This window comes from Coregonus lavaretus, assembly GCF_964263955.1.
Source record: "Coregonus lavaretus genome assembly, contig: HAP1_SCAFFOLD_1239, whole genome shotgun sequence".
Classification (NCBI taxonomy): Eukaryota; Metazoa; Chordata; class Actinopteri; order Salmoniformes; family Salmonidae; genus Coregonus; species Coregonus lavaretus.
This window is the reverse complement of record NW_028159355.1, coordinates 69,230-141,318: the sequence shown is the minus strand read 5'-3', so window position 1 is coordinate 141,318 and position 72,089 is coordinate 69,230. Positions and strand designations below refer to the sequence as shown.

Here is a 72,089-nt window from a genome sequence, read left to right as displayed (position 1 = left end):
TACATTTACATTTACATTTTAGTCATTTAGCAGACGCTCTTATCCAGAGCGACTTACAGTTAGTGAATATTATTTTTATTTTTTTTATACTGGCCCCCCGTGGGAAGCGAACCCACAACCCTGGCGTTGCAAACGCCATGCTCTATCAACTGAGCTACATCCCTGCCGGCCATTCCCTCCCCTACCCTGGACGACGCTGGGCCAATTGTGCGCCGTCCATGAGTCTCCCGGTCGCGGCCGGCTGCGACAGAGCCTGGTTTCGAACCAGGATCTCTAGTGGCCTGTCATTGGGGAAGAGGCTCTGATCAGGGGGGAAGTGCAGGGGGGCAGAGACTGGGGAGGAGGAGGACGGTACCGTGCCAATGGAGGAGGAGGAAGAGGGGGGAGGTGAGTCTGCGGGAGCGGAGGACAAGGCGTCTCGTTTTCAGACGGCTCATTGGATCCAGAGCTGACAGCCAGTCAGGCTGAGGGTCCAGTATATACGGTGAGAGAACTTTATAGGTTCCTGATGGAGACTAAAGGGGAAAAAGAAGGTTCTGCTGGAGTCTTATTTGATTGATCCTGGAAGGTTTGTAAGGTCAGTACAACACGTGATGAAGAATGAGGGGTTTAGTGTCCTCTCACCCAGGAAGCGGTATAGGCTGAGAAAATGGGTCATGGGTTCTTAAGGGCATGTCTTCAGAATCTGCTTAAATGTATGTTTTTTTCTGGCATGGCGGCTTTATGAGCTTCTCTACTGGTTTCTGATTGTGGTGATTTCCCTCCCACCTCTTATGGAGATTTCACGGTTAGACTTCCTTAACATGAACGGCGGCAAAGACTGGGGGAATATGTAAACCAAAAACATTTAAATGCCATGGCAGAAATCTTAGTGCAGGGGTAGCAAAAGAGGTGTGTAAGGGTAGGTAGTTAGTGTTTAGAGCCCAAATAATGACCTTGTCTTTGCTTTCATAAATGTGTCTGCACCTGGTCCTCTGTAGCTCAGATGGTAGAGCACGCCGCTTGTAACGCCAGGGTAGTGGGTTCGATCCCCGGGACCACCCAAACACAAAAATGTATATCTATATGCAAGCATGACTGTAAGTCGCTTTGGATAAAAGCGTCTGCAAAATGGTACATTATATTATATTATAGTACAGGGCTCAGTTCTCTGTTTTCACCAGAGGGGTTGGAAAAACAGAGTGGGGAAACCAAGAAAATCCCTTGTTTTACGTTTGTCTGATTGGCGGGTAACTTCTGTTGTGGGGAGATGAGGGAGCCTGATGGGTGGGTAACTTCTGTTGTGGGAGAGAGGAGGGAGCCTGATGGGTGGGTAACTTCTGTTGTGGGGGAGATGAGGGAGCCTGATGGGTGGGTAACTTCTGTTGTGGGGGAGATGAGGGAGCCTGATGGGTGGGTAACTTCTGTTGTGGGGGAGAGGAGGGAGCCTGATGGGTGGGTAACTTCTGTTGTGGGGAGATGAGGGAGCCTGATGGGTGGGTAACTTCTTTTGTGGGGGAGATGAGGGAGCCTGATGGGTGGGTAACTTCTGTTGTGGGGGAGATGAGGGAGCCTGATGGGTGGGTAACTTCTGTTGTGGGGAGATGAGGGAGCCTGATGGATGGGTAACTTCTGTTGTGGGGGAGATGAGGGAGCCTGATGGGTGGGTAACTTCTGTTGTGGGGAGATGAGGGAGCCTGATGGGTGGGTAACTTCTGTTGTGGGGGAGAGGAGGGAGCCTGATGCGTGGGTAACTTCTGTTGTGGGGAGATGAGGGAGCCTGATGGGTGGGTAACTTCTGTTGTGGGGGAGATGAGGGAGACTGATGGGTGGGTAACTTCTGTTGTGGGGGAGACGAGGGAGCCTTGATGGGTGGGTAACTTCTGTTGTGGGGAGAATTTTGTGGCCTGTGTTCAAATGCTGTACGCTGGGGCTTCATGTATGGTCAAGGTGTGGGGAGGGCTCAGTAGGCCAGTCTGGGTAGGGAGGGGCATTCACCAGGGATGCCCTCTGTCAGGGCAGCTATACACTCTTGTTATTGAGCCCTTTCTGGGCCTGCTACGCAGGAGGCTACAGGGAGTGTGGGAGCCAGGCATAGGGTTGGGGACAGGCATAGCAGTGTCAGCATACGCTGATGACGTCTGTGTTGGTTAGGGATGAGCAGAACCTACAGGCCCTGGAGAATAGTTTGAGGGTGTACGAGGGGGCGTTTTCTGCTTAGGGAAACTGGGGCAAGAGTGAGGCTCTGTTATGTGGGGCATGGAGGGACAGGGCACCTCCGCAGCTTCCAGGGGGGTTGCAGTGGGGCTGTGAGTGGCTCAAGATGCTTGGGGTGTATCTGGGCTCGGAGGGTTGGGATAGGAAGAACTGGGAAGGAGTGTCACAAGCGGTGGTGTCGAGGCTGACGAAATGGAGGTGGCTCATCTCCCAAGTGGCATACAGAGGGACGGTGCTGATCATCAACAACTTGGTGGCATCCTCTCTATGGCTTAAATTGGCCATTCTCAACGCCCCCTGGTGGTCTGCTTGTGGACCTGCAGCGCAAGTTAGTAAACATTTTCTGGTCAGGGTGGCAGCGTGCAGGAGAGACTCAATACAGCATGGGTCTCTGATTTCTATGCTGCAGTACTGAGGGCTGGAGCAGCCTGAGGAGGGGCCACCACCGTTTCCACCACAGCAAGTGACAGCAGAGACTGGGGACTGGCAGGAGAGTCTGGAGGACTTAATGACTTTTAACACTCTGAGCTTAGTGGGAGTGAAGGGGCATCAGTGGCAGGGGGTTGTGGGGGCTGAGAGCATGGCAGGGTATAGGTGGAGGGGCTCTATAAGCTCCCAGTGCTGGAAAGGTCAGGGGTCGTCCAGTGGAGGGTATTACATGGAGCCCTGGACACCAATAGCTGGTTGGCTCGGGTTGACCTGGGAGTTGGGGAGGGGTGTCCGTTTTCTGCAATGACAGACTGTTCATCATGTTTTTTCTGTGTTGCCAGGGTAATGCCATTACTGTTGACGCCTTAGGGTTGAGTTTGAGTTGTACAAAATGATCAACAGTGTGGAGATGTTTCAGGAGGTATGGGGGCTCAGGGGGGCTGTCTGTACGGCTGGAGAGGAGGGGTTGGATGGACGGTTGGAATGTGGTGCTGGTTGGTGTATTGTACTGTGGTGTTGGGTACTGGATAATGTGATTGTGTGGAGGTTGTGGTGGCACACAATGTGTTTTTAGGAGGGGGGGTGTTAGTGTAATGAGGATGGCTCATTAAAGTAAGACAAGTCTCTCTCTCTCTCTCTTAACAGCGCTCTGCACAGGCAGCAGTGGAGGACAGTGATAAGATCTTTACCGAGCTGATCCGCTCCATTGAGAGAAGGCGCTCTGAGGTGAAGGAGCTGATCAGAGCCCAAGAGAAGGCTCAAGTGAGTCAAGCTGAAGGACTCCTGGAGCAACTGGAGCAGGAGATAGCTGAGCTGAGGAAGAGAAGCACTGAGCTGGAGCAGCTCTCACACACAGAGGATCACATCCATTTCCTCCAGGTAACTCAACTGCCTTGTTCCATGTGATATGAAATTAAAACTCTCACATCATTTGGTTCTGCTCCCTCTCTCTCTCTCTCTCACCCTCTCTCTCTCTGTCTCCAGAGTTATCAGTCTCTCTCCAGTACCAGTGTATCTTCAGACTTACCCAGCATCGTTGTCCGTCCTCTTCAGTACTTTGGAGATGTGAGTAAGACTGTGTCTGAACTGAGAGAGAAACTAGAAGACGTCCTTAAAGGAGAATGGACCAAGATCTCCACTACAGGTGTGTTGAAAATATTAAGAACATCAACTTTAGACCATTGAAAGTTCCCTACTAGTCATATACATGTGGAATATGGTGTGATGATAACATTCCCTCTCTCTGTGAATGTGTTTGTGTGTCTGTAGTGAATATAGTGGATGTTGTACTGCCTCCAGAGCCCAAGACCAGAGAACAGGTCTTACAATGTGAGTCTCTTTATTCTGAAGTAACTAACAGTCTCTTTTTACTGACACTCCTAACAATCCCTTTAGAAATATATAGCAATAGTAGATCTAATCAAAGACTGGGTATCTATCTGACTCCTCATATTTCTCTGATTTGATCTCTGCTGTGCTCTAATCAAAGACAGGGTAGATACAGTATCTGACTTAACTTATTGTTCTAACTCCCCTCATTGGTCTCTGCTCTGCTCTTCTCCCAGATTCCTGTCAGCTCACACTGGACCCAAACACAGCACACACACGCCTCTCTCTGTCTAAAGGGAACAGAAAGGTGACACGTACAGGCCAAGTCCAACCATATCCTGTTCATCCAGACAGATTCACCAACTACAGTATGGTTCTGTGTAGAGAGGGTCTGTCTGGACGCTGTTACTGGGAGGTGGAGTGGAGTGGGGAGTGTGTTAAGCAGTCTCATATAAAGACATCAGCAGAACAGGGACAGATGGTAGATTTGGATACAATAACAAGTCCTGGAGTTTACTGTGTTATAGTGGTGGTTATAGTGGTGGTTATTGTTTCATACACAATAATGTTAATACTAAAGTATCAGGCCCTCTGTCCTCCAGAGTAGGAATGTACCTGGATCACAAGGCAGGTACTCTGTCCTTCTACAGTGTCTCTGACACAATGACCCTCCTCCACAGAGTCCAGACCACATTCACTCAGCCCCTCTATCCTGGGTTTAGGCTCTATAATGGTACTGTTGAGCTGGTTAAACTGTAGTAGGGTCCACATAGATACTAGTCATGCTGGTGTAGTCTATAGCTGAGCTGGTTAAACTGTAGTAGGGTCCACATAGATACTAGTCATGCTGGTGTAGTCTATAGCTGAGCTGGTTAAACTGTAGTAGGGTCCACATAGATACTAGTCATGCTGGTGTAGTCTATAGCTGAGCTGGTTAAACTGTAGTAGGGTCCACATAGATACTAGTCATGCTGGTGTAGTCTTTAGCTGAGCTGGTTAAACTGTAGTAGGGTCCACATAGATACTAGTCATGCTGGTGTAGTCTATAGCTGAGCTGGTTAAACTGTAGTAGGGTCCACATAGATACTAGTCATGCTGGTGGTGATGGTCCCCAGATGTGATGATTCATTCTGCTTTGTTTTTATGTACAATGATTTGATTGATTTGATCTTCAGAAGATGTTATGAATTACAATTCAATGCATTCATATTTTTTTTAAGTGCAATGTTTTAATCTTATATATTCACATTAATCATGATGTATGCTGTTAATATATGTTGGTTGTCATTCAGAACCATTGAAATGTTTTCTCAATTGGTTCTCTGTCTCAATGTCATTTTCCTCAGTATCATGGAACAGGTAGTGTTACTTACTTGCTAATTGAACTATATGGGCCGGTTTCCCGGACACAGATGAAGCCTAGTCCTAGACTAAAAAGCATTTTCAATGGAGATGTCCGGGAAACCGGCCCTAAATTTGGCATATTTTATTCTCCCGTACTGCTCAGTCAAGCAACATTAAACCTGTCCAGCAGGTGGTGGTATTAACCAAACAATAAAAACATCAGATATCTTGACTTGTCACTCAGTATATCAGTAATGTTCAGAATCGTACTTTAATATCATTGGAGATTGATGTTCTTTTTAATCCACTACCCAGAGTCAGGAACAGATGAAGTTAGGTCTGCTACTGTTCAGTTATTAAATATGATTTATGTTGAAGGGAAATAAAAAATACTTCTAGTAGTAGTTTTCCTTTGCTATTTATTCCAAGGTGTGTCTTTAACTTGTAAATGGATTGTGTTGAAGCTGGCATGTGGTGTGGATGATAGAATAGAGTGAATAGAGGAGAGAAGAGAGGAGGAGAGGAGAACATCATATAGAAGACAGATAAGATAGAGGGAGAATTCATACCCAGGGGAGTTACTGACTCTGGCCCAAATGACACCCTGTTCCCTACGTAGTGCACTAGGCTACTTCTGACCAGATCTAAAGTAGTGCACTACATAGGGAATAGGGTGGAGATTGGAGATTTGCTCACTGTCATTAGAATGAAGATTTCCATACAGGAGTTACTGTCTCTGTCCCAAATCTCTCCCTGTTCCCTACGTAGTGCACTAGGCTTCTGTTGACCACATCTAAAGTAGTCTTCTAGATTTTACATGTTTTCTCCCTGTCGTTAGAAAATGACAATATGGTAATTACTTTCGTGGTTTCCTCCCCCTTTGTTTTTATTGGTTGTGTGTTATGTGTGTTTTTGTGTTAGGTTTTTCCCCCTGTATTCCTAATGGAAAATCCATTAACAATGAATCACAAACAAATTATATTCCAGTTGTGTTTAGACAACTTCATGGCTGACATCCCCCAGTTCTGTTAAGACCCATTGAACTGGGTCACATTCTAAATGGTCACTTGTATTGATAGTCCATACTGGGCCTAACTGTGGTTAACCATACTTGAGGGTGTGTTGTTGAGACAACGATGCTGATATGCTGTGTTGACAAGGAATCCGCTGACACTGTACTTGATTATAACTTTTATATCAAAGATTTCAGCATCAATTTACAGACACAATTTACAGACAATTTGCAGAAATCCGGAGAACAACTAACCCAATCTCAAATATGATTATTCTCCCCGTCCTTTGTTCAAACATGGTATATATCCTATGTAACATAAGATGGGTGGTTTTGAATAGACCAATCCCTGACCTTCACATAGCAGACTCTCCTCTGTTTTAGGGGGCCCCAGATGTTTCAGCAAAGCAGGGTAAAGTTCTAGAATGTTTAGATACTACAAGGGTTTCTTTCTGCACACATCTCCAGAACTTTACCTGATGCTCTCTCTCTCTCTCTCTCTCTCTCTCTCTCTCTCTCTCTCTCTCTCTCTCTCTCTCTCTCTCTCTCTCGCTCTCTCTACTCAACATCTTTCTTGGTCTCTCTCCCTCTCTCTCTCTCTCTCTCTCTCTCTCTCTCTCTCTCTCTCTCTCTCTCTCTCTCTCTCTCTCGCTCTCTATCTCTCTCTCTCTCTCTCTCTGCCTCTCTCTCTCTCTGCCTCTCTCTCTCTCTGCCTCTCTCTCTCTCTCTCTCTCTCCCTCTCTCCCATCAAACCGTATAGAAAGCAGCCAACCTCAATATGGTTTCATTCCTGTAGTTATCAGGACACATGGGGTGTGTAACTATTATCTCCTTTCTAAGTGTGAACTTGTCCACTTCCCTTCATGGATTTAAAAGGAAATGACTGGTATATGTAAACTCCCTCTACCCCATGCCAACACCAATCCAATGCTGTACAATTAATTGACAATTAATTACATAGCTTAACATGGGAAATGCTCACTGCCTCCCATAAGAGTCATTGAAGCGTTGGATGAGATAGGACCCTGCCTTCACCAGGGGATATTTGTTGGACCCGTCACAACAGGTGAGGAGGGCCTCATCCTCCAGCTGCCCAAAGAAAGCCAGGGACTGCCTTGTGCTCCAGTCTCCAGCAGGGGGCAGCAAAACCCTATAGACCTGAAAGGGAAAGTGAGGAGTAAAAACCTAAGGTGAATTTACATTGATGTTTCCATAGAGACCTGAGTCGTATTCACTAGGCACCAAACTGTAGATAATTAGCTGAAAGTCATCATTAACACTATACTGAGTGTAGCCTATGGATATAATATATTATCATATAATATAATACAATGATCTTTGACATCGTTCAGTAATTGTCACGCCCTGGCTCTGGGGACATTGTTATGTTGAGCCAGGGTGTGTAGATTATGTGTTTTGTGTCTATGGGTGCTATTTCTATGTTGGCCAGAGTGGCTCCCAATCAGAGGCAACGAGTGTCAGGTGTTGCTGGCTGTCTCTGATTGGGAGCCATATTTATACAGTCTGCTTTTCATTCGTGTTTGTGGGATTTTGTTTCTAGTCGGTTGTGTTAGACCGTGAACTGTCACGTTTTCGTTTTGTTGGTTTTGATCGTGTCTCTAATAAAGAGTATGTTTGCCTGCAACGCTGCGCCTTGGTCCTCATCTCTGTTCGACGATCGTGACAGAAAATCCCACCACAACTGGACAAAGCAGCGAGTCGAGGAGCCATCGCCAGGGAAATCCCTAGCAGATCTCCGTGGCAGCCTCGACTGGGTCAAGCCGAGTGAAGAGCAGAGAGAGTGGACTTGGGAACAATGGAGGAAGAGCTTCGACTGGGTCAAGCCAATTGAGGAGCTGAATAGCGGGAGTTGGAGGCAGAAGAGCGAGAGTTGGGCGAGAACTATAGAGGCCTGGCCCACGGGGAGGAGAGACCCCCAGAACATTTTTAGGGGGGGGCTCATGACGTCGGGGCAGCAGGAGGCCGCGATAGAGCGGTCCAGCGGGTTGGCAGAGGAGGCCGCCAGGTTACGGGGGCCACTGGTCGAAGAGGGGATGGAAGGTGTAGAGGCACGGCGAGAGGTACTGGGGTGTGTTACCAGTCCGGTCCGGCCCGTTCCAGATCCCGGTGTAGGGCCAGTGGTGTGTGTCCCCAGTACGGTCCGGTCTGTTCCTGCTCCCCGCACCAAGTCAGTGGTGCGCTTCGTCAGCCCAGCTCGGCCCGTTCCTGCTCCCCGCACCAAGTCAGTGGTGCGCTTCGTCAGCCCGGCTCGGCCCGTTCCTGCTCCCCGCACCAAGTCAGTGGTGCGCTTCGTCAGCCCGGCTCGGCCCGTTCCTGCTCCCCGCACCAAGTCAGTGGTGCGCTTCGTCAGCCCGGCTCGGCCCGTGCCTGTTCCACTGGTGCCTGGTTCGGCACTGGTCAGATGTTTTACGCCGGAGCTAGAGCAATCCGCTCCATCAGTGTGCAGTCCAGCTCCGGCCAGCGGGGACAGACCGGACCAGGGGTACTTTGGGGGGTTGGAGAGGGAGCGGGGATCAGGCCCGGAGCCGGATCCGCCGCCTAGGCGGAGTGCCCACCCGGTCCCTCCCCTGTGGTATTTGGTTGACGCGGTCGGAGTCCGCGCCTTTAGGGGGGGGTACTGTCACGCCCTGGCTCTGGGGACACTGTTATGTTGAGCCAGGGTGTGTAGATTATGTGTTTTGTGTCTATGGGTGCTATTTCTATGTTGGCCAGAGTGGCTCCCAATCAGAGGCAACGAGTGTCAGGTGTTGCTGGCTGTCTCTGATTGGGAGCCATATTTATACAGTCTGTTTTTCATTCGTGTTTGTGGGATTTTGTTTCTAGTCGGTTGTGTTAGACCGTGAACTGTCACGTTTTCGTTTTGTTGGTTTTGATTGTGTCTCTAATAAAGAGTATGTTTGCCTGCAACGCTGCGCCTTGGTCCTCATCTCTGTTCGACGATCGTGACAGTAATTGAGTCATGTAGGGGATGGATGATCTTTGACATCGTTCAGTAATTGAGTCATGTAGGGGATGGATGATCTTGGACATCGTTCAGTAATTGAGTCATGTAGGGGATGGATGATCTTTGACATCGTTCAGTAATTGAGTCATGTAGGGGATGGATGATCTTGGACATCGTTCAGATCTTGCTCTGACGGGTCTGAGTTTGTGTGAGGGGCGTGTTTTTCTTTCAGAGGTTGTGATGATTGGTTGTGGTAGGAAGTTCCTGTTGTCAGACTGGAGGAGATGATGGTCAAACTGGAGGCAGACTGTTGGGTTCTTCTCTCAATCAGGGGTCAGAGGTTGAGGGTTCAGTGTGCTGATGCATAGCTGCTGTATCATGTGTGACTTTATAAATCTCAATTTGATTGAAATTACAGCTTGTATACTCAGTGTCATTTTCCCCTTAATGGCCCCATACAGACTCAGGTTGTACCACTGATATACAAAGCATTTGACACAACGGTTGGGTCAATATTTTGTTCCAAACAACTGTTGTGTTAAATGCGTTGTACAACCTGAGAGGGTATGTGGACAATATGTGTTTGTTTTCAGGTTGAAGTTGCCCTCCATCCAGCCCTCCTCAAGAGTAGGAGTGAGGAGAATTCTATCAACTCATGTGTTTACAGACATGTTACTTCAGTATGATCCTATGAACCAATCTGAAGTCAGATGTGTCTTCTACATAAAACATTACATTTCATTGATAGGACCATGGGAAAGGTGTGTCTCCATAAACCATGTTATAAACTGATTGACATCATAAACCATATTAACAAGTATCTGTGTGTCTGGGTGTGTGTGTGTGTGTGTGTGAGAACAGTTAATGTACTATATGAAAAAGTACCTGATTAAATAAAAACACATTTTATGAAACCCTTGAATAAGACTGTTGAATCCCTCCCTGATAGTCAAAATATCATGAGAGAAACATATTGTTCCTTCATAGACCGACTACTTTGTGAGGTTCAACCAACCTTTTGTTGGTGTCTTCATATTCTCAGAAAGGGGGACATTGGTGAATCTGAATAGATAAGGCCTAAAACAATACTAACTCTATATCCTGTGGTCTACATCCTGGGGTTTACCCAGGACATCCTCCAGTATTACTACCATCACCACAGCAGCTAGATAACTGTGGTCTACATCCTGGGGTTTACCCAGGACATCCTCCAGTATTACTACCATCACCACAGCAGCTAGATAACTGTGGTCTACATCCTGGGGTTTACCCAGGACATCCTCCAGTATTACTACCATCACCACAGCAGCTAGATAACTGTGGTCTACATCCTGGGGTTTACCCAGGACATCCTCCAGTATTACTGCCATCACCACAGCAGCCAGATAACTGCCTATGCAAGACTCTAAGCCAAACATACTGCAAGCCAAACATGTTGAATAGCAGGTTTATTCATAGGGTCACAGTCATCATGTGACTCCCTAATGGATTACAATGAAAACCTTGTAGTCTGATGTAGGACACTTTTATCCAAAGGTGAATGTCTTTAAACTGCATTTTTCTCATGATGTATAGCATGTGTCAAAGAAGTCAAGTTGGGAACCACTATGTCAAATTCTCCAAACATGTTTAATCCATCATGTGACACCTGCAGTGGCGATTTTAGCATGTAAATCTTGGTGGGGCAAATAACTAAAAAAGTGGGATGCATGCCAGCAAAGCCACTACACAACACAACACTAAACAATACATTAATTGCACTATAACGCTGACAAACGGTGCCCACAAACTGATAGAGCCTCCATAAAGCTGTCCCAACAGCAGTCCCAACAGCAGTCCCAACAGCAGTCTCAATACCTTACCACTGCTACACCTGGCTATCAGTGGAGCCTTGTCTGGCAGCGAAACAGTTCATTCAGCCTAATTTGCTGCCTTTAAAAAATATATAGCTGATATGACTGACTTGCTTAAACAAATGTGGTTTCTACTGACAATTGAGATGTACAAACTATGGCATAAGGGGACGACAAGCAGATAAGAGGCAATCCGTAATTTCGATTAAGACATTAATGAGCGATCTAAGACGGAGGTAGTCAATATAACTATTTGTTCAGCTCTTTTGAAATGTACAGCGACAGAATTCAGAACATGGGCCGTTCTTACAGTGTTTTCCCTGTACACCAAGTCAGAAGCGTAGGATAAATAAAGGGGGCATATAAGCAGACAATGAAAGATCTTACAATATTCGATGATTACATTTCTCTAAAACAGGTTATAGGCTACATGTGCACCACCAAGTCAGAACAGTAGGCGAAATTAAGAGGTGAAAATATACCAAATTATTAGGGTGAGGCACATGGGCTACTAACAGCTTACTACACAACATATATCTCCCTGGCATATTAAATCATTTATGCAGCAGCATACAAGACATGTTTGGACTCACCTTGTTGTGCTGTGCTCACTAGAACAGGAAGGTGGCGTGGCGGTCCTTCGTGGGCAAATGTTGTCATCAAACTTTGTCATCAAAGTCTGCATTCTCTGGATTTATGGTGCTTTCAAGACAACTGGGAACTCAAAGAAAAAAAAGGTTGAATCATGATGACGTCAGTGGTCTTCAGGTCGTAGCTCTAGAAAGATGCCAGAGTTCCCGATTTACAATTCCGTGTTTGATGAAAGTTCAAAACGTATTTTCCCAGTCGTAGCTCGTTTTTCCCGAGTTCCCAGTTGACTTGAACTCAGTTGACTTGTCTTTTTTTTTGGGGGGGGGGGGGGTGGATCAGCTTAATATTGCAGATAGATTGTATCTTCTATCAATGTAATTGTCAGCATCACTTCCAATCCCCCATGTTTTTTATATATATACTCCCCTTTATTACTTTTCAACCCCGCCATCCTTTCCCTACTTGGAGTAAATTAGTGAACAACAATGCCCAGGCCTCTACTTTCAGCCTATACTTACTATCTACACCTTATGGACACAGTTAATTTTACAATAATTCTATTATATATATTTCTTTTTATTTCTTTTTGCTCCTGAACTTCTTCTACTCTCAACCTCTCCGATCATTTTCATGATGTCCATCCGGTTTGCTTCTATATGCCATATCTTTCTAAATGTGCTCTTTCCCAAAAGCTCCCAACATACAACCTATATACTTATTATGGACACAGTATGCTTACATTATTAGCTATCTTTGTTATTATTTGTTGTTATTTGTTATTAGTCCCATCCTTCAACTCTATTCAATACCTCCCATCTATCTCTTAACACCATCCATATAGGATTTCTATTTGCCATATATATTTCAACCGTACTGTGATGTTTTACAAAAGTTCTGAACCTTTCTATTCTCATTGCTTCTACAGATTGTGAATTAAAAATAAACATTTTTGCTAAAAGTATTATAATATTATTGATAGATTGACTATGACCTTTCAGATCACCCAGTAATGCTATCTGCAAGGTTAGCTCCAGGTAAATATTGCAATCCTTTAGCCATTCCTGGACCTGTGTCCAAAAACAAGCTACAAATGGACAGAACCAAAACAAATGATCTAATGATTCTGTCTCTTCACAGCAAAATCTGCAAAGCTGGGAAGATTGTATCCCCCATTTAAATAACATTCTATTGGTAGCAAGAATTTTATATAATAATTTTAATTGAAAGATTCCAATTTTTTAATCCGGTGTCGTTTTGCGTGTCAGTTCATAAACACTATGCCATGGGATCGGTACGTCATAAATCTCTTCCCAACTATTTTGCAATCTATATGGGACGGCTGTATATCCTTTGGTCCTTAAGTGAAACTGATATACTTTTTTATTTATCACAGTTTTCCTTAACCAATTATGTTCTTTAATGCAAGGCCGACAGACAAGTTCCTTACTTTCTCCCCCTTCCACTTTCCTCTTCCACTTTTGCGGTAAGGCTGCAATTATTTGGTTGTAATTTTGGGTAGAGCAGACATTTCCATATGTTTTTGTTAGCTGCATGTGCGACATACAGTGGGGAAAAAAAGTATTTAGTCAGCCACCAATTGTGCAAGTTCTCCCACTTAAAAAGATGAGAGAGGCCTGTAATTTTCATCATAGGTACATGTCAACTATGACAGACAAATTGAGAAAAAAAAATCCAGAAAATCCCATTGTAGGATTTTTAATGAATTTATTTGCAAATTATGGTGGAAAATAAGCATTTGGTCACCTACAAACAAGCAAGATTTCTGGCTCTCACAGACCTGTAACTTCTTCTTTAAGAGGCTCCTCTGTCCTCCACTCGCTACCTGTATTAATGGCACCTGTTTGAACTTGTTATCAGTATAAAAGACACCTGTCCACAACCTCAAACAGTCACACTCCAAACTTCACAATGGCCAAGACCAAAGAGCTGTCAAAGGACACCAAAAACAAAATTGTAGACCTGCACCAGGCTGGGAAGACTGAATATGCAATAGGTAAGCAGCTTGGTTTGAAGAAATCAACTGTGGGAGCAATTATTAGGAAATGGAAGACATACAAGACCACTGATAATCTCCCTCGATCTGGGGCTCCACGCAAGATCTCACCCCGTGGGGTCAAAATGATCACAAGAACGGTGAGCAAAAATCCCAGAACCACACGGGGGGACCTAGTGAATGACCTGCAGAGAGCTGGGACCAAAGTAACAAAGCCAACCATCAGTAACACACTACGCCGCCAGGGACTCAAATCCTGCAGTGCGAGACGTGTCCCCCTGCTTAAGCCAGTACATGTCCAGGCCCGTCTGAAGTGCATTTGGATGATCCAGAAGAGGATTGGGAGAATGTCATATGGTCAGATGAAACCAAAATATAACTTTTTGGTAAAAACTCAACTCGTCATGTTTGGAGGACAAAGAATGCTGAGTTGCATCCAAAGAACACCATACCTACTGTGAAGCATGGGGTTGGAAACATCATGCTTTGGGGCTGTTTTTCTGCAAAGGGACCAGGACGACTGATCCGTGTAAAGGAAAGAATGAATGGGGCCATGTATTGTGAGATTTTGAGTGAAACCCTCCTTCCATCAGCAAGGGCATTGAAGATGAAACGTGGCTGGGTCTTTCAGCATGACAATGATCCCAAACACACCGCCCGGGCAACGAAGGAGTGGCTTCGTAAGAAGCATTTCAAGGTCCTGGAGTGGCCTAGCCAGTCTCCAGATCTCAACCCCATAGAAAATCTTTGGAGGGAGTTGAAAGTCTGTGTTGCCCAGCGACAGCCCCAAAACATCACTGCTCTAGAGGAGATCTGCATGGAGGAATGGGCCAAAATACCAGCAACAGTGTGTGAAAACCTTGTGAAGACTTACAGAAAACGTTTGACCTGTGTCATTGCCAACAAAGGGTATATAACAAAGTATTGAGAAACTTTTGTTATTGACCAAATACTTATTTTCCACCATCATATGCCAATAAATTCATTAAAAATCCTACAATGTGATTTTCTGGATTTTTTTTTCTCATTTTGTCTGTCATAGTTGACATGTACCTATGATGAAAATGACAGGCCTCTCTCATCTTTTTAAGTGGGAGAACTTGCACAATTGGTGGCTGACTAAATACTTTTTTTCCCCACTGTAACTCCACCAGTCCTACCGATGATATCATTTACGAAGATTATACCTTTTTTAAACATTCTGTCAAAAAATAAAGGTTTTTTGTCAATTAGTATATTTGAATTTAACCACAATATTTGTTGCATTATTTGTTCTGTCGTTTCTGGAGGATTAAATTGAAATTGCAACCAACTTTCTATGGCTTGTTTTAGAAATAGTGATATTTGGGAGATTATTTCCTTTTCAAATAACTGCAAATGAGTTGTTGTAATCTGAATAAAGGGAAAAAGGCCTTTCTTGAACATTGGGTGAGACAATCTTACTAATTTGCTTGAGAACCAATTCGGATTTAAGTATAACTTTTGTATGACTGAAGCTTTTAGTGATAGGTCTAATGCTTTAATATTTAATCATTTCTGTCCTCCGAATTCATATTCATTATATAAATATGCCCTTTTAATTTTGTCTGGCTTGCCGTTCCAAATAAAAACTGTTCGCTAGGCGTAGGCAAGACCATAAGCAAATAGGTAAACTGGGATAATACTAAAGAGTTAATCAGGGTGATTTTTCCACAAATTGACAGGTATTTTCCTTTCCATGGTAGTAAGATCTTATCTATTTTTGCTAACTTTCTATTAAAATGTATTGAAGTGAGATCATTTATTTCCTTTGGGATACGTATTCCGAGTATATCCACATCACCATCAGACCATTTTATTCGTAAACTACATGGTAATGTCAAAATTTTATTTTTTAGTGATCCAATACGGAATATAGTACATTTGTCATAATTTGGTTGTAATCCAGAGAGGTTAGAAAATGTATCTAGATCCTCTATGAGGCTGTGGAGGGATTCTAGTTGTGGATTTAAAAGAAAACGTGAATCATCAGCGTACAATGACACCTTTGTTTTTAAGCCCTGGATTTCTAATCCTCTGATATTATTATTGGATCTGATTTTAATAGCTAACATCTCGATGGCCACAATAAATAGATATGCCGATAGTGGACAACCTTGTTTCACTCCTCTTGACAGTTTGAAACTTTCTGAGAAATAGCCATTATTTACTATTTTACACCTAGGGTTACTATACATGATTTTGACCCATTTTATAAGAGATTCTCCAAAATTGAAATGCTCCAGGCATTTATATATGAATTCCAGTCGAACTTTATCAAATGCCTTTTCGATGTCTGCTATGAATAGCAGGCCTGGTTTCCCATATTTTCCATAGTGTTCTATTGTTTCCAATACTTGCCTTATATTGTCTCCAATGTATCTTCCATGTAAAAAACCTGTCTGATTAGAATGAATAATATCCGACAATACCTTTTTAATTCTATGCGCTATACATTTTGCTAGGATTTTTGCATCACAACACTGAAGTGTAAGGGGCCTCCAATTTTGTAAATGGACTGGATCTTTATATTTTCCACTTGTATCCTGTTTCAGTAATAATGAGATCAGACCTTCTTCTTGAGTGTCAGATAATCTACCATTTACATAGGAGTGGTTAAAACATGCTAATAACGGTCCTCTTAGTATTTCAAAAAAGGTTTGGTATACCTCGATTGGTATGCCATCCAACCCTGGAGTTTTCCCGGACTTAAAGTCTTTAATTGCATCCAGAAGTTCCTCCTCTGTAATTTCACCTTCACATGAGTCTTTCTGTGTGGCTGTTAATTTGACATTATCAATAGGAAAAAAATCTCTACAATTAGCTTCAGTTAGAGGAGATGGAGGCGACTGAAAAGAAAACATATGCTTAAAATACTTTGTTTCTTCCTTCAAAATATCATTAGGTGAATTATGGGTGACTCCGTCAATTGTAACCAGTTTCATTAAGTTCTTTTTGGTAGCATTCCTATGTTGAAGATTAAAAAAGAATTTTGTGCATTTTTCCCCATATTAAATCCAGTTTGCTTTATTTTTATAACATATTACACTTGATCTTTCTTGAATAATTTTCTCCATTTCTTTTTGTTTTTCCTCTAATTTATTCTGAGCCTCTATGTTACAGTTTTTATTGCCATCTATATGTTCTGTTAGACTTTCTATTTCCTTTGTTAGTATAAACTCTTTTGACCTAAATTGCTTTTGTTTTCGAGATGAGTACTGAATTGCATGGCCTCTAAAGGCACATTTAAAGGTGTCCCATACCATAAGGGGATTCGCTGTACCTATGTTATGTTGGAAAAAGTCAGTTTTAAATTCCTTTGTTCTAATTATAAATAAATTATCATCCAATAGGCTTGATTAAATTTCCAATATCCTCGCCCATGTGGAAATCCAGTAAGAGTAATGTATATGCCTATTATATGATGGTCCGACCGCATTCTGTCCCCTATCAACACTTTTTTTTACTTTTGGTGCCAACGAGAATGACATAAGAAAGAAGTCAAGACGACTAGCTTGATTGAGTCTCCGCCATGTATATCTCACTAGATCAGGATATTTAAGCCTCCATATATCTACTAGTTCTAATGTATCCATGACGTTCACGATTTCCTTAAGAGCATGTGGGTGATTGTTTGTGGTGTGATTTCCTTTACGGTCCATTGAGCTATTTAAAACAGTATTATAATCACCCACCATAATAATATTGTCTTGAATTGCTTGCAGGGTTGATAATTTATTATATATATTGTCAAAGAATTGTGGATCATCATTATTTGGTCCGTAAAGGTTAATGAGCCATATCTGTTTATGGTCCAATAACATATTTAAAATAATCCATCTACCTTGCGTATCTATTTGGACAATTTGCACATTCGGATCGAAATTACTATTAATTAATATCATCACCCCTTTTGAATTTCTTTGCCCATGGGAGAAGTATATTTCCCCCCCCCCCCATTCTTTTTTCCACACAACTTCATCTCGAATTGTTGAATGAGTTTCCTGTATACAATAGATATTATATTCCTTCTCTTTGAGCCATGTAAATATTGTTCTTCTTTTGTTATTATCAGCTAAGCCATTACAGTTATAACTGGCTATACTTATTTCACCATACACCATAATGAGATACAAGTTTCAAGTCTATTTATCATTATATATGTTTGTAAATTTACCAATAAAAAAATACCATAATGATTGAGTGTCCATATAGCTGTACCGTGATATTTGCATTGCTACGGAGTAACCCTTCAATTGTTCTCCACTAATTCCCCCGCTAAAGCCCCTCCCCATCCCAAATGAGCCGTCATCCCAGTGATCAGCATCCCACACACGTCCCTCCGGATCCCTAAGGCCCCGAGAGGCCAGGACCCATCCATCGAAAACAGCACACAGTGCCACCCACAAAACAGAAGCAGATTAACCGCCAAAAGCATTTCCAATGCTGTCACCTCTCTCTATATATATAACTATAAAAAAAAATATGCATATCCTATTTTCCATCATTATCAATTAATATGCGTAATAATGTCGGCAGTTCACGCATAGGATTTTAACATTTAACCCAGATTGCCATTGTATTACATTTAATTAATTGACAAGCAATTATTATCCTAGCAAATAATTCCCGTGGTCCATCCCATACCCCCCCCCCTCCCCCCCAACATCCCCACCCCCCCAGAACAGATGCCAGACAAGCACACACGCACATACTCACATACTCCAACACACTCAACCCCCCTCCTCCACAATCCACCATAAAATCAGATACTCAACGGCTGTTATATCCCAGAGCCCAACTCGAGAAATAACCTGATTTACGAGTGCACATACAGTTAAAGCTGATTGAGAAAGCATGCAGATTGAGCAGAAATTGATAAGAATGTGAGATTTGATTAATCTACTTAATCTATGTCAAGTCCTAGGTGATGGAGATCAGATCCACCCTCTTCACCTGAGACACAAACACTCTGATCCCCTGTTGTAACCATTTTCCCAAGCATCTCCGTGCGGTCAGACCTTTGATTATTTTGTGCCACCTGGGCCACAATGATAAACCCCCTCTTTGAGTCGATTTTCTTTCTAGTTCCGAGTTAACAGTTGTTTTGAGCTTGGCACAAATAATGCTTCATTGACAGCATGGCCAATGTTGAATGTTTATCATTTTAAACTAGGAAAAGAGACCCTTAATCTAAGACTTGGGACCACACAGCCACCACAGAGGCAATGCTTGCAGTTAGCCACTGATTCCTTCCAAACCACTCATTGTTGAATTTGCGATTTCCAACTTGTTGTGTAATGTTTATGTCCAATGGCCGATGAGCACCGATAGGTTTTATCTATAATTTCTCTTCATTATTTCTCTTCATATGACAAGGATTAAAAAGGATTTGCCAGTAGATTGTCGACTTGATTCATGATGATGACTGCTAGCTAAGATTTTGAAAGTATGATGTTCACATGATCAGTCCAATCAAAGCTACTGTAGATATAACGTGATTTGATGTAGTTTTATCTGTGGCCAATGACCTTGAGCCTTCTTGGATGGGCATTTCTAATGTAACTCTATGGCAGCACCCAAGGGGCTTGAATTTTCTAGTTCTACCCTTAGACTTGGCGGTGACTAGTCTCCCCATGAGTGACAGAACACTGAGCCAATCACGGTGCAACGCTCCGTATTTTCTGCTGGCTTGTCCCACCACCACAGAAAGCACTGAGCTAGGCTGAAACACCTGCATTTTGGAGCTGCCTTACTCAAGAAAACAAAAAAGAGAACATGTTTGTATGCAGCTTTATAAATTCAATGACATATTATTATTTTATTTTTTTTACATTGTTTGCAAACTGATATGTGACACATATTATTGCCAAAATAACATGCAAAACAGGCAAGCCCCCCCCAAAAACAAAAAACATGTTTATGTTTTCATTTTCTTTAGCTAAATATGTGGGTCTCAAAACAGAATGACGGGTCGCCACTGGACACCTGTCCTTGTTCTCATCACATAAAGGGCTGTGAAAACAATGAACACAATATATTTTGGGATGTAAACCAGAAATATGAATCACTGATGATCCATACTGTTCTGATCTAATGAGATGGATGTAGGGTCTTCTGGGCCTTTCCCAGTCATGGAGGACAGAAACATGCAACTGTGCACCTCACTGAAGACCACTACTGAATTGGGGGTAGGGAGGATATTGTGTCAGTAAATACATTTATGACAGGTTAGGGTTAGGCAGGATATTCCATGTCAGACTCTTTAATGCCACTTTTCTCAACATCATAGACCCCAAAGGATGTTAATTAACCCTTTTTAAGCTCATATGACTTGTAATATTTTGATAGAGGGCTGAAAACCTCAGCCGAATGGGTTACAATTGACAATTTCTCTCTAGATATTGCCTCTTCCACAGATCGCAGGTTAGGGTATATATTCTGTCAGACTTTTCAATACCACCTATCTCAACATATTAACACCCCAAAGGATGCCAGGTCAAGCTGTTTCTCGTAAGAAAAAACCAACATGTACAGAAATACAGTGATGAAAAAAAGCAGAAGTCCATTTTATAAAAAAGCATGAGTAAAAACACTGTCTAAGCTCTGTCCCACTCCCAAAATAATATGACCCAGGAATACACTGGGTATGTACCACACCGCTCATTCAGCTCTCCTCTCCTTCTTTCCTCTCCTTCTCCTCTCCTCTCTCAGCTCATCCTCCACTCTCACCCCAATGTAGGTCAAGTGAGGGCCGAAGGAGAGTGTGTTGAGAGACCTGCTGCTGACTATCAGGCAGTGAGTGATGCGGAGGGCCGAAGGAGAGTGTATTGAGAGAGCGCAACAGCTATTGGCTGAGTCACGTGAGCGAGAGGAACGAGAGCATTACGCACATTGTTAGAACTTTTTCCCAGTTGTAGGTAGGATATTTAGGTTCCCATTATGGAGACACCTATTTCCAACCCTTTTCCCATTAAACATATTCATACGCTACAACTGATGCACGTCAAGAAATAATGGAGACAAAGCACTGGAAAACGACTCTGAGGTGGTTTAAACTGCATTCTAATGTTGACTGCTTAAAGAAAACAGTATCAAGTGAAGTGCTTTATGCATGCTCAGTTCTTGGGTCTCGGGGGCTGCCAGAGTGGAACTTTGAAATGGAAGTTATGGAACTCCCTCGCGTGGTTCTTTTTATGGGGGAAAATCCTCAATGAAACTGACATTAAATGAGGAGAATGATACATTTGCCTCTGTTGGCCATCAAGTAGCCTATTAATGTATATGCCATTATAGGCTACCATTTGATACAATAAATATGTTGAAATGACGATATCACTCAATTAGTGCCACTTGTGTAGCCTACCTGGAGCTGAAAAACCTATTTAATAAGTAGCCTATAACTTCAGTTTGTTGTTGTTGTAGACTTGTGTTATTACGCAATTATTAATGGACATTTTTAGTTAATTAAATTGGAAATTAAGTTGTTAGAACGCATTAGATTGATGGTAACAGTAGTCAGATTAGGCTATAGGTAAAACAAATTCTAAAAAATAAACACTGGCTGTTGTTGACAAGCATATTTAGTTCATATACATATTATTAATATTTAAATCAGTGATTGGTAACCAGTTTATAATAGTAATAAGGCACTCCGGGGTTTGTGTATATGGCCATATCCCATACCCCATTGTGCCTTATTGCTTAATCATAGCAGTTAAACAAGTTAAATCAACATCCATTGATGGAAAATGATCTGGCGATTTTAATTAGGGCAAATTATCTTTTCTCTTGCCACATATTCAAATTCCTTTATTATGTTATGTAATAGCTTGCAATAATTATTATTTTGAGGAAACTCGAATTTTGCTTGTAAAGCAGCTACAAGTTACTGTGATATTCCTTCTTAATTGGCTTGATAACATTATGGAAAAAGGGTTTATTGTATAATTATGGCAAGTCCTCTCTTGCTGTGAAAAAAAAATGGGGCTAGTTTTCAGCCTTTTCTACGGGTTTTGAGTTGTCATTGGGTTAGAAATGTAGCTTCACCTGGCAACCCTGCCTCTGTGGCATACTGTATCGGACACGAAGCCGGCGCAGAAGAGTGTTATGGGTGGAAGATGGCACAAAGAATCAACATATGGACAATGTCAATGCTACATTCAGGCAGCCAGTAAAGAAATTCCCTTTTGCCACAGCTAATGCTAATACTACAGCCAACTCTGCAGTAGACAACCCCCAATGCATGCCGATATTGTGGCATTTCTCATGGACGAGGAAAAGAACACTGCCCAGCCTATGGAAAAATATGCAAATCCTGTGGTACAGCCAATCACTTCGCAAGGGCCTGCATAAAAAGCAAGAGAAAGGAGGGTAAAGTGCACTCCATTGAAATAAACACAGATGAAGAGAACAACAGCACAGAGGATGTATATGCTAGCGAGTGCATAGGGGCAGTAAGGGCAAAAGGAAAAAAATGGTTTGTCACTCTGCTACTTAATAATAAACCACAGCAATGCCAGCTAGATTCAGGGGCCACATGTAACGTTATGAGCCTTAAAGATAAAAGGAGGCTCACGCCCAGAGACAAACTCACACAGAGTAGCACCAAGCTGAAACTGTATTCAGGCCAGTTCATGACCTCTTTAGGCCTGTTTGTGACAGAGTGTGTTTTACGTGGCCAGAAACACACTCTTGAGTTTGAAATAGTTGAGGCTAGTCAACAGCCATTACTGTCAGGTTCTACATGCGAGCGCCTTGGGCTTATTAACTTCACCATCCCAGCTGATCTTAACATTATAGACAAAGTCCAGGCTGGGCCCCTGAGCAAGGAGACACTCTTAAGCAAGTACCATGATGTCTTCAACGCACCGGTCGAGTCAGTTCCCGGCGAAGTCCACTTTGAGTTGGACGCAGCAATCCAGCCTGTCCAGTGTGCACCCCGCAATGTACCAGTGGCCATGAAAGCAGCTACGAAGGCTCAGCTTGACAAATACGAAGCAGATGGCCACATCATATCCATCACCGAGCCTACAGACTGGATAAGTAATATGGTTATCGTCAAGAAACCAGACAAGCTACGGATATGCATTGATCCTAAACACCTCAACCGGGCTCTGAGACGTTCACAATACATTATGCCCACGTTGAGGGATGTTCTTTACAAGCTCCCAAAGGCCAGAGTCTTCACGCTCGTGGACGCCAGAGATGCCTTCCTGCAGTGCAAGCTTGACGAGCCCAGCAGCTACATGACCACCTTTTGGACACCCTGGGGCAGGAAGAGGTGGTTGAAGCTCCCGTTTGGTGTCTCCGTGGCTCCAGATGTGTATCAGCGGAAACAGCACGAGCTGTTGATGGGACTCAGTGGCGTGGAACCCATAGCAGATGACATCCTCGTAGTGGGCTGTGGGGACAGTGATGAGGAGGCAGAATGTGACCATGACGCCAAGCTGCTGGCCCTGATGGTCAGATGCAGACAGGTCAAGCTAAGGCTAAGCATAAAAAAGCTTCAGTTTAAAGTGCCAGAGGTTCGCTTTCATGGGCACATCTTGTCCTCCACCGGATTGAAGGCGGATCCAGAAAAAGTGAAGGCTGTCTTGGATAAGCCCCACCCATCTGACGTGAAGGCAGTGCAGCACTTCGTCGGATTCGTCACCTACCTGGCCAAGTTCCTACCGCGGCTCTCTGAAGTGTGTGAACCACTAAGGAGGCTCATGGACAAGGACACCATCTGGCATTGGCTCCCAAAACATGACACAGCGGTGAGGGAAATAAAACAACTGGTCACCCAGACACCTTTACTGCGATACTACCATGTGTCAAAACCTGTCACGATTCAGAGTGACTCAAGCCAGTATGGACTGGGCTGTTGCCTCATGCAAGAGGGCCAGCCTGTGGCATTCGCCTCTAGGGCACTCACTCCAACAGAGCAGAACTATGCCCAGACAGAGAAGGAGTGCCTCAGCATTGTGTTTGCATGTCAACGCTTCCACCACTACTTGCACGGGCGTGACAATATTACCGCAGAGACAGATCACAAGCCCCTTATTGCTATATTCAGCAAGCCTCTCCTGAATGCCCCGAAACGACTGCAGAGCATGCTACTGGCCCTACAAAACTACAACCTCAAGGTGGTGTATAAGCCAGGGCCAGAGATGTATGTGAGTGACACGCTCAGCAGGGCTACTGCATCAGGCACTCACACACGCTCCATGCATGAACAACACGCAGTGTGCAGCTTACAAACAGAGCAAGTGGATGTTGAACACATCAACCAGGCTGACTACCTTAATGTTACGGACCAGCGCCTTATACAAATCAGACAGCACACAGACAGGGACGAGCAACTCCAGGCTTTGAGGTCTGTGATTCTGATGGGCTGGCCCGACTGCAAGGAAGAAACTGCTTTAGCCACCAGAGAATATTGGCCAGTCAAAGAAGAGCTCAGTGTTCAAAACGGAGTAATATTCAAGGGTCAGAGAGTTGTTATTCCCCGGTCTCTGCGCCCTGAGATGTTGGCGCGCGTGCACTCAAGTCACATTGGAGGTGAGGCCTGTTACAGACAAGCACGTGACACACTGTATTGGCCAGGAATGCAGAGTGAAATCAAAGACTATGTCAGTAAATGCACAATCTGCAATGAATATGCCATTGAGCAACAATGCGCCCCTGGCAGATAGTAAGTCTAGATCTCTTCCAGCACAGTGGCAAAGACTTTCTGCTGGTAGTTGATCATTACTCAGACTTCTGGGAGATTGACCTCCTCCCCGACCTCTCAGCAGAGACAATGATCAAATGCTGCAAGGCTCAGTTTCCCCGCTATGGCCAGCCAGATAGGGTAATTTCAGATAATGGACCCCAATTCTCCGGAAGTGAGTTCCGAAAATTGCCTGGAAAGCAATCCTGCAGTGGCGCAATACCCCGACAGAAGGCATGATTAGCAGCCCGGCCCAGCGTCTCATGGCACGGCGTTTAAAAGCAGCTCTGCCAGTAGCAAGCACTCTCCTGGAGCCATGTGTGGTGACAGACGTGCTGGTGAAGCTACGTCACAGAAGACAGGTCTCCAAGTTAATCTACGACAAATCAGCAAAATACTTACCTGAGCTCAGGGTGGGTGAAACGGTGCGAATGAAGCCACTACCAGGGGACCCGACGGGCCTCTGGAGACTCGGATCCTGTGTACAGAAAGTGGCACCACGCTCCTACTTGGTCGAAGTGAATGGATCACTGTACCGTCGTAACAGGGTTGACCTTCGGATTGCTGAGCCAGCATCTACTCAGAACTCTGATGGTCATAGGGGTCGCATGACAAAAGACGGAACCCCAGCAAGTCACATGGGGCCTGAGGCACTGGGCGAAGAGCCAGGGGATCACAGGTCGGCCACTCCCTCGCCCATCAATACTCCCCTTAAACAGTCAGGTGACACGCCTGTGCGGGAGCCCGCAGTCCACGCAGACAAGCCCCCTGTCTGTCCCAGCCACCAAAAATACTTAATCTGTAGGTTTCCCATTAGGGATTGTTGACAGACAGAGATAAAAGTGAAGAGATTATCAAAATGTGTTAAGTGGTTAACTGAAAAAATAAATAAAACTAAACTGTTCATATTGGAAATTACTACTAGGTTTGTTTTGTTGGTGAGAACACTGCTCCTAAGTGGCGCAGTGATCTACTGTGCCACTTGAGACACTGGTTCGAATCCAGGCTCTGTCACAGCCGGCCGCGACTGGGAGACTCCTGGGCGGTGCACAATTGGTCCAGGGTAGGGGAGGGAATGGCCAGCAGGGATGTAGCTCAGTTGATAGAGCATGGCGTTTGCAACGCCAGGGTTGTGGGTTTGATTCCCACGGCGGGCCAGTATAAAAAATATATGTATACGTATTCACTAACTGTAAGTCACTCTGGATAAGAGCGTCTGCTAAATGACTAAAATGTAGTGAATTGACAGTTCCTGTCCTATTTTATAAAAGGGAAGATGTTATGGGTGAAAGATGGCACAATGATGCCATATGTTGGTAAATGTTAATTACTGCAACTCCAGTGTTTTGCCGGTGTACTTGAGATACCCGGATGTATTGCAATATACTGAACAAGACTTGTTACTAGCATCAATGCCTCTGTCTCGTCATTTAACATTCAAACAAAGAGTGGGAGATCTCAGCTTAATCCACGATACTTGTACGGCTCCGGTTAACTTGAATAAAGAAGTACTTATGTTTTAAAGAACAGTTGTTTTCTTTAGTATTTCTTAGACAAGAAGATACAACATGGTACCAGGAGTGAAATAACTCGCCTTTGACTCATCCATCATCGAGTTTTGGTCGAAAATGCTGAACGCCGCCAAGAGGCTTCACGTCAACTAGCAATCTTGACTAATGTTAGCTAACTAGCCACTGGTGTAACGAGACTGAGGTAAAAAAAATAACCAAGCCAGAGCTAATGGAGTGTGCAGTACATGTAGCTAGTCGTTTTGCAGTGCTAGCTGGCTAACGACATGGAGCAGCTAAAGCCTCCAACAGAACTGAAACTGAACGGCAACATTGAAGAGCAATGGAAGCGGTTCAAGCAGCGTTTCACCCTCTATCTGACGGCGATAGGAGCGTCTGGAAAAGACGACGCTCAGAAGGTCGCACTGTTTCTCACAGTCTAGGACACCATTGATGTCTACAACAGCTTTCAGCTAATGGATGAAGAGCAAGCAGATTATGAACTGGTGTTAGCCAAATTTCTGTCTTTTTGTACTCCCAGAAGAAACGAGGTATGTTTTCAACAATAGATGGCAGAATGAAACAGATGAGGAATTTATTATGGACTTGAAATTTCAGTCAAATTGCAGACTTACTGATAAGAGAGAATTGTCATGGGGTGAGAGACAATGGGCTGAGATAAAAGTTACTTGGTGTCAAACAAATGTGTCAAGCTAGAGAGGTGACTCAGAGTAGCATACGGTCAATGGACAGCGGTGTTCTTAGTGACACCGTATGCAAAGTGGAGTATAATAGCAAAGGAAGAGCTACAGCTAAACGGCTAACTTCAAAGGACAGCAGCCCACTTCAGGGAACCAGCGCTCCTGCAGCAACTGTGGAGGAAACACAGACCTTGCCAGTGCCCAGCATATAGAAAAGAGTGTTATAACTGTGGCATGAAGAACCCCTTCTCACTCAAATGCAGGCAGCAGAGACAACAAAATACAGTACACTGTGTCAACGAGGACCAGGACAACAGTGGGGACAACGAGTACAGTGAGGGGTCTTTGGGTGACCTCTTTGTGGGAACAGTCGCACTTGCAGGACCAGACGAGGACTGGACTGCTACCTACAAGACTAATGGAAATTATATTGTGTTCAAACTTGACACTGGAGCACAGGTCAACATCATTCCAGAGACTGAATTGTTACGGTTACAGGTAAAACCAGTGGTCTTCAGGGACATGCAGGTTGGTGCTGGAGGTAGATGATGAATCTCACAAGGTTCCGTTTGTCATAGTAAAGGGAGAAACAACACCCATCATTGGGTTAAAGTCATGTAACTTACTGGGTCTAGTGAAATGGGTTCATATGGTGAAATGACTAATGTTGAGGATGCATATGCTGATGTTTTTCAGGGAATAGGAAAACTCAAGGTGCAGTACAAAATGGAGTTAGATCAGCCAAATAGACCAGTGATCCATGCACCTAGAAAGGTACCATTATCACCAAGAGACTAGCTAAAAGCAGAGCTGCTGAGGCTAGAGTCCTTAGATATCCTAGACAAAGTAGAAGAGCCTACTGAATGGGTCCACTCACTAGTAATAGTTGAGAAGGAAGACGGCTCGCTCAGACTGTGTATGGATCCAAAAGAGCTAAACAAGCATGTAAAAAGGGAACACTTTCAGCTGCCTACCAGAGGGGAGATATTCTGGGACATAGCAGGGGCTAAATACTTCTCAAAGCTAGACGCCTCATCAGGGTTTTGGCAGATCAGGCTAGACAAGGAGAGTACAAGGCTTTGTACTTTCAATCCTCCTTTTGGTAGGTAGTCATTTAAAAGGCTCCCGTTTGGTCTCACTTCAGCACCAGAAGTCTTTCACAGGACAGTCCAACAGATATCTGAGAGTGTGTCAGGCACCACAGTGTCCATTGATGATGTGCTAATATGGGCTCAGACTCTTGAAGAGCACAACACCAGGTTGAAAGTAGCACTTGATCTAGCCAGAGATAATGGGCTGAAGCTAAACGCAGACAAATGGAAATTCAGAAAGACAGAAATATCCTTCTTGGGTGAAAAACTAACATGTGAAGGTGTTCAGACAGACCAGAGCAAAGTGACCGCCATCAAGAACATGCCACTGCCTACAGATCAAGAGGACATACAAAGGTTCTTAGGGATGGTTAACTATGTGGATATCTAAGGACTCTCCTGAGTGGCGCAGTGGTCTAAGGCACTGCATCGCAGTGCTAACTGTGCCACTAGAGATCCTGGTTAGAATCCAGGCTCTGTCGCAGCCGGCCGCGACCGGGAGACTAATGGGCGGCGCACAATTGGCCCAGGGTAGGGGAGGGAATGGCCGGCAGGGATGTAGCTCAGTTGATAGAGCATGGCGTTTGCAGCGCCAGGGTTGTGGGTTCGATTCCCACGGGGGGCCAGTATAAAAATAAATAAATATATATATGTATATTTATATGTATTCACTAACTGTAAGTCGCTCTGGATAAGAGCGTCTGCTAAATGACTAAAATGTATGAGGGCTAATTTGTACCTAATCTGGCAACTCACACTAGTCAGATGAGAAGTCTACTGTGTAAAACTACAGATTGGTGTTGGAACAGTAATCATCAGAAAGAGTTTTGAGGAGCTCAAGGCATTGATCATTGTGAGGACAACAATGACTAGATGATGTTCTAATACTGTTATTGCATCAAATGGTTGTTTTCTGCAGTAGAAAAGGGTTCTTAGAACTCTCATGTGTCTGATAACACTGACAGTAGATTTACGATGCCTTTTGTGATAAAACCTACAGAACGCATTCCATAGAATTATTTGGTGTAATGAGGTACCAGGGAGAGATGGCTGGGGTATGGATAATGATGAGAGGAAGCTTGTTTTGGAGGCTAAACTCTGATTTCCATACAGTAAGAACAGTCTTCATAGCAAATGCTTTCTGGCTTGGGGATACTCCTTTCTCATATTTCAAGTCTCACCTTTTGACTCATTCCATACATCTGTTATTTGTCATGTAGACTAAGAGGGTGTATCTTTGCTATAAAAGATCTTTAGTATTCTTTGTGTCAAGACTGTTGGGTCGACCAGCCTCACTTATTACCTTATTGATACGTTTTGAACAGTGGCGGCTGGCCGATAGAGGGCGCTAGGGCGCCGCCCCCTTAAATAAAATTATTTAAAAAAATAAAATAAAAAATAAATAAAAATAATAATAATAATAATAAAAACATCAGTATGTCAATATTTGTGTGTTTGAAATATGGAATGCACACAGTAATATGTGTAAGATATGATAGAAAATCATATTCGCAACCTTTCCTCTGCCTGTCAAACGCCTCGTCAGCTCTGGGCGATACAGAAAGTGCCCTGAGGAGGCGGGTCTACGTAGCAGTTAAGCCAATTGCTAATTTAAGATATGAATGAATGACATAAAATGTAGACAATCAGCGATCTTAAATCGAATCCAAGGAGGGAGATTATTTTATCGCCCCAAGCTCGCCCCTGATAAAATAAGGACCGGGCTCCAGTGGCGCCATTTTTACTAGACGACAATGAATGGCGAGCGCAAACGTTACTCCTCCAAGACCCAACCCTAACTCGGTGAAATCTCTCCTCCAAGATCCGTTTGAGAGGAGAACTTTGTCAGAGAAAGTTCGGGTGAAAGAGCTGGGCCCAGATCAACCTGACCTCTCAATCAGACAGCAGGCTAGCGAGAAAGGGAAGCAGTATATGCGCGGCTTCTCCCGTAGCTGGTACACCAGGAAGGCTTGGCTAGCTGGGTGCACTGATGCTAATGCTTTATTTTGCTTTCCGTGCTTGCTTTTTAAAACGACGGGGTCAGATTCAGCATGGACAGGTACCGGAGTGAGGGATATGAAGCACCTGTCAGAGAAGGTAAAGAAACATGAGAACACCAGGGCACACATGGACAACTCTGTAAAGCTAGCTGTATTAGGAAGGGTGAACATTGCTACGCAGCTGGATGACGGCCACAGGATTGCGGTGAGGAAACACAATGAGGAGGTGGATAAAAACAGGCACATTTTATCCAAAATTATCGATTGTGTGAAGTTCTGTGGGGCTTTTGAGTTGGCCTTGCGTGGGCACGAGGAGACTGACTCCTCGGACAACCCCGGCATTTTCCGGGGCTTAGTGGATTTTATTGCCTCCCTCGACAGTGTGCTGGAGGAGCACCTGAAGACAGCTACCGTTTTTAAGGGCACGTCAAAGACGATACAGAACGAGCTGTTGGACTGTATGCTGTCAGTGCTTAAGGATTACATCCTGGAGGAAGTAAAGAGTGCTGATTTTATCGCCATTCAAGCTGACGAGACGACTGACGTTTCCACCCACTGCCAGTTGGTGCTTGTGATACGCTACATCGATGCTAAAAGTAACGTCCAAGAGCGTTTTTTCGAGTTCATTTTGATCGAGAACGCAACCGCCGACACCATCGCTACAGCGCTGCTGGAGAGGCTCAGCACCATACTCTCACATGGACAAAAGGCCAAACTTATTGCCCAGGCTTACGACGGAGCAAGTGTGATGAGGGGAGCCACCGGCGGAGTGCAGCGTAAAATAGTGGATGTGTACAAAAATGCGCACTACGTCCACTGCTATGCACATCAGCTGAACCTCATCATGCAGCAGGCTACTTCACGCATCCCCAGGATCGGCACTTTCTTTTCCGACCTTGCAGGATTTTCTGCTTTCTTCTCCAGGTCTCCCAAGCGAACCACCGTGCTTGACGAAGTGGTTGCGCATAGACTCCCCAGAGCCTCTACAACACGGTGGAACTTCCACAGTCGCGCTGTAAACACTGTGTACGAGTACAGGGATGACCTCCTAACGTGTTTCCAGACCATCAGAGACTCTGGGAACTTTGATGCCCCGACTGTCAGAGAGGCGGGGGGCTTTGTGAGGATGCTCGAAGACGAGGCTTTCTGTTTTTTCCTGGCACTGTTCCACAAGATCATGCCAAATGTGGACATGCTTTTCAGCCAGCTGCAGAAGAGGAACATCGACCCTGTCTTCATTAAAGCACTTGTCCAGAGGTTCACAGACAGCATGCTAACAATCAGGTAAATAACTATATTTACTATTGGCTGATAAAGATGTTGTTAGAAAGATGAATAGTTCACTTACAACAGTTTAAAAGCCTAAATGTGTCTGGTCATCAAAGTGAGTGATTATCATAGAGCCGTCACAATTATATTTGTTTTAGTATTTTAAAAGGAAAGAGAAGACACAATCAGACGTTGATAATAATGCAGGAAAGTACTACACAGTTTGTAATAATTATTCAGGTGTCCACCAGGTCAATTTCTAGAAGAGGCCTAGTTCTTATTGAAGAATAACTTTATTGCTAAGTGCACAGCAGAACAAAATGATGTTGCATCCCTCTCACAAATGTAATAGAAAAAGGCTTTAAAACGTAATAACATCAGTTAATTATGTACATCACAGGTTAAAAGCAGTTACTAGACATAGTTTGTGTGTATATACACACTATCTGTCTGTCTGTCTGTCTGTCTGTCTGTCTATATATATATATATATATATATATATATATATATATATATATATATATATATATATATAAAAGTCACTGGTTGTGTGTTGAGGGGGAATTACAGTGAGTTAAGAAGTCTGATTGCAAGTTATCAAATTAAACTTTATTTTTTGGACCCAGGGCCTCAATTCCCTCTTTGTGTGGGGACAGCGCATCTGACGAGTAGCAACAGCCCATCAAGCGACGGAGGATGCTGGGACCAGGAGAACAACAGAGGTTGGCTATAGAGGTAAGTTGTGATGTAATTGTCAGTGTTTCCCCCTAGAACTTTTTTCAGGCCTGGTAGTATGTAGCCAAAACCCTGAACAATCAGCACCTTGGTAATCATATACTTGAGTTGGACATAGGCATGTGTCAGTCAGGATCACTTGCATCAAAATAGCTTAATTGCAAATTAAAGCTGATGATGTATCTTTTACAGGTATGTGATACCATCCTGAGTCATGCCAAAGAGAGGTTCTCCTTCACCCAGCACCTCATCAGCGCAACACTATTGCACGGAGAGTTGTTCCCACAACACAGTGTGAAGTTCCCCGATACAGCGCTTGAAACAACCGTGGAGGCGTACCCCATATTGAACAAGGCCAAGCTCAAAACCGAACTGTCCCTCATCTATGAGAACAGTGAGTTCAAGGCTTGTAGTGGTGCAGTGCCCCTGTACCAGTTCTTCATGGAGAACAACCTTCAGAGCACTTTCACAGAGACTGCCAGCCTCCTCAAGATCCTCATCACCACACCCATGGCAACTGCTGAGTCAGAAAGGTGCTTCTCTACACTGAAAAGGATCAAGACCTTCCTGAGAAACAGCATGACACAGGATCGCCTGAACGCTCTGGCCATGCTCTCCATGGAGAAGAAACTTGTCAGGGACATTCCTGACTTTAATCAAAGGGTCATTGAGAGGTTTGCCACTCAGAAGGACAGACGGGCAAAATTCCTGTACAAATAAGATGACAGACACACACACACAGAGCAGCTCTGGCCGCATGTTTCTTTGTACATAGTTGACCTTAGCATAAAAAATCCAGTTATATATGGTACTCTAGAAAGTCTTAATAGTGTCTTTGCTAATATTACTGTATATATGTTGTTTTGTATCAATTAATTGTTGCAGTTCTGGAGCACATTAACAATTAGTCACATTTAGTATGATCATAAAATACTGTATGCTATTCTTCCAGTCAAAGGTTTGAGTTCATCCACTTGATATCCATTTCTATATTATACATCCTTTTATACAGTGTAAGATTTCCTATAAACTTTATAATAATTTCATGTTATTGTCCACTTTCCACTCTGTTCTGACAGCATGCCTGTTGCGTTGCCTGTTTACTACCAATGGTGAAAAGTTCACTTTAAATGCAAATGAAAGGCTTGGGTTTGTGTAATATGTTTTTGTGTAAGAATGCCTCAACTTTTTAATATTGGCATTAAATAATTACTGAATGTTTCACTGAGCACTGCTGTCCTGCAGTTTGTGTTAAAATATATCGCGATGGTTACAGGAAAAAAAAAGTATGGCACAGCCCCACCGAGAATATTTTTCACCAGCCGCCACTGGTTTTGAAAAAAGTAATATCCTGATTGGTGATTGACCCTGTCTCTCCTCATTATTGATTAGAATGTCCACTACATCATGCATGCTCCACTACTGAGGTTCTATGATAAAAAGCTCAAAACCTAAATCTCAGCAGATGCCTCTAAAGCAGGTTTAGGTGCAGTGTTGTTACAGCAGTATGGCACTAGATGGCGCCCAGTTGCATATGCCTCCAGGGCTCTGCCAACTTCTGAGTGTAACTATGCTCAGATTGAGAAAGAGGCATTGGCACTGTCATATGCATGTGAGAAATTCCATGTGTTTATCTGTCGTAAAACAGTGTGGGCTGAAACAGATCATCAACCTTAAGTTACTATTGTAAAGAAGGGTCTAACACACACACCACCAAGGGAACAGAGACTGTTTCTAAAACTTCAGAAATATGACTTGCAACTCGAGTACAGGCCAGGGAAAGAATTGTTAGTGGCAGACACATTGTCCAGAGCTTTTGACAGCTCAGAACCAAACCAGATATATATGAGCAGGACGAGACCATACATGTAAACCTTATCAGAAAGAGTTGCCCAGTCTCAGATGAAATGTGGACAGTTATTTCACGTGCTACTGCAGAAGATGAGTGTTTGCAAAAGGTGATTCAAGCAGGGATGAGCTATCTGGACTTGATGGGATTCTGTTTAAGGGTTCAAGAATTGTGATACCAAGTGTGTTACAGAAAAACATTCAAAATACACAAGGACCATCTAGGGATGGAAAAGTCAAAACGAGGTGCTAAAGCAGTGTTATTCTGGCCCAAGATGAATGCTGATATAGAGCAGACAGTCAGAGCCTGTATACAGTACCAGTCAAAAGTTTGGATACCTTCACTACTGGTCAAAAGTTTTGGAACACCTACTCATTCAAGGGTTTTCCTTTATTTGACTATTTTCTACATTGTAGAATAATAGTGAAGACATCTAAACTATGAAATAACACATGGAATCATGTAGTATCCAAAAAAGTGTTCAATCAAATCAAAATATATTTTAGATTTTAGATTCTTCAAAGTAGCCACCCTTTGCCTTGACAGCTTTGCACACTCTTGGCATTCTCTCAAACCGCTTCATGAGGAATGTTTTTCCAACAGTCTTGAAGGAGTTCCCACATATGCTGAGCACTTGTTGGCTGCTTTTCCTTAACTCTGCGGTCCAACTCATCCCAAACCATCTCAATTGGGTTGAGGTCGGGTGATTTTGGAGGCCAGGTCATCTGATGCAGCACTCAATCACTCTCCTTCTTGGTCAAATAGCCCTTACACAGCCTAGAGGTGTGTTGGGTCATTGTCCTGTTGAAAAACAAATGATAGTCCTACTAAGTGCAAACCAGATGGGATGGCATATCACTGCAGAATGCTGTGGTAGCCATGCTGGTTAATTTGTGCCTTGAATTCTAAAGAAATCATAGACAGTGTCATAAGTAAAGTACCCCCACACCATCACACCATCTACATTTACATTTTTACATCATCACACCATCTACATTTACATTTTTACATTTTAGTCATTTAGCAGACGCTCTTATCCAGAGCGACTTACAGTTAGTGAACACCTTTTTTTTTTTTACTCCATGCTTCACGGTGGGAACCACACATGTGGAGATCATCCGTTCACCTACTCTGTGTCTCACAAAGACACTGCGGTTGGAACCCAAAATATCAAATTTGGACTCATCAGACCAAAGGACAGATTTCCACCGGTCTAATGTCCATTGCTTGTGTTTCTTGGCCCAAGCAAGTCTCTTCTTCTTATTGGTGTCCTTTAGTACTGGTTTCTTTTCAGCAATTTGACCATGAAGGCCTGATTCTCCTCTGAACAGTGGATGTTGGGATGTGTCTGTTACTTGAACTCTGTGAAGCATTTATTTGGGCTGCAATCTGAGGTGCAGTTAACTCTAATGAACTTATCCTCTGCAGCAGAGGTAACTCTGGGTCTTCCTTTCCTGTGGCGGTCCTCATGAGAGGCAGTTTCATCATAGCGCTTGATGGTTTTTGCGACTGCACTTGAAGAAACTTTCAAAGTTCTTGAAATGTTCCGTATTGACTGACCATGTCTTAAAGTAATGATGGACTGTCGTTGCTCTTTGCTTATTTGAGCTCTTCTTGCCATAATATGGACTTGGTCTTTTACCAAATAGGGCTATCTTCTGTATACCACCCCTCCCTTGTCACAACTGATTGGCTCAAACGCATTAAGAAGGAAAGAAATTCCACAAATTAACTTTTAAGAAGGAACACCTGTTAATTGAAATGCATTCCAGGTGACTACCTCATGAAGCTGGTTGAGAGAATGCCAAGAGTGTGCAAATCTGTCATCAAGGCAAAGGGTGGCTATTTGAAGAATCTCAAATATAAAATATATTTTGATTTGTTTAACACTTTTTTGGTTACTACATGATTCCATATGTGTTATTTCATAGTTTTGATGTCTTCACTGTTATTCTACAATGTAGAAAATAGTACAAATAAAGAAAAACCCTTGAATGAGTAGGTGTTCTAAAACTGCCTTATTGCTATTAACGTACAAACGTAATTAGAGCAGTAAAATAAATGTTTTGTATGCGGTCTGATATACCACGGCTGTCGGCCAATCAGCATTCAGGGCTTGAACTACCCAGTTTATAAATATATTTACACTCCAGACTCCTACATTGCTCGTCCTAATATTTATATATTTCTTAATTCCATTCCTTTACTTTTTAGATGTGTGTATTGTTAGTTATTACTGCACTGTTGGAGCCAGGAACACAAGCATTTCGCTACACCTGCAATAACATCTGCTAAATATGTGTATGCAACCAATAATTTGATTTGATTTTTGAAAGTGTTACATAATTCTCAATCCGCATTGCGTTGTGCCTAAGAACAGCCCTTAGCTGTGGTATTGTATATTGGCCATATACCACACCTCCTCAGGCTTTATTGCTTAAGTAGAACACATAAGTGTATTATAAGGCATTATAAAGGTCATTAAAATAATTATACATATGTTCTTCATAGAAACTGTTATCCTTTATATATTCTAACAACTCACATTTTAAGATTCATTATTTCATTTGTTCCAGGACTCTAACCTAGGAACAAAACTATTTGTCTCCCTCTTCCTGTTGCATGCAGTTCCTCTCTCTCTTCCTCCCTTCTTCTAACCCCTCCCTCCCTCCCTCCTTCTAACCCCACCCCTCTGGCTGAACCAGGAAGTCCATCCCCATCCCACAAACTCTCTTCTGAGGAAACGAAACTGATCTGAGTCTCTGTGTCGTCTGTCTGTGTGAGAGTGAACAACAATCCAAATGGCTCTGCAGGGAGTTCTGCTGGACCAGGACCAGTTCTGTTGTTCTGTCTGTCTGGATCTACTGAAGGAGCCGGTGGTTATTCCCTGTGGACACACTTACTGTAGGAGCTGTATTGAGGACTGCTGGGATCAGGATGTTCTGAAAGGGGTCTATAGCTGTCCTCAGTGCAGAGAGACCTTCACTCCAAGGCCTAATCTGAGGAAAAATAACATGTTGGCTGAGATGGTGGAGAAACTGAAGAAGACAGGACTCCAGGCTGCTCCCCCTCCTGCTCTGTGCTATGCTGGACCTGGAGATGTGGCGTGTGATGTCTGCACTGGGACCAGAAAGCAGAAAGCCCTCATGTCCTGTCTGGCGTGTCTGGCCTCTTACTGTGAGACTCACCTCCAACCTCACTATGAATCTCCTGCTTTCAAGAAGCACAAGCTTGTCAAAGCCACCACACAACTACAGGAGAAGATCTGCTCTGATCATGACAAACTGCTGGAAGTTTACTGTCGTACCGATCAGCAGTGTATCTGTATGCTGTGTACAATGGATGAACATAAAGGCCATGATACAGTGTCAGCTGCAGCAGAGAGGACTGAGAAACAGGTAAGACCAGAACAACTTGTTGGTGACTGTCTGATAATCAAATAATTAAAGATACAGTAGGAACTAAGGCTGTTTGAATATGAGATCATTCAAATGATATCGATCCACGGCAGAACAAATATGAACACAAACCTTGATTATATAGATATGTTAACCCAGATTCTCCAAATGTTTACCATTTTCTAAAGTCAAACACCATCATCATTCGTTATCAAACACCCAATCAGCTCCCCTGTTTTGTGCACTGTTAAAACTATAATAATTCACATAACAACTTAATAATATAATTTCACACACTCTTCCTCAACATTTGAATCCCTATCTTCTATGGGCCCTATGTCACATTACTATACTATTGATCTACTAGACAAATAAAGCTTGATTGCTCATTGAAGAGTGATTATCCACAGAGGCAGATGGGGATGAGTCAGCAGAAGGTCCAGCAGACATTCCAGGAGAGAGAGAAGGACCTGAAGGAGCTCCAACAGGCTGTGGAGTCTCTCAAGGTGAGTATTGTTGACCAGAGGAGAGGCATCATTTCACTTCTCTCCTCCAGTCAGAGAGAGAGAGAGGGAGAGAGGCCCCTATCCAATCCCACTGACGGGAACAGGCTGTCTGGACCCCTTTCAGAGAATAGACTGCTTAATGTAACTGATGGGATATGAACCCGGGTCTACCACAGGAGAAACCAACATCTTGACCGTTACACCAAGAGGACATTCCCTATTGGGTTGAGGGCCGACACTGATTTTGAAGTCGAAGGCGGGGCTACCTCATCACAGAACCTTGAGTAATCATGACTGACTCATGTCCCCTATACATTAACATGGAGCTCTCTCTCTCTCTCAATTCAAATCAATTCAAATGGATTTATTGGCATGGGAAACATATGTTTACATTGCCAAAGCAAGTGAAATAGATAATAAACAAAAGTGAAATAAACAATCAGAAATGAACAGTAAACATTACACTCACAAAAGTGTCAAAGGAATAAAAACTTTCAAATGTTATAACTCAAGTGCAAACAGAGTGAGCCATTCGCCAGACTGAGTTCAGGAGGTGAAATGGAAATGAATGAGGGAAAGTTAAGTGAGGTAGAAGGTGTGGTGATGAGCTCAGAACCAGAGCCTGGCATCAATGGACATGATAAAAAAGAATCTGGTGCAGTAGGAGATACATTGTAGGAGAACGTGGATCCATACCTTTTGGCAGATCCATTTGTAGTTTCAGGGTGGGTGGGAAAGGAGTTGGGTGCAGTTGAATCAGTGAAGGTAACCTGTAGTGGACTTGTGATATTTGTTTGTGTTTCGTTTGGTGCAACACAGACCTGGTGGTGAGCGTGGTGAAACAGAGGAGTCACTGTCAGTCCTTTTGAGTTTTGAGTCTTTACCCGACAAAGTCATGGTAGGATATATCAGTTATCCTGTTAGAGCTTTTGTGGCGAATCCACTGTGCTGATTCAGGTGCAACGTTTATGGTCATGTTGCAGCAGTTTGTAGGAGGGAGATTCCAAGATGTGGGAAGTGTGCAGGAGGGCATGGGATAGAGGATTGTGTAGTTTCGGTCGATAAATTTGTGTGTGTCAACTGTTGGGATGCCCATGTTGCTGGGGATCTGAAGTGTCCAGTGCGAGAGAGGCAGGTTGAGGTGGCTAGAGTCAGAGTAGTGCAGAAGGTGTCGTATACTGAGACAGTGAAGAAAGTAGAGGAGAATGGGTGAAGGGTGAGAGATCCTGAGAGGATCCCTGTGAGTAGTAGATCTGTGCCAGCACAGAGGGATAGATCAACGAGTGATATGTGCTTCAGTAAAGTTAGCTTCTTGCCGTTCATAGCAATGGTTATCAACTGTACAGCAGAAATTGATTGAAATTGAATGTAAATCACAGAAAATAGATGTTGTGGTGGCAGCTGCAGAGAACTATTTGGGCATACAAGATTAGACTTCAGAAGAGTTACAGGGTGTGTTGAGTTGTGGTTTCCTGTCCTCCCAGGCCGTTGGCATGGTGCAGGAGCAGATAGGGTCAAAGTAGTGGAATTGGGTAGTGGGTATTTAATGAGTGTAGGGTTAGTTGGAAGGGTGTTGTGGTATCGAGTAAAAGTTGCTAGTCATTGCTGATAAACAAAGGAGTCCGCTCATACTGAACCTTGATCATAAGTTTATTCATATCACAAGCTTTCAGCATGAGTTACAGGTGTCAAGATCACCCGGAGAGCAACGTCCCAGATTGCAATGGCTGCTCTAACCTCTTCTTCCTCCAGCATATACTTTTAAACAATGTAAAAATATGGGTTGCTCCCTCTGCTGTCCAATCACCTGTCTCCCCTGGGGCGTCACCCTGCAAATGGCTACTTTTGAACTAAGATAAACATTCTTTCAGTTCCACTTAAAAACCATTAACAAAGACATAATCCTAATACACTACAGTGTTTTTTTATTATTATTATAATTTCCCCTTTTCCCATTTTGTGTCACAAAGTATAATGGATTTATATTATAGTCCAGTTGGGGGCGGTAATGCAACATATTGGATGCCAACCGCCGTTAAACACCAAAGAAGAAGAACCGTTACATTATGTCTATGTACAATATTGTAACAATGTTCATGTCTCTCTCATTCATTAACTTTCATGGTAGTTGGTTGTGTGGGTCTCTGGTTATGAATAGGGTGCTGACAGACAATTGTTGATGGATATTATAGAGCTCTGATAAGGACGACAATTGATTACTGGTGTACAGTTTATGGAACAGAGGTAAAGACTTGGCTTCAGAAGCTGGACAGAATCCAGTATATAGCTTTAAGGATATGTATTTGTGCATTTAAATCAACATCTGTATGTGCCTTACTGGTGGAGGCAGGAGAGATGCCTTTGGAAATACAGCGTAAAAAATAGTCATTATCTTATTGGGTTGAAAGGCTGTGAGGTTGAGCATCCCACTGCTACTGTTCTAGATGACTGTTGGGAATATACTAGTAGACAAGGCAGTGGTTTTGGTTGGACAGTTGGAAAGCTTGCTGATGAGAGTGGTTTGAGGGAGTTGGAGGTTGGCCCTTCTGTGGTGATAGGGGATGTTCCTCCATGGTTACTCCCAGACCCTGTTGTTGATCTAACCTTGGTAGAGAAAAGGAAAGATTGGTCAGAAGTCAGTGATATAGTGAAACTGGTTGACAATTACATTGGTAGAAGTTTTTATGCTTTTCTACCACTTTTCACAGATGGATCCAAGGACCCTGATAGTGGGCTCACAGGAGCAGGCGTTTACGTTCCTGAATTTGATGTGCAGATATGTAGAAGACTAACAGATGAACTGTCAGTATACTCAGTTGAACTGTTGGTGATAATAGTTGCCCTCCAGTGGGTGGAGGACGTACAACCTTTTAGAATTATAGTATGGTCACATTCTCTGTCTGTATTGAATAGTTTATCATCTGGTAAATCTAATAGGAGTGACCTGCTATTGGAGGTATTAATGTTATTATGGAGAATTGAGAGAATGGGTTTAGTAGTGAGATTCTGCTGGGTCCCAGCACATTCGGGTGTGGAAGGGAATGAAATTGTAGACCAGTTAGCTAAAAGAGCTTTGAAACGAGATATAATTGATATTAATGTTCCACTGGGTAGAGATGAGGCCAAATGTAAGATCAGAGCCATTTTGATAGATGTGTGGCAGAAGAGATGGTACTCTGAGCACAAGGGCCGGCATTTATATGAATAGTTTACAGTTTTACAGAAAGGTCGATGGACCAAGATTCAAAGGTCAGATTAGGAAGGAAGAGGTGGTGTTTACTCGATTGCGCTTAGGACATTGTACATTGATCTCGTCATTACATCTGGTTGGCAAGCATGTGAATGGTTTGAGTCTGGAAGGTATGGTCGATGATACGGTGGAACATGTGTTGTTCTTTTGTTGTAAGTATGTTGAAGAGAGGGAAAGATGTGTAGGGTCATTGGGGTTGGGGGGTTTGGAAGGGATTTTGGGGATGGGGGAGGGTCTATTAGAAGTTAGTAGGGCTCTTCTTTATTTTCTCAGAAGTACTGAGTTAGGTAGGGGGATTTAGACATGTTCGAAACCGTGATTGACCACACACTCCAGCACAGTAGGTGGCGGCATGCACCTTTAACGTTGGTTTGTGGACCGCCATCATATCATAGAAGAAGAAGTTGGTTGCGTGAGAGTTTTGTTGTTCTTGAGGAGGGCTACTATTCTTTTTTCTTTTGGTTCTTGCGTATTTTCTGAATATATTTTCTCATGGTGGAGGGTTTGTTTATTGGTTTCCACTGTTTATCGTTTAGAGTTGAGGGGGGAGTAGGGGTAGTTTGTTAGGGTGGCGTGATGGCCTTAACCGAGTGGAGAAGAAACGCTGTCACTTCGGGTGCGTTCCAGAGAAAAATGTGTGAAGGAAGTTTTGCTCATGGTCGGCGAACAGGTTGGAGCGGAACATCTGCACTCTGCATCCAGAATGAACAAGGCGGTGGTTGTGTTAATGAAAAAGGTTTGTCTTGTTGCGAGTGGGATTTTTGTGAGGGGTGTGTCGCCTCTTTCGACAAGAGTTGTGGTGGCTAATCTGCCTCCGTTAATTACTTACGAACAGACTGTAAGTAGTTGGTTAGTTTTGGTAAATTTGCAAGTGGTTTTCGTGTGCTCTCGGCTGGGTGCAAAGCGGAATCCGATAAACATGTTGTCTCTTTTCGTAGACAAGTGTTTGTTTCTTAACAAACTTCAAGGTTACGCAGGGGAGGGGTGGAACGCAGGGTTTGCTACCACAGATAGTTTTGGGTGTTTCTAGTGTGGGGATGTAGGGCGTAATGTTAGTGCAGACAGCCGGCAGCGGGGGCTAGGACTAGGCTGGACACAATACATTTTTAACACCTTTTTCTGATAAAACTACTTAATTGCATCCGCCATGGAGCCCAGTTTCATAATATTACCATATGTCCCAGATGCTTGCCGTAGTTTAGAAATAATAGGGCATGTTTCACCCTGCCAGCTCCTATTAGTTGTATTGAGCTCTGTGGCACCAACTCGCCTAATGAAAGTTATATTCCCAGCCCATTGTTCTGCGTCACAATGCCAGCTTCACTATTGTTGGTAATGAGACCAGCCCGTATTAACATTGTAGCTTTACCTCAGGTAACTTATTATTAACAAGGTTATGACTACTTGGTGAGCAAACTCACTGTTCACCAGGGTACACATTGTGGTGACCCACAGTGCTACATATGGTTGGCGCATAGCAATCAAACAATTAACATTTTCTGGTCACGGTTAATCATATTTTCTTTCAGAAAAAGGTGTATAACCTAAACAAAACGCATATCCGTCCTCTTTTTCAAGATGTGGCCGATTTAAACAGCCAGAATACATTTTTTCAATTAAGAAATAACCTTTCATTTTTTTTTTTTTACATTTATTGTTTCTATATTACTGCTGGGTAATTTGATATGTGTCGACATCTGTAAGTTCATAGGCATTGAATTGAGCGAATGCTGCGCAGGTTCACTGAGTTGTAAACTAAATGGATAGGTGTAGCTCATTGATTTATAGATCTGACACAGTTGCTACCTCAGATAATGAGCCTAGCAAGTGTTGTGAATGAGGTATGTAGTACCCACAGAAGGCCACAGGGAGGAGCAAGAGAGCTATAACCCATACAGTTTTTTGCTTTAAACACCCTAAACCTAACAATCAATCAAATGTATTTATAAAGCCCTTTTTACATCAGCAGATGTTACATAGAGTCATACAGAAACTCTAACCCTACATATAACCTATTTTAGCCTTAACCCTAACCCTTAACCCTAATTCTAGGGTAGGGTAGCCTAGAACACGTTGAGAACTTATTTTAGTAATAATTTTACGTTAGTAAATACCATTATAGTGCTAAATAGCATTTATTTTATATATATATAAAAAAAACTATAACTTTTTGCTTTATTAGTCATTTTATTATATATATTATTGCAAGGCAGAACACTTGATAAACAACACATTTGTTTTATTTTTTAAATGTGGTTTGAACTGGGTGTGACCTAGTAACCTCTATGTGAAAGTCCAGCAATTGGCATGGCATAGGTGGGGCAGGTTTGAGACTGATCTACAGAATTTATAAGAAAAATACACTTTATTTCTCAGCTGCCTCACCAATGTCTTTACGTTAATTAATAACTGTTAATTGCTAAATATTTCCAATAGATGGCTGCATAAAACCACAAAGCATTAGTTATAGGCTACAAGCATAAAATAGCATGCAACCAAAGACTATGTCCTATGATTTTCTAAAAAGGTCACTCATTACTTTACAGTTAGCTATATATCTCGTATTAGGCCTATGTTGCTTTTGGGAGAGCAACAAAATATTAACTCTAGCAGGTATTGAACACCGGCCAAATAATCACTAGTCAGATGCGCTAACCTCAACCCTAGTAAACATGCATTATATAAAAACGTTCTTAATATCTGATATTGGGAGTAAACGGTCTCGGAATAGAAAAGACAAAACACTGCATCTTCCAGCCCGCCAATCAATTACGTCATGCAACCCTTGTGGTTAGCAAATCTTCCTCAACATACCCCTCGCTTGTGCGAGAAGGCTTATTGATAATCGTTATAGTACAGAGTGCTCGCTGTCTCTGACGGCTCAAGCTTTTGTAGGGGCTTGTTGATTTGGCTACTTGTTCGAGAAGGCAGAGTGGCTCGATGCTGGTTGATCAATTTGAAAATGAATGTACTAGATAAATACGTTTTTGTCAAGCAGAGGTGACTGAATTAATGTTCAGGCTTATTGATAATCGTTATAGTAATGAAGTATAACTTCAAAACATGACCATAAAAACAGGTAATAATAAACCTGAATCATCATTATATTACTTCACAGTAATGTGTTTTCAGTCCTTCCTTTTGCATTAGCAGTGTGGAAAGGGACAGAAAAAAGCTCAGGCAGGAGTTTTCCTGTGATGGGGAGTGGTGGTGTATCCAGGGAGAGAACTAAACTAATCTTCTGAAAAGTCATTCATTGTCTTATGCTGCCATCTATTGGAATTATTAAGCAACTGCAGTAGTACTGAATAAAGTGTATGTCCTTACTAAGTGTATATCCTTACTAAAGTAGTAATTACTTAGAATTGCAGAATATATGGAGGGGGTACCAGGAGGGATGATAGTAGAGCAGGGTCAAGTGGTGGTGGTACCAGGAGGGAGGAGAGTAGAGCAGGGTCAAGTGGTGGTGGTACCAGGAAGGAGGAGAGTAGAGCAGGGTCAAGTGGTGGTGGTACCAGGAGGGAAGAGAGTAGAGTAGGGTCAAGTGGTGGTGGTACCAGGAGGGAGGAGAGTAGAGCAGGGTCAAGTGGTGGTGGTACCAGGAAGGAGGAGAGTAGAGCAGGGTCAAGTGGTGGTGGTACCAGGAAGGAGGAGAGTAGAGCAGGGTCAAGTGGTGGTGGTACCAGGAAGGAGGAGAGTAGAGCAGGGTCAAGTGGTGGTGATACCAGGAGGGAGGAGAGTAGAGCAGGGTCAAGTGGTGGTGGTACCAGGAAGGAGGAGAGTAGAGCAGGGTCAAGTGGTGGTGGTACCAGGAGGGAGGAGAGTAGAGCAGGGTCAAGTGGTGGTGGTACCAGGAAGGAGGAGAATAGAGCAGGGTCAAGTGATGGTGGTACCAGGAGGGAGGAGAGTAGAGCAGGGTCAAGTGGTGGTGGTACCAGGAGGGAGGAGAGTAGAGCAGGGTCAAGTGGTGGTGGTACCAGGAAGGAGGAGAGTAGAGCAGGGTCAAGTGGTGGTGGTACCAGGAAGGAGGAGAGTAGAGCAGGGTCAAGTGGTGGTGGTACCAGGAAGGAGGAGAGTAGAGCAGGGTCAAGTGGTGGTGGTACCAGGAGGGAGGAGAGTAGAGCAGGGTCAAGTGGTGGTGCGCAGGCCGTGGAGAAAGCGGTGGTGGGGAGGGTTGCAGCTGGGCTACATGAGCTGAGGCAGGTTTCTGTAGTAACAGAGACTCCGGTGGGCGAAGGCTTGGTGGGCTCATCCCAGGAAATATTGCCTGTCATTGGGGAAGAGGCTCTGATCAGGGGGGAAGTGCAGGGGGGCAGAGACTTGGGAGGAGGAGGACGGTACCGTGCCAATGGAGGAGGAGGAAGAGGGGGGGGTTGAGTCTGCGGGAGCGGAGGACAAGGCGTCTCGTTTTCAGACGGCTCATTGGATCCAGAGCTGACAGCCAGTCAGGCTGAGGGCCCAGTATATACGGTGAGAGAACTTTCTAGGTTCCTGATGGAGACTAAAGGGGGAAAAATAAGGTTCTGCTGGAGTCTTATTTGATTGATCCTGGAAGGTTTGTAAGGTCAGTACAACACGTGATGAAGAATGAAGGGTTTAGTGTCCTCTCACCCAGGAAGCGGTATAGGCTGAAAAAAAATGGGTCATGGGTTCTTAAGGGCATGTCTTCAGAATCTGCTTAAATTGATGTTTTTTCTGGCATGGCGGCTTTATGGGCTTCTCTACTGGTTTCTGATTTTGGTGAGTTCCCTCCCACCTCTTATGGAGATTTCACGGTTAGACTTCCTTAACATGAACGGCGGCAAAGACTGGGGGAATATGTAAACCAAAAACATTTAAATGCCATGGCAGAAATCTTAGTGCAGGGGTAGCAAAAGAGGTGTGTAAGGGTAGGTTGTTTGTGTTTAGAGCCCAAATAATGACCTTGTCTTTGCTTTCATAAATGTGTCTGCACCTGGTCCTCTGTAGCTCAGCTGGTAGAGCACGGCGCTTGTAACGCCAGGGTAGTGGGATCGATCCCCGGGACCACCCATACACAAAAAAAAAATATATATATATATGCACGCATGACTGTAAGTCGCTTTGGATAAAAGCGTCTGCAAAATGGCACATTATATTATATTATAGTACAGGGCTCAGTTCTCTGTTTCACCAGAGGGGTTGGAAAAACAGAGTGGGGAAACCAAGAAAATCCCTTGTTTTACGTTTGTCTGATGGGCGGGTAACTTCTGTTGTGGGGAGATGAGGGAGCCTGATGGGTGGGTAACTTCTGTTGTGGGGAGATGAGGGAGCCTGATGTGTGGGTAACTTATTTTGTGGGGAGATGAGGGAGCCTGATGGGTGGGTAACTTCTGTTGTGGGGGAGATGAGGGAGCCTGATGGGTGGGTAACTTCTGTTGTGGGGAGATGAGGGAGCCTGATGGGTGGGTAACTTCTGTTGTGGGGAGATGAGGGAGCCTGATGGGTGGGTAACTTCTGTTGTGGGGGAGATGAGGGAGCCTGATGGGTGGGTAACTTATGTTGTGGGGGAGATGAGGGAGCCTGATGGGTGGGTAACTTCTGTTGTGGGGGAGATGAGGGAGCCTGATGGGTGCGTAACTTCTGTTGTGGGGGAGATGAGGGAGCCTGATGGGTGGGTAATTTCTGTTGTGGGGGAGATGAGGGAGCCTGATGGGTGGGTAACTTCTGTTGTGGGGGAGATGAGGGAGCCTGATGGGTGGGTAACTTCTGTTGTGGGGGAGATGAGGGAGCCTGATGGGTGGGTAACTTCTGTTGTGGGGGAGATGAGATAGCCTGATGGGTGGGTAACTTCTGTTGTTGGGTAGATGAGGGAGCCTGATGGGTGGGTAACTTCTGCTGTGAGGAGATGAGGGAACCTGATGGGTGGGTAACTTCTGTTGTGGGGAGATGAGGGAGCCTGATGGGTGGGTAACTTCTGTTGTGGGGGAGATGAGGGAACCTGATGGGTGGGTAACTTCTGTTGTGGGGGAGATGAGGGAACCTGATGGGTGGGTAACTTCTGTTGTGGGGAGATGAGGCCGCGGCTGTGGAGTTGTACTCTGATTTATAGAGGGCATAACTCTGTGATCCTGGGTGTTCTTTCCAAACTCTCTCTGTCACAGAGAAATCAAATGGACATTTCCCTGGCCTTTCACAAACTCTCAGCTGCCGTCTCTCAGATGGTCTGCCTCTGATTTTTTTTTAAAAAGGTCTGGGAAATTATTGGACAGGACGTGTGTTGCTACTGTACCCTACGGAGGTGGGCTGGAGGGAACCAGCATGTGCTCTGTTGAGGAGGGCTGGTGGTTTGGGGCTGGATCAGCAGCTCTTCATTAACATTTAACATTTAAGTCATTAAGCAGACGCTCTTATCCAGAGCGACTTACAAATTGGTGCATTCAACTTAGGATAGCCAGTGGGACAACTACATCTCGATCACAATAAGTACATTTCTTTAAACAAGTCAGTGCTAGCAGGTGAAATAAGTCAGGTGTTAGTTTTGACAAAAGACAGTGGTAGTAAAGGGTGGGTAGAAGGATTACTATTATACTATTCCAGGTATTCCTTAAAGAGGTGGGGTTTCAAGTGTCTCCGGAAGGTGGTCAGTGACTCCGCTGTCCTGGCGTCGTGGGGGAGCTTGTTCCACCATTGGGGTGCCAGAGCAGCGAATAGCTTTGACTGGGCTGAGCGGGAACTGTGCTTCCGTAGAGGTAGGGGGGCTAGCAGGCCAGAGGTGGATGAACGTAGTGCCCTCGTTTGGGTGTAGGGTCTGATCAGAGCCTGAAGGTAAGGAGGTGCCGTTCCCCTCACAGCTCCGTTGGCAAGCACCATGGTTTTGTAGTAGATGCGAGCTTCAACTGGAAGCCAGTGGAGTGTTCGGAGGAGCGCGGTGACTTGAGAGAACTTGGGAAGGTTGAACACCAGACGGGCTGCAGCGTTCTGGATAAGTTGCAGGGGTTTAATGGCACAGGCAGGTAGCCCAGCCAACAGCGCGTTGCAGTAATCCATACGGGAGATGACAAGTGCCTGGATTAGGACCTGTGCCACTTTCTGTGTAAGGTAAGGTCGTACTCTGACTAGCAGACCTGCGGCTGCCGGGGGGTGGAAAACCCCCCAAGAGTCGGCACAGCAGGCGGGACAAACGTCTCTTAGGCTGCTGGAGAGAGTCATAGGGGAGGTCCAGGAGGCTCTGCCTGACACAGTGAGGATGGGGCTGGAGCAGCCTGAGGAGGGGCCACCACCGTTTCCACCACTGCAAGTGACAGCAGAGACTGGGGACTGGCAGGAGAGTCCGGAGGACTTACTGACTTTTAACACTCTGAGCCTGGGGGAGTTTGAGGAGGTGGGGGTTAAGGTGCTGTACACCCTCAGTGTCAAGGTTAGACACATCAGGAGCTTAGCGGGAGTGAAGGGGCATCAGTGGCAGGGGGTTGTGGGGGCTGAGAGCATGGCAGGGTATAGGTGGAGGGTGCTCTATAAGCTCCCAGTGCTGGAAAGGTCAGGGGTCCTCCAGTGGAGGGTATTACATGGAGCCCTGGACACCAATAGCTGGTTGGCTCGGGTTGACCTGGGAGTTGGGGAGGGGTGTCCGTTTTCTGCAATGACAGACTGTTCATCATGTTTTTTCTGTGTTGCCAGGGTAATGCCATTACTGTTGACGCCTTAGGGTTGAGTTTGAGTTGTACAAAATGATCAACATTGTGGAGATGTTTCAGGAGGTATGGGGGCTCAGGGGGGCTGTCTGTACGGCTGGAGAGGAGGGGTTGGATGGACGGTTGGAATGTGGTGCTGGATGGTGTATTGTACTGTGGTGTTGGGTACTGGATAATGTGATTGTGTGGAGGTTGTGGTGTCACGCAATGTGCTTTTAGGGGTGGGAGTGTTAGTGTAATGAGGATGGCTCATTAAAGTAAGACAAGTCAGTCTCTCTCTCTCTCTTAACAGAGCTCTGCACAGGCAGCAGTGGAGGACAGTGATAAGATCTTTACTGAGCTGATCCGCTCCATTGAGAGAAGGCGCTCTGAGGTGAAGGAGCTGATCAGAGCCCAAGAGAAGGCTCAAGTGAGTCAAGCTGAAGGACTCCTGGAGCAACTGGAGCAGGAGATAGCTGAGCTGAGGAAGAGAAGCACTGAGCTGGAGCAGCTCTCACACATAGAGGATCACATCCATTTCCTCCAGGTAACTCAACTGCCTTGATACATGTGATATGAAATTAAAACTCTCAATCATTTGGTTCTGCTCTCTCTCTCTCTCTCTCTCTCTCTCTCTCTCTCTCTCTCTCTCTCTCTCTCTCTCTCACTGTCTCTCTCTCCAGAGCAGTGGCGGCTCCTGAAAAAATTCTCAGGAGGGGCAATTTTTCTGATGATTTAGGTGACCTACACACATTTAAAAAAAGATATGTCCAGCAACAACATGAAGACAGGGGCAGCATATAAGTCAATACCAGAAGCATTTATTGACTGATCTCAAAAGTGTTGGCTTACCAGGGTTGGTGGAGCCCTCAGTTTCATCTTTGCCTCGCAAAGCTAACTCAAACACTCCGCAAAACTTCACACACTGGATTAGCCGGCTGAGGATGTGGCGGTTCTTGCTAATGTCGTAGTAAATATATTTGTTATAGTGAATATGGAATATGATATGTTGAGTAAAATGTTGTGCTAAGATCTATTTAGGTCAGGAGCTGGTTATAAGTTCTGTTCCTATCCAATAACAATGGACAAAAGGGTCCTATCTTGTCAGCCTTGTCAGCAGGTGGCCAAGGACAACACCCACGCCATAGGCCTCTCAGTTCTTCCAACTCACGAGTTCTTGCTCTGAGGACACACACACACACAAACACACACACACACACATCATCACTGTTAAACACACACACACACACACACACACACAAAAATCCCCTCTCTTAGGCTGAACATTTGAAGACAGAGAACCCGACTCAGAGCCAATGCAACAGTGACAGTAGCCTGGAGGGGACCTCGCCCAACTCATCAGGACCAATCAGAAGATCAGAACTACTAGATTGAACCTACTTCATTTATTGCATAAAATGTCTGCACACAATGTTTCGGGGCTCTCTTCAGATAATAATAATAATAATAATAATAATAATAATAATAATAATAATATGCCATTTAGCAGACGCTTTAATCCAAAGCGACTTACAGTCATGCGTGCATACATTTTTGTGTATGGGTGGTCCCGGGGATCGAACCCACTACCTTGGCGTTACAAGCACCATGCTCTACCAGCTGAGCTACAGAAAGTGGATACTCATGGATGCGCATTGCAATTGTAAAATGTCAACACAATTGGAGACACCACGTCATTTTTGGAGACATGTTATTGACAGTAAACTATTGTAGATGCGACTGCTAACTAAATAAAACATTTTAGCTGGCTAGCTAATCATCTTAGCTAAATGTGGGGCAAACAATTCAGTTATTTACCGTTAATTTGAGGGATTGGGGTGAAAGAAATCGAGTTACATAGTGATACTTTACGATATACTGTATTGACAATATCGCAATATTTTAGCGCTAGTTGGCTGTACCTGCACCAAAACACCATTATTGTTCCTTCATAGCTTGTTCTCAATCTTTTCACATTGGGAGCCAATTTGTTTTCAGCACTTTTATTTCCATGACTGATCAAAACTCGTTCTCATGGCTTTCTGATCCCTCTGCAACAGACATATGGTGCGCAATAAAATCACAGTATCGAATCGCAATACGTATAGAATCATGAGACTCGCAATGCTGATGCATATATCTTATCGTGAGGTTCCTGGCAATTCCCAGCCCAAGTTCATTTGCCACAACAAATCTCTTCGCTAGCAAACGCGATGTCTTCTCCAAAACGGCAATGTGTCTCCAGCAATGTTTACTTTTTTGACGTTCTATGGCATCTCCACTTTCCAAGCATATATGACCACATGTAATATTTTGGTAAGTGATGCAAATAGTGAACTATGTAGGGCCAGGATGTAAAATATATGTAGCTGCAGCAATTTCTCTTATCTGATATGGTAAGTAATGGGGCTTGATTTATAGCTCCCTAAGAGTTTGACGAACGGGTCCGTGAACGCGATTGCAGATATCTTTACCTCTGAATAAACTGCCTTATATTATACAATTATCCACCTTGTCCAAAAGTCTCTACTTTTTCTCCGTTCTCCAGTAAACTTGTTTTATCAACAATAGTAAGGTTCAATGACACAGAAAGCAGTTCAATGTCGGGGTACAGAGTCGCTCTCTTACCAGGATCGCGGTCCGCTCTGACCAGGGTGAAGGTGACCGGCTCCACCTCTCTGTCCGGGACTCTGTCATGCAGTCAAGTCTCCCAGCTGTATTGGGATTACAGCTGCCTGCAGCGTTTTCATTATTTAGTCCGTTCGTAGCGGGTATGTACACGATCAACAAGATCAGTCCAAAACCGAAGATCAGTCCAAAGCAGAATGTTTGCAGAATGTTTGTAAACTAAGTCTACAAATTAAAAACATAAAATAACGCCACACTGCAGGTCGCAACATAGACGCTGATAGCCGCCATTGTCTTAGTTACGTTCAACGTTACGTCACGTATGACGAAAGCGCGTAAGTGCATGCACACAGACACCCATAGAGAATGTATTGAAAGCTTTGAAATGTGAAAAAAATAGATTTTACATGACAGGCTATGAGAGACTTCTGGGCGATTTTCAACCTGACTGAAATCGCCCAAAAAACGGGCGGGGCCATTTGAAGCACGACTTTAGCCTGATTTGACATTTAGTGGCTGGCAGATCAGACGTGAACACTGATAACTGCTGTTGCCGTGATATAATTTTTTATAAATTTATTTAAAAAAATATATAATTTTTTTTTTTTTTTTTTATATAATTGATTAGAAAAAAAATCCCTTCCTTTTCCCGTTTGGCAGTGCGTCGCCCATATCGCCCTATTGAACAAGCCGTCCCTGCTCCAGAGTTATCAGTCTCTCTCCAGTACCAGTGTATCTTCAGACTTACCCAGCATCGTTGTCCGTCCTCTTCAGTACTTTGGAGATGTGAGTAAGACTGTGTCTGAACTGAGAGAGAAACTAGAAGACGTCCTTAAAGGAGAATGGACCAAGATCTCAACTACAGGTGTGTTGAAAATAATAAGAACATCAACTTTAGACCATTGAAAGTTCCCTACTAGTCATATACATGTGGAATATGGTGTGATGATAACATTCCCTCTCTCTGTGAATGTGTTTGTGTGTCTGTAGTGAATATAGTGGAGGTTGTACTGCCTCCAGAGCCCAAGACCAGAGAACAGTTCTTACAATGTGAGTCTCTTTATTCTGAAGTAACTAACAGTCTCTTTTTACTGACACTCCTAACAATTCCTCTAGAAATATATAGCAATAGTAGATCTAATCAAAGACTGGGTATCTATCTGACTCCTCATATTTCTCTGATTTGATCTCTGCTGTGCTCTAATCAAAGACAGGGTAGATACAGTATCTGACTTAACTTATTGATCTAACTCCCCTCATTGGTCTCTGCTCTGCTCTTCTCCCAGATTCCTGTCAGCTCACACTGGACCCAAACACAGCACACACACGCCTCTCTCTGTCTGAAGGGAACAGAAAGGTGACATGTAAAGGCCAAGTCCAACCATATCCTGTTCATCCAGACAGATTCACCAACCATTGTCAAGTTTTGTGTATAGAGGGTCTGTCTGGACGCTGTTACTGGGAGGTGGAGTGGAGTCGGGGGGGTGTTTATACAGCAGTCTCATATAAAGACATCAGCAGAACAGAGACAGATGGTGCATTTGGAGAGAATGACAAGTCCTGGAGTTTAGAGTGTCATAGAGTTGGTTATTGGTTCAGACACAATAATGTTAGGACTAAAGTATCAGGCCCTCAGTCCTCCAGAGTAGGAGTGGACCTGGATCACAAGGCAGGTACTCTGTCCTTCTACAGTGTCTCTGATACAATGACCCTCCTCCACAGAGTCCAGACCACATTCACTCAGCCCCTCTATCCTGGGTTTTGGCTCTCTGGTACTGCTGAGCTGGTTAAACTGTAGTAGTGTCCACATATATACTAGTCATGCTGGTGTAGTCTATAGCTGAGCTGGTTAAACTGTAGTAGGGTCCACATAGATACTAGTCATGCTGGTGTAGTCTATAGCTGAGCTGGTTAAACTGTAGTAGGGTCCACATAGATACTAGTCATGCTGGTGTAGTCTATAGCTGAGCTGGTTAAACTGTAGTAGGGTCCACATAGATACTAGTCACGCTGGTGTAGTCTATAGCTGAGCTGGTTAAACTGTATTAGGCTCCACATAGATACTAGTCATGCTGGTGGTGATTGTCCCCAGATGTGATGATTCATTCTGCTCTGTTTTATGTACAATTATTTGACTGATTTGATCTTCAGAAGATGTTATGAATTACAATTCAATGCATTCATATTTGTGCAATGTTTTAATCTTGTACACTCACATTAATCATATTGATGTGTTCTCTGTCACCTGGAGCTGCATGGAAAATGGTCCAGGAACAAACGGACAATTCCCAAGGACTAGTCAGCCCACTACAAGCTGGAATAACTTACTTTCTACTTAAACTATATGGGCAGGTTTCCCGGACACAGATGAAGCCTAGTCCTAGAATAAAAAGCATGTTTAATGGAGATGTCCGGGAAACCGGCCCTAAATTTGGCATATGTAATGCTCCCATACTGCTCAGTCAAGCAACATTAAACCTGTCCAGCAGGTGGTGCTATTAGCCAAACAAATAAACCAGCAGATATCTTAACACTCAGTATATTTACATTTACATTTTAGTCATTTAGCAGACGCTCTTATCCAGAGCGACTTACAGTTAGTGATTTTTTTTATTTTTTTTATACTGGCCCCCCGTGGGAATCGAACCCACAACCCTGGCGTTGCAAACGCCATGCTCTATCAACTGAGCTACATCCCTGCCAGCCATTCCCTCCCCTACCCTGGACGACGCTGGGCCAATTGTGCGCCGCCCATGAGTCTCCCGGTCGCGGCCGGCTGCGACAGAGCCTGGATTCGAACCAGGACCTCTAGTGGCACAGTTAGCACTGCGATGCAGTGCCTTAGACCACTGCGCCACTCAGTGTATATCAGTAATGTTCAGAATTGTACTTTAATATCATTGGAGATTGATGGTCTTTTTAATCCACTACCCAGAGTCAGGAACAGATGAAGCTAGGTCTGCTACTGTTCAGTTATTAAATATGATTCATGGTGATGGGAAATAAAACATACATCTAGTAGTAGTTTTCCTTTGCTATTTATTCCAAGGTGTGTCTTTAACTTGTAAATGGATTGTGTTGAAGCTGGCATGTGGTGTGGATGATAGAATAGAGTGAATAGAGGAGAGAAGAGAGGAGAACATAATATAGAAGACAGATAAGATAGAGAGAGAATTCATAGGGAGTGACTGACTCTGGCCCAAATGACACCCTGTTCCCTACGTAGTGCACTAGGCACTTCTGACCAGATCTAAAGTAGTCTTCTAGATTTTACATGTTTTCTCCCTGTCATTAGAAAATGACAATATGGTAATGACTTTAGTGGTTTCCTCCCCCTTTGTTTTTATTGGTTGTGTGTTATGTGTGTTGTTGTGTTAGGTTTTCCCCCTGTGTTCCTAATGGAAAATCCATTAACAATGAATCAGAAACAAATTATGTTCCAGTTGTGTTTAGACAACTTCATGGCTGACATCCCCCAGAACTTTACCTGATGTTTTCTCCCCCAAACCATACACATTTACGTCATTTAGCAGACGCTCTTATCCAGAGCAACTTACCGTTAGTGCATATATATATATACATGACTGTATGTCGCTTTGGATAAAAGCGTCCGCTAAATGGCATATTATTATTATATATTTTTTTCATACTGGCCCCCATGGGAATCGAAACCACAACCCTGGCATTGCAAACACCATGCTCTACATCCCTGCCGGCCATTCCCTCCCCTACCCTGGACCAATTGTGCGCCGCCCGGTCGCTGACGGCTACGACAGAGCCTGGATTTGAACCAAGATCTCTAGTGGCACAGCTATCACTGTGATGCAGTGCCTTAGACCACTGCGCCACTCGGGAGACTTTAGAAAGCAGACAACCTCAATATGGTTTCATTCCTGTAGTTATCAGGACACATGGGGTGTGGAACTATTATCTCCTTTCTAAGTTTGAACTTGTCCACTTCCCTTCATGGATTTAAAAGGAAATGACTGGTATATGTAAACTCCCTCTACCCCATGCCAACACCAATACAATGCTGTACAATTAATTCCATAGCTTAACATGGGAAATTCTCACTGCCTCCCATAAGAGTCATTGAAGCGTTGGATGAGATAGGCCCCTGCCTTCACCAAGGGATATTTGTTGGATCCGTCACAACAGGTGAGGAGGTCCTCATCCTCCAGCTGCCCAAAGAAAGCCATGGACTGCCTTGTGCTCCAGTCTCCAGCAGGGGGCAGAAAAACCCTATAGACCTGAAAGGGAAAGTGAGGAGAAAAAACCTAAGGTGAATTTACATTGATGTTTCCATAGAGACATGAGTCATATTCGCTAGGCACCAAACTGAAGATAATTAGCTGAAAGTCATCATTAACACTATACTGAGTGTAGCCTATGGATATAATATATTATCATATAATATAATACAATGATCTTTGACATCGTTCAGTAATTGAGTCATGTAGGGGATGGATGATCTTGGACATCGTTCAGTAATTGATCTGACGGGTCTGAGTTTGTGTGAGGGGCGTGTTTTTCTTTCAGAGGTTGTGATGATTGGTTGTGGTAGGAAGTTCCTGTTGTCAGACTGGAGGAGATGATGGTCAAACTGGAGGCAGACTGTTGGGTTCTTCTCTCAATCAGGGGTCAGAGGTTGAGGGTTCAGTGTGCTGATGCATAGCTGCTGTATCATGTGTGACTTTATACATCTCAATTTGATTGAAATTACAGCTTGTAAACTCAGTGTCATTTTCCCCTTAATGGCCCCATACAGACTCAGGTTGTACCACTGATATACAAAGCATTTGACACAACGGTTGTGTAAATATTTTGTTCCAAACCACTGTTGTGTTAAATGCATTGTACAACCTGAGAGGGTATGTGGACAATATGTGTTTGTTTTCAGGTTGAAGTTGCCCTCCATCCAGCCCTCCTCAAGAGTAGGAGTGAGGAGAATTCTATCAACTCATGTGTTTACAGACATGTTACTTCAGTATGATCCTATGAACCAATCTGAAGTCAGATGTGTCTTCTACATAAAACATTACATTTCATTGATAGGACCATGGGAAAGGTGTGTCCCCATAAACCATGTTATAAACTGATTGACATCATAAACCATATTAACAAGTATCTGTGTGTCTGTGTGTGTGTGAGAGAACAGTTAATGTACTATATGAAAAAGTACCTGATTTAAATAAAGACTAATTTTATGAAACCCTTGACTAAGACTGTTGAATCCCTCCCTGATAGTCAAAATATCATGAGAGAAACATATTGTTCCTTCACAGACCGACTACTTTGTGAGGTTCAACCTTTTGTTGGTGTCTTCATATTCTCAGAAAGGGGGACATTGGTGAATCTGAATAGATAAGGCCTAAAAAAATACTAACTCTATATCCTGTGGTCTACATCCTGGGGTTTACCCAGGACATCCTCCAGTATTACTACCATCACCACAGCAGCTAGATAACTGTGGTCTACATCCTGGGGTTTACCCAGGACATCCTCCAGTATTACTACCATCACCACAGCAGCTAGATAACTGTGGTCTACATCCTGGGGTTTACCCAGGACATCCTCCAGTATTACTACCATCACCACAGCAGCTAGATAACTGTGGTCTACATCCTGGGGTTTACCCAGGACATCCTCCAGTATTACTACCATCACCACAGCAGCTAGATAACTGTGGTCTACATCCTGTGGTTTACCCAGGACATCCTCCAGTATTACTACCATCACCACAGCAGCTAGATAACTGCCTATGCAAGACTCTAAGCCAAACATACTGCAAGCCAAACATGTTGAATAGCAGGTTTATTCATAGGGTCACAGTCATCATGTGACTCCCTAATGGATTACAATGAAAACCTTGTAGTCTGATGTAGGACACTTTTATCCAAAGGTGAATGTCTTTAAACTGCATTTTTCTCATGATGTATAGCATGTGTCAAAGAAGTCAAGTTGGGAACCACTATGTCAAATTCTCCAAACATGTTTAATCCATCATGTGACACCTGCAGTGACGATTTTAGCATGTAAATCTTGGTGGGGCAAATAACTAAAAAAGTGGGATGCATGCCAGCAAAGCCACTACACAACATAACACTAAACAATACATTAATTGCAAAATAACCCTGACAAACGGTGCCCACAAACTGATAGAGCCTCCATAAAGCTGTCCCAACAGCAGTCCCAACAGCAGTCCCAACAGCAGTCCCAACAGCAGTCTCAATACCTTACCACTGCTACACCTGGCTATCAGTGGAGCCTTGTCTGGCAGCGAAACAGTTCATTCAGCCTAATTTGCTGCCTTTAAAAAAAATATAGCTGATATGACTGACTTGCTTAAACAAATGTGGTTTCTACTGACAATTGAGATGTACAAACTATGGCATAAGGGGACGACAAGCAATCCGTAATTTCGATTAAGACATTAATGAGCGATCTAGGACGGAGGTAGTCAATATAACTATTTGTTCAGCACTTTTGAAATGTACAGCAACAGAATTCAGAACATGGGCCGTTCTTACAGTGTTCTCCCTGTACACCAAGTCAGAAGCGTAGGATAAATAAAGGGGGCATATAAGCAGACAATGAAAGCTCTTACAATATTCGATGATTACATTTCTCTAAAACAGGTTATAGGCTATATGTGCACCACCAAGTCAGAACAGTAGACGAACTTAAGAGGTGAAAATATACCAAATTATTAGGCTGAGGCACATGGGCTACTAACAGCTTACTACACAACATATATCTCCCTGGCATATTAAATCATTTATGCAGCAGCATACAAGACATGTTTGGACTTGTTGTGCTGTGCTCACTTGAACAGGAAGGTGGCGTAGCGGTCCTTCGTGGGCAAATGTTGTCATCAAACTTTGTCATCAAAGTCTGGCATTCTCTGGATTTATGGTGCTTTCAAGACAACTGGGAACTCAAAGAAAAAAAAGGTTGAATCATGATGACGTCAGTGATCTTCAGGTCGTAGCTCTAGAAAGATGCCAGAGTTCCCGATTTACAATTCCGAGTTTGATGGAAGTTCAGAGCGTATTTTCCCAGCCGTAGCTCGTTTTTCCCGAGTTCCCAGTTGACTTGAACTCACTAAAGTCAGATTTTCTTTTCTTTTTTTTTATTTCTTTTTTTTGGGGGGGATGGATCAGCTTAATATTGCAGATAGATTGTATCTTCTATCAATGTAATTTTCTGCATCACTTCCAATCCCCCATGTTTTTTATATATATACTCCCCTTTATTACTTTTCAACCCCGCCATCCTTTCCCTACTTGGAGTAAATTAGTGAACAACAATGCCCAGGCCTCTACTTCCGGCCTATACTTACTATCTACACCTTATGAACCTCGGAAAGACGGAGCTGCTCTTCCTCCCGGGGAAGGACTGCCCGTTCCATGATCTCGCCATCACGGTTGACAACTCCGTTGTGTCCTCCTCCCAGAGTGCGAAGAGCCTTGGCGTGACCCTGGACAACACCCTGTCGTTCTCCGCTAAAATCAAGGCGGTGACCCGATCCTGTAGGTTCATGCTCTACAACATTCGGAGAGTACGACCCTGCCTTACACAGGAAGCGGCACAGGTCCTAATCCAGGCACTTGTCATCTCCCGTCTGGATTACTGCAACTCGCTGTTGGCTGGGCTCCCTGCCTGTGCCATTAAACCCCTACAACTCATCCAGAATACCGCAGCCCGTCTGGTGTTCAACCTTCCCAAGTTCTCTCACGTCACCCCGCTCCTCCGCACACTCCACTGGCTTCCAGTTGAAGCTCGCATCTGCTACAAGACCATGGTGCTTGCCTACGGAGCTGTGAGGGGAACGGCACCTCCGTACCTTCAGGCTCTGATCAGTCCCTACACCCAAACGAGGGCACTGCGTTCATCCACCTCTGGCCTGCTGGCTTCCCTACCTCTGCGGAAGCATAGTTCCCGCTCAGCCCAGTCAAAACTGTTCGCTCCTCTGGCACCCCAATGGTGGAACAAGCTCCCTCACGACGCCAGGACAGCGGAGTCACTCACCACCTTCCGGAGACATTTGAAACCCCACCTCTTTAAGGAATACCTGGGATAGGATAAAGTAATCCTTCTACCCCACCCCCCTTTACTACAACCCCCCCCCCCCCCCAAAAAAAAAAAAAAACATTGTAAAGTGGTTATCCCACCGGCTACCGGCTATTTGTAAGTCGCTCTGGATAAGAGCGTCTGCTAAATGACGTAAATGTAAATGTTATGGACACAGTTAATTTTACAATAATTCTATTATATATATATATATATTAATTTTTTTGCTCCTGAACTTCTTCTACTCTCAACCTCTCCGATCATTTTCATGATGTCCATCCGGTTTGCTTCTATATGCCATATCATTCTAACTGTGCTCTTTCCCAAAAGCTCCCAAAATAAAACATATATACTTATTATGGACACAGTATGCTTACATTATTAGCTATCTTTGTTAACAATATTCAATACCTCCCATCTATCTCTTAACATCATCCATATAGGATTTCTATTTGCCATATATATTTCAACTGTACTGTGATGTTTTATAAAAGTTCTGAACCTTTCTATTCTCATTGCCTCTACAGATTGTGAATTAAAAATAAACATTTTTGCTAAAAGTATTATTATATTATTGATCGATTGACTATGACTTTTCAGATCACCCAGTAATGCTATCTGCAAGGTTAGCTCCAGGTAAATATTGCAATCCTTTAGCCATTCCTGGACCTGTGTCCAAAAACAAGCTACAAATGGACATAATCAAAACAAATGATCTAATGATTCTGTCTCTTCACAGCAAAATATGCAGAGCTGGGAAGATTGTATCCCCCATATAAATAACATTCTATTGGTAGCAATAATTTTATATAATAATTTAAATTGAAAGATTCTAATTTTTGAATCCGGTGTCGTTTTGCGTGTCAGTTCATAAACACTATGCCATGGGATCGGAACGTCATGAATCTCTTCCCAACTATTTTCAATCTACAGTGGGGAAAAAAAGTATTTAGTCAGCCACCAATTGTGCAAGTTCTCCCACTTCAAAAGATGAGAGAGGCCTGTAATTTTCATCATAGGTACACGTCAACTATGACAGACAAATTGAGGAAAAAAAATCCAGAAAATCACATTGTAGGATTTTTTATGAATTTATTAGCAAATTATGGTGGAAAATAAGTATTTGGTGACCTACAAACAAGCAAGATTTCTGGCTCTCACAGACCTGTAACTTCTTCTTTAAGAGGCTCCTCTGTCCTCCACTCGTTACCTGTATTAATGGCACCTGTTTGAACTTGTTATCAGTATAAAAGACACATGTCCACAACCTCAAACAGTCACACTCCAAACTCCACTATGGCCAAGACCAAAAAGCTGTCAAAGGACAAAATTGTAGACCTGCACCAGGCTGGGAAGACTGAATCTGCAATAGGTAAGCAGCTTGGTTTGAAGAAATCAACTGTGGGAGCAATTATTAGGAAATGGAAGACATACAAGACCACTGATAATCTCCCTCGATCTGGGGCTCCACGCAAGATCTCACCCTGTGGGGTCAAAATGATCACAAGAACGGTGAGCAAAAATCCCAGAACCACACGGGGGGACCTAGTGAATGACCTGCAGAGAGCTGGGACCAAAGTAACAAAGCCTACCATCAGTAACACACTACACCGCCAGGGACCCAAATCCTGCAGTGCCAGACGTGTCCCCCTGCTTAAGCCAGTACATGTCCAGGCCCGTCTGAAGTTTGCTAGAGTGCATTTGGATGATCCAGAAGAGGATTGGGAGAATGTCATATGGTCAGATGAAACCAAAATAGAACTTCTTGGTAAAAACTCAACTCGTCGTGTTTGGAGGACAAAGAATGCTGAGTTGCATCCAAAGAACACCATACCTACTGTGAAGCATGGGGGTGGAAACATCATGCTTTGGGGCTGTTTTTCTGCAACGGGACCAGGATGACTGATCCGTGTAAAGGATAGAATGAATGGGGCCATGTATCGTGAGGTTTTGAGTGAAAACCTCCTTCCATCAGCAAGGGCATTGAAGATGAAACGTGGCTGGGTTTTTCAGCATGACAATGATCCCAAAGACACCGCCCGGGCAACGAAGGAGTGGCTTCGTAAGAAGCATTTCAAGGTCCTGGAGTGGCCTAGCCAGTCTCCAGATCTCAACCCCATAGAAAATCTTTGGAGGGAGTTGAATGTCTGTGTTGCCCAGCGACAGCCCCAAAACATCACTGCTCTAGAGGAGATCTGCATGGAGGAATGGGCCAAAATACCAGCAACAGTGTGTGAAAACCTTGTGAAGACTTATAGAAAACGTTTGACCTGTGTCATTGCCAACAAAGGGTATATAACAAAGTATTGAGAAAGTTTTGTTATTGACCAAATACTTATTTTCCACCATAATTTGCAAATAACTTAATTAAAAATCCTACAATGTGATATTCTGGATTTTCTTTTCTCATTTTGTCTGTCATAGTTGATGTGTACCTATGATGAAAATTACAGGCCTCTCTCATCTTTTTAAGTGGGAGAACTTGCACAATTGGTGGCTGACTAAATTATTTTTTCCCCACTGTATATGGGACGGCTGCCAATCCTTTGGTCCTTAAGTGAAACTGATATACCTTTTATTTATCACAGTTTTCCTTAACCAATTATGTTATTTAATGCAAGGCCGACAGACAAGTTCCTTACTTTCTCCCCCTTCCACTTTCCTCTTCCACTTTTGCGGTAAGGCTGCAATTATTTGGTTGTAATTTTGGGTAGAGCAGACATTTCCATATGTTTTTGTTAGCTGCATGTGCGACATAACTCCACCAGTCCTACCGATGATATCATTTACGAAGATTATACCTTTTTTAAACATTCTATCAAAAAATAAAGTTTTTTTGTCAATTAGTATATTAGAATTTAACCACAATATTTGTTGCATTATTTGTTCTGTCGTTTCTGGAGGATTAAATTGAAATTGCAACCAACTTTCTATGGCTTGTTTTAGAAATAGTGATATTTGGGAGATTATTTCCTTTTCAAATAACTGCAAATGAGTTGTTGTAATCTGAATAAAGGAAAAAGGCCTTTCTTGAACATTGGGTGAGACAATCTTACTAATTTGCTTGAGAACCAATTCGGATTTAAGTATAACTTTTGTATGACTGAAGCTTTTAGTGATAGGTCTAATGCTTTAATATTTAATAATTTCTGTCCTCCGAATTCATATTCATTATATAAATATGCCCTTTTAATTTTGTCTGGCTTGCCGTTCCAAATAAAATTGAATATTTTTTTCTCATATAATTTAAAAAGCTGTTCGCTAGGCGTAGGCAAGACCATAAGCAAATAGGTAAACTGGGATAATACTAAAGAGTTAATCAGGGTGATTTTTCCACAAATTGATAGGTATGTTCCTTTCCATGGTAGTAAGATCTTATCTATTTTTGCTAACTTTCTATTAAAATGTATTGAAGTGAGATCATTTATTTCCTTTGGGATATGTATTCCGAGTATATCCACATCACCATCAGACCATTTTATTGGTAAACTACATGGTAATGTAAATTTTTTATTTTTTAGTGATCCAATACGTAATATAGTACATTTGTCATAATTTGGTTGTAATCCAGAGAGGTTAGAAAATGTATCTAGATCCTCTGAGGCTGTGGAGGGATTCTAGTTGTGGATTTAAAAGAAAACATTAATCATCAGCGTACAATGACACCTTTGTTTTTAAGCCCTGGATTTCTAATCCTCTGATATTATTATTGGATCTGATTTTAATAGCTAACATCTCGATGGCCACAATAAATAGATATGCCGATAGTGGACAACCTTGTTTCACTCCTCTTGACAGTTTAAAACTTTCGGAGAAATAGCCATTATTTACTATTTTACACCTAGGGTTACTATACATGATTTTGATCTTTCTTGAATAAGTTTCTCCATTTCTTTTTGTTTTTCCTCTAATTTATTCTGAGCCTCTATGTTACAGTTTTTATTGCCATCTATCTGTTCTGTTAGACTTTCTATTTCCTTTGTTAGTATAAACTCTTTTGACCTAAATTGCGTTTGTTTTCGAGATGAGTACTGAATTGCATGGCCTCTAAAGGCACATTTAAAGGTGTCCCATACAATAAGGGGATTCGCTGTACCTATGTAATGTTGGAAAAAGTCAGTTAAAAAATTCCTTTGTTCTAATTATAAATAAATTATCATCCAATAGGCTTTGATTAAATGTCCAATATCCTCGCCCACGTGGAAATTCAGTAAGAGTAATGTATATGCCTATTATATGATGGTCCGACCGCATTCTGTCCCCTATCAACACTTTTTTTACTTTTGGTGCCAACGAGAATGACATAAGAAAGAAGTCAAGACGACTAGCTTGATTGAGTCTCCGCCATGTATATCTCACTAGATCAGGATATTTAAGCCTCCATTTATCTACTAGTTCTAATGTATCCATGACGTTCACGATTTCCTTCAGAGCATGAGGGTGATTGTTTGTGGTGTGATTTCCTTTACGGTCCATTGAGCTATTTAATACAGTATTATAATCACCCACCATAATAATATTATCTTGAATTGCTTGCAGGGTTGATAATTTATTATATATTGTCAAAGAATTGTGGATCATCATTATTTGGTCCATAAAGGTTAATGAGCCATATCTGTTTATGGTCCAATAACATATTTAAAATAATCCATCTACCTTCCGTATCTATTTGGACAATTTGCACATTTGGATCGAAATTACTATTAATTAATATCATCACCCCTTTTGAATTTTTTTGCCCATGGGAGAAGTATATATACACTCAACCCACCTCCTCCACAATCCAACATAAAATCAGATACTCAAAGGCTGTTATATCCCAGAGCCCAACTCGAGAAATAACCTGATTTACGAGTACAGATACAGTTAAAGCTTATTGAGAAAGCATGTAGATTGAGCAGAAATTGATAAGAATGTGAGATTTGATTAATCTACTTAATCTATGTCAAGTCCTAGGTGATGGAGATCAGATCCACCCTCTTCACCTGAGACACAAACACTCTGATCCCCTGTTGTAACCATTTTCCCAAGCATCTCCGTACGGTCAGACCTTTGATTATTTTGCGCCACCTGGGCCACAATGATAAACCCCCTCTCTGAGTCTGATTTTCTTTCTAGTTCTGAGATAACAGTTGTTTTGAGCTTGGCACAAATAATGCTTCATTGACAGCATGGCCAATGTTGAATGTTTATCATTTTAAACTAGGAAAAGAGACCCTTAATCTAAGACTTGGGACCACACAGCCACCACTGAAGCAATGCTTGCAGTTAGCCACTGATTCCTTCCAAACCACTCATTGTTGAATTTGCGATTTCCAACTTGTTGTGTAATGTTTATGTCCAATGGCCGATGAGCACCGATAGGTTTTATCTATAATTTCTCTTCATTATTTCTCTTCATATGACAAGGATTAAAAGGATTTGCCAGTAGATTGTCGACTTGATTCATGATGATGACTGCTAGCTAAGATTTTGAAAGTATGATGTTGACATGATCAGTCCAATCAAAGCTACTGTAGATATAACGTGATTTGATGTAGTTTTATCTGTGGCCAATGACCTTGAGCCTTCTTGGATGGGCATTTCTAATGTAACTCTATGGCAGCACCCAAGCGGCTTGAATTTTCTAGTTCTACCCTTAGACTTGGCGGTGACTAGTCTCCCCATGAGTGACAGAACACTGAGCCAATCACAGTGCAACGCTCCGTATTTTCTGCTGGCTTGTCCCACCACCACAGAAAGCACTGAGCTAGGCTGAAACAGCTGCATTTTGGAGCTGCCTTACTCAAGAAAACAAAAAAGAGACCATGTTTGTATGCAGCTTTATAAATTCAATGACATATTATTATTTTATTTTCTTACATTGTTTGCAAACTGATATGTGACACATATTATTGCCAAAATAACATGCAAAACAGGCAAGCCCCCCCCAAAAACAAAAAACTTTTATTTTTTTCATTTTCTTTAGCTAAATATGTGGGTCTCAAAACAGAATGACGGGTCGTCACTGGACACTTGTCCTTGTTCTCATCACATAAAGGGCTGTGAAAACAATGAACACAATATATTTTGGGATGTAAACCAGAAATATGAATCACTGATGATCCATACTGTTCTGATCTAATAAGATGGATGTAGTGTCTTCTGGCCCTTTCCCAGTCATGGAGGACAGAAACATGCAGCTGTGCACCTCACTGAAGACCACTACTGATGTCACGATCGTCTAAGGAGGGAGACCAAAGCGCAGCGCGTTGCACGAACATGTTGCTTTATTTAATTAAAGCGTAACACGAAACAACAAAACAAATAACGATACGTGAAGTCCTCTGTAACACTGACAGAACATGGAACAAAAACCCACAAACACAAGGTGAAAACACACAGTTTAAATATGGCTCCCAATCAGAGCTAACGAGCCAACAGCTGACACTCGTTACCTCTGATTGGGAGTCACTCAATACACACAAGGAAAAACAACCACATAGACAACCCAACCAAACATAACACAACGAAACGAACACACCCTGGCTCAACATACAAAGTCCCGGAGCCAGAGCGTGACAGTACCCCCCCCTAAAGGCGCGGACTGCGACCGCGCCTCAAAAACCCCAAACAGGGAAGGGCTGGGTGGGCATTACTCCTCGGAGGCGGCTCCGGCTCCGGGCTTGACCACCACCCTTCTTCAATCCCCCCGTAGCGCCCCCGGTCCGATCTGACCCAGCTGGTAGGATCTGGACTGACGACGCGCACCCCTGGTTTGGCGCGTGAGGCAGGAACGGACCGGACCTGGCCGACGATACGCACCCTAGGCTTGATGCGTGGAGCCGGAACGGGCCTCACCAGGCTGACGACTCGCATCCCTGGCTTGGTGCGAGTAGCAGGAGTGGGCTGGATCAGGCTGACGACTCGCACCCTAGGCTTGATGCGTGGAGCCGGAACGGGCCTCACCAGGCTGACGACTCGCATCCCTGGCTTGGTGCGAGTAGCAGGAGTGGGCTGGATCAGGCTGACGACTCGCACCCTTGGCTTGGTGTGAGTAGCAGGGACGAGCTGAACCAGGCTGACGACTCGCACCCTTGGCTTGGTGCGAGTAACAGGAACTGGCTGGACCAGGCTGACGACTCGCACCCTTGGCTTGGTGCGAGTAGCAGGAACGGGCTGGACCAGGCTGACGACTCGCACCCTTGGCTTGGTGCGAGTAGCAGGAACGGGCTGGACCAGGCTGACGACTCGCACCCTTGGCTTGATGCGAGTAGCAGGAACAGGCTGGGCAGGGCTGGCGACGCACACCGTAGGCTTGATGCGAGAGGCAGGAACAGGCCGGGCTGGGCTGACGACGCACCCCGTAGGCTTGGTGCGTGGAGCAGGAACAGGCCGAGCTGGGCTGACGACGCACACCGTAGGCTTAGTGCGAGAAGCAGGAACAGGCCGGGCTGGACTGGCGACGCACACCGTAGGCTTTGTGCGTGAAGCAGGGACAGGCCGGGCTGGGCTGGCGACGCACCCCGTAGGCTTGGTGCGTGGAGCAGGGATAGGCCGGGCTGGGCTGGCGACGCGCACCATTAACTTAGTGCGTGGAGCAGGGACAGGCCTCACCGGACTGTGGAGACGGATAGGAGACCTGGAATGAAGAGCGGCCACAACCCGTCCCGGCTGAATGCCTACCTTCACACACTCTGTGTGAGGCATCCGCACAGGACGTACAGGGCTGTGTACCCGCACCGACATGACAGCACGTGATACTGGAGCAGGATATCCGGGACCGCGGAGAGGCATAGGAGACCACGAGCGTTGAACCGGCACACTCCGTCCTGGCTGCATACCCCCCTTCGCACGAAACGTGCGGGGTGCTCGCACAGGACGTACAGGACTGTGCCGGACCACTCGTGGCACCGTACGCTGCTCCGCATACCGCGGAACCTGCCCCGTCCCATGCTGCCATGCCTGAGTACGGGAAGTTGGTTCCGCTCTCCATCCCGGCCTCGCCAACCTGCCTTCTGGCCCCCAAAACCCTGTGGCCTCCTCTCCAAATTGCCCTGTGGCAGCCTCCTGCTTCCCAGCCGCCCAAGCCATGTGCCCTCCCCCAAAAATTTTTTGGGGTTGCCTCTCTTCTATCCGACGATGGCCCTGCTGACGCCGTTGCTCCTCTCTCGCCAGGGCCTTGATCCTACCCCAAGGTCCCTTGCCCCCGAGCATGTCCTCCCAGGACCACGATTTGCCCACCTGGGCAATCGCCAGCCTCTCTATCTCCTTACCCGGCGCTTCCTCCCATGTCCAGTCTCCTTGCTCCTGGACACGCTGCTTGGTCCTTTTACGGTGGGTTTTTCTGTCACGATCGTCTAAGGAGGGAGACCAAAGCGCAGCGCGTTGCACGAACATGTTGCTTTATTTAATTAAAGCGTAACACGAAACAACAAAACAAATAACGATACGTGAAGTCCTCTGTAACACTGACAGAACATGGAACAAAAACCCACAAACACAAGGTGAAAACACACAGTTTAAATATGGCTCCCAATCAGAGCTAACGAGCCAACAGCTGACACTCGTTACCTCTGATTGGGAGTCACTCAATACACACAAGGAAAAACAACCACATAGACAACCCAACCAAACAGAACACAACGAAACGAACACACCTTGGCTCAACATACAAAGTCCCGGAGCCAGAGCGTGACAACTGATTTGGGGGTAGGGAGGATATTGTGTCAGTAAATACATTTATGACAGGTTAGGGTTAGGCAGGATATTCCATGTCAGACTCTTTAATGCCAATTTTCTCAACATCATAGACCCCAAAGGATGTTAATTAACAATTTTTAAGCTCATATGACTTGTAATATTTTGATAGAGGGATGAAAACCTCAGCCGAAAGGGTTACAATTGACAATTTCTCTCTAGATATCGCCTCTTCCACAGATCGCAGGTTAGGGTATATATTCTGTCAGACTTTTCAATACCACTTATCTCAACATATTAACACCCCAAAGGATGCCAGGTCAAGCTGTTTCTCGTAAGAAAAAAACAACATGTAAAGAAATACAGTGATGAAAAAAAGCAGAAGTCCCAAAATAATATGACCCAGGAATACACTGGGTATGTACCACACCGCTCATTCAGCTCTCCTCTCCTTCTTTCCTCTCCTTCTCCTCTCCTCTCTCAGCTCATCCTCCACTCTCACCCCAATCTAGGTCAAGTGAGGGCCGAAGGAGAGCGTGTTGAGAGACCTGCTGCTGACTGTCAGGCAGTGAGTGATGCGGAGGGCCGAAGGAGAGCGTGTTGAGAGACCTGCTGCTGACTGTCAGGCAGTGAGTAATGCGGAGGGCCGAAGGAGAGTGTATTGAGAGAGTATCGTATCTGAAGATTATGCCTTTGTTAAATGTTTTGGAGGAACAAAGAATGTTGTTTTATGATCTTAGTTCAAATGTAGCGTTGGGAGGGTGATGCCCCAGGGGAGACTGGTGATTGGCCAGAAGAGGGAGTCACTCCTCTTTTTGCATTGTTTATAAATAGGGGGTAAACGATGAGACGGCAGAACGGCCATAGCAATCTGGGGAGCCGTTCTCCGGACATCGCGAGTCTGTATCTATGCTGTAAATTCGTGATTTTAATAAAAGCCTCTAACACGATGCAGCATAGCGGACTTTTTGTTGACAGCAATAATTGCTACCACTCATCATATACGACATAATGGCGCCCAACGTGGGGCTGGGTTTGCGTCTCCTCCTTGTTTCAGTCAACCGCCAGGCTAACTCTCTCTCTGAAGCATGGAAAAAGGGTGAGTGTTCTTACCGCTTCGGAGGTTGTTAGATTGGATATGACTTGTGTACACTGAGGAGATGTTCCATTGTGACCTGGCCTCGGTGGTGTTATTGCGGTCGACTGGAGTCTGCTAAAATTTATTCCATCAAAAACGGCAGGTAATTGGAATGTAGAGCATTAAACGGTAGGATTTAAGTATTGAAAGTGTATAATTCATTGGTAACGGGTGACAATGGATTGGTAGAGAATAAATGTTGGAAGACGTCTGCATAGTTAGGGCACCGTGAATACGGAAAAGCCCTCTGACCGAGGCGATTCTTTAGGAATGGGCTACAAATCCGGGGCTTAGTTAGACTGGGTCAGGTTGATTCCTTAAGCGGGAATTATGAAGTGAATGGTTGTATTTATGTTATACTTCTTCTATAGCCGACGGGAGATATGTTGGGGATAACCTCTTGATATGAGATTCATCTTTCAAGGCAACACAAAGTTAGACGGAGATATTACTGATAGACAATGATTTGGCCACGGTGCAGGATATTTATTGGTGTAGTAGGCTGCAGTTAGCTAGAGGTTGGCGTTAATGCTGGATTGTTTTGGGCCACGTGGTACCTCGTGGCTAATGCTTGATTGTTTCAGGCCACGTGGTACATCGTTGCTAGGGCTAATGTTTGTAAGGCTAAAGTGTGAATCATGCTACATTCTACATGGTGGCTGAGGTGGATGCTAATGCTACATGCTAATTGTGTTTTGTGTCGCAGTGTACCTTAGGCTAAGCTAAATGCTAATGCTACATGCTAATTGTGTTGCGTGCTACATGCTAACGGATATCCTTAGAGATTCCATTGCGATGGATTAAAGTCTCTTAAACTTGTCACTGTATGTAAGTCAGGTTGTATGTTTTGTGAGCGCTGTTAAATGTTGTTTGACTAGGAGGGGAACGAAAGGTACAGCTGGACTGGTATCCGTTTAGTGGAGGTGAAAATGTGTTTTTGATTGGATGTGCGCATGCGTGTGATTTTACAGGGCTAGAGCTACGACATGCGGTCGTGCTGAGTCGACGGAACAAAATGGTGGCGTAAGGTCATATGTTGTTTGGGGTTTCCTTTTAGGGGTTTAATAGCTACCGAGAAGGACAGGTGGACGCGAATCTTTTAAAAATCGTTAAAGTAACTGTTATTTGAACGTTAAACTATTTGTTGAGATGTAGTACATTTATAAATTAAATATATGTTGACGAAGTATAATGCATTGAATTGAATAACAGATTATAATAGATTTAATTAAATTAAATTAAATGACGGATGAAAATAAAATTTAAATGTTTTTGAGCGATCTATAATTCGTCCTGAGTTAAAGTCTTAGAGCGAATGTAAAACGGACGAATATTGAATGTGGATAACTTGGTTAATTGCATAAACTGCTGAAATCTTGTGTGTTTCTATGTTTTTTGAAATATGAGAGGAACATGGAACGGCGAGGCGAGACGAGAGAGAGAGGAGGGGCTGACGTGTGCGTGGCGTGACGTCACATGACGTGACATCACATGACGCAGCAGAGGATCAGATATCAGGCTAGGTTGCAACATTTTCCAATTTAAAGATATGTGATGTTATGACAATTTTACATAGGCTTGGCAAATACTATTTCATTAAAAATTGCATTTTGGAAGCTCTGTGTATCACTGGGGTTTGATTACAGATGTGTTGGGAATCAAGGATGGATTGAGGATTCTTCTGTAAATTTATGATAATTAGGGGTTAGAGCAAGGGGTTACAGGCTTTGTTTATGGGTATTTTAGTCTGAGGATGACTAACTTGCATTTATTTGCATTTGATGGGTTGTGGTAAGATAGTCAACACTAATTGATAAATTGGTGATATAGGAATAAAGAATTGGTTTTAAATTATTCATAATTTTTAATTGAGTTTTTAATTGGTTTTTAATTTTTTAATTGAATGGTTTTTAAATAAGGCATTTAATTGAATTTTTTAATATTCATATTTTATTTTATTTTATTTTTGGGGTTGTTAGGGTTATATTAATAATTTAAGGGGGGAAGCCAGAGGCTATACAGTCTAAAATAACATAGTTCACAATAAAGGAATTTAAAAGGGTTGATATAGGGGAAAATTGACTAAAATAGTAATTATTTAACTAAGGTAGTGTTAGAAGAGACTAATGGCAGAAGTTAGTACACCTTTCTCACATATGGATTCAGCAAAAAGACACCCACCTTACGAGAAGAAAAAGTACAGCTTAGGGATGTTTATCCTCAGTTCCAGTCATCATTCAGGAGAGTGATTATTGCCTCAGAGATGAAGATCAATCCAAAACTTCAGAAGTAAGAAAAACCGAGATGTCTGGAAACGAAGAGAAGAATGAGGTTCAGAAAGATGAAGATAAAGATGAAGAGAAGAAAAACTGATGAAGAAAAGGATCCCAACAATAGGAATGTCTGGAAAAAGAGGGAGGCTAAGCAGGATGGAACGTGAAGGAGATGAGGAGGATGAAGATGAGAGTGATTGATGAGAGGCCATGGGTGGAGGTGATTCTGTGATCGGAAGGAAGTGGCAAGAGAGGAAAGAAGGATACTGGAGACTTGATCTCTGATGAAGGTTGAAGAAAGAAGGGTACAAGAGCAAAGAAGAAATGGAGATATAGGCAGATTGCTTATCATGCCTGGATAAATCGAATAAGAAGTAACACGATTGGATGAAGAATTCAAGAATGGAAGGAGAAGAACACATTGAGGTCAAGAAGAGCCCACTAGTAAGAAGATGATGGAAGATGATATTTCGAGGACAGAACTTAGAAGAGAACCTTTTGAAGAATACTGATATGTCAACGAGAACAACAGGACGAAGAAAACTCAATCAAATACAACTTATAACTGGTGGTGGAGAAGAAGAAAATAAGTGTTGGTTATGAAGAATCAGAGTGAATCAAATCAACAATCACTGTTACAGCTTTAACTGAATAATATCCAATGCAATTGTACCAGCCAAGGGGGGTACCAGTTGATTCATATCCAAAGCCAGTTTCTGGACAGACACATAATGGCACCTGTTAGTGTCTAGAAGATCCGGAAGGGGGGTGCATTGCTGAGAGCCTCGATTAGAGGAGAAGAGAAAATAGCTAACAGTTGAAACAACCGGCCATTAGAAGTGATAGTGAATAGAGGAAAAACTTATTTGGGTTTAGGCCTAAAGAGGTTAAACATCTCACTAATTGATAACGA

General features: G+C 43.6%; 1 protein-coding gene and 1 pseudogene across 2 annotated transcripts in view; both read left to right on the top strand.

Annotated features, from left to right (window-relative positions):
• LOC311122968 (tripartite motif-containing protein 16-like) overlaps positions 1-5,673 on the top strand; it is a 9,949-nt pseudogene extending 4,276 nt beyond the window's left edge. Inside the window, exons 3-6 of the transcript in view lie at positions 3,271-3,504; positions 3,610-3,769; positions 3,895-3,954; positions 4,191-5,673. The product of the transcript in view is annotated as a tripartite motif-containing protein 16-like (transcript). The remainder of the gene's footprint in view (positions 1-3,270; positions 3,505-3,609; positions 3,770-3,894; positions 3,955-4,190) is intronic.
• Positions 5,674-36,350: 30,677 nt separating this feature from the next.
• Positions 36,351-52,826, top strand: LOC311122967 (tripartite motif-containing protein 16-like). Its single transcript, XM_084197261.1, has 5 exons — positions 36,351-36,992; positions 48,702-48,923; positions 51,722-51,878; positions 52,004-52,063; positions 52,300-52,826. Exons 1-5 carry the CDS (start codon positions 36,402-36,404, stop codon positions 52,809-52,811), a joined length of 1,542 nt encoding a protein of 513 aa, XP_084053387.1. The 5' UTR covers positions 36,351-36,401; the 3' UTR covers positions 52,812-52,826.
• Positions 52,827-72,089: the final 19,263 nt, after the last annotated feature.

Excerpts from the sequence above, each read along its gene's own strand:
- LOC311122967 (XM_084197261.1), top strand. The coding sequence starts at position 36,402 with ATGGCTCTGCAGGGAGTTCTGCTGGACCAGGACCAGTTCTGTTGTTCT. Across the intron at positions 36,993-48,701 it reads CTGCAGCAGAGAGGACTGAG|TCTGCACAGGCAGCAGTGGA; the intron begins AAACAGGTAAGA and ends TCTTAACAGAGC. Across the intron at positions 52,064-52,299 it reads CAGAGAACAGTTCTTACAAT|ATTCCTGTCAGCTCACACTG; the intron begins GTGAGTCTCTTT and ends CTCTTCTCCCAG.